Source organism: Glycine max, chromosome 15 (genome assembly GCF_000004515.6).
Source record: "Glycine max cultivar Williams 82 chromosome 15, Glycine_max_v4.0, whole genome shotgun sequence".
NCBI lineage: Eukaryota > Viridiplantae > Streptophyta > Magnoliopsida > Fabales > Fabaceae > Glycine > Glycine max.
This window is the reverse complement of record NC_038251.2, coordinates 51,931,897-52,003,985: the sequence shown is the minus strand read 5'-3', so window position 1 is coordinate 52,003,985 and position 72,089 is coordinate 51,931,897. Positions and strand designations below refer to the sequence as shown.

The following is a 72,089-nucleotide window of genomic DNA, read 5'->3' as shown; positions in this document are numbered from 1 at the left end:
GTCAAGCTTCTTTTGGTATCCTCTTTTGACCTTGTTGCGATACTCAAACAATTCTTTCATTTGGATAAACCCAATTGCCCGGCGTCTCAGCTCGTCCATATTTGCTAGTCGTTTCTTACATGACTATCCGCAAATGCTCCAGGCTTTAGTGCTGCTATTATGGCATGAAGTGCTACCCTAAGTTTGAGGTCTCGGATCTAAACTGCAATTTCTGAAAATCTTCCCATGAAGTCCTGCAGTGATTCGTTGTTGGCTTGCCACAATTTATTTGTGCTACCGACATCATATGATGGGGTCGACATGTGGTAAACTGAGCGCCGAAGCGTTCGGCCAATGTGTTGAACGTGTTGATCGTTAGAGGATGGAGTTGGTGCCACCACGTCAGAGCAGGACCCTTCAGAGAGCTAAGGAAGACTCTACATAAAATAATGTCATTGCAAGTGAATAGGTTTAATTGTGTGATATATGCTTTTAAGTGTTCATCAGGATCAATGGTTTCGTCGTATTAATCAATTTTTAGAGGCTTCCACCCTAAGGGTAAGTGAGTGTCGAGGATAACATCAACAAAAGGATGTCGTCAACGTAACTCGATGGGTTGACTGTGGGACCTTCGGTGTGATCGCTCCATGGTGTTCGTTTGACAGTTGATGTCATGTGACCAATGTTCCACTTTTTTTGTAACGGGGTTGGTGGGGATTGAACATTGTAACTAAGCTTGGATGAGGTCGTTCTCTTCACATAAGGCTCATAAATCCACCTCCTGCTTCTACTTTAGAGCGACCATTTCTTCTTTTGGAGTGCTTCTAATTGCTCCTTAAAACCTTGTATTGTAGAGCTTTCTTCCATGACATTCAACCATAATGTCAAATTCCTGGTCGCTACAATATATCTTTCTACTGAAGGAAATTTCACCTTGGTCCCATGGTGGGCACCAAATGTTCCTATTGCTCTTGAAGTGACTTGACCTACTTGATCTTCCTCTTCTTCTTTCGAGCTCTTTCTCTAATGGTGGGGGGAGTACCTAAAAAAGGACTTCGATGCTTAAGTCAATCTATGTTTTTTAGTGAATATAGTGAGTATGAAATGTTACTTATCTACTTCTGCTACTCCATCTTTATTAACAGACAAGGACTTTTACCAAATCAATAACTATTTTTGTGATTCGCTAAAACCCCAATTGGATAATGGTGGTCAATTAATGGATGTGGTAGTGGAGGTTGTGGCTGACCTATAACGACCTATATTGTGATTCGCATGGTACACTAGTATTATGGTTAACCCTTTAGTTTTATTTCCTCGTTATTGCCGGATGATGTACCAAGCTTAATGCTTAACTCTTAATGTTGTTTGGACATTTTCCTTTTATTTCCATAAAAATGGTAGTAATAATTTTCTTTATAATTGTAAGAAGGGTCTTGTTAACCATTGCCCTTAGGATATTGACTAATGAACTAAAAGAAAAAAATATTTATTGTAAAAATTATAGGAAAGCTTAAAAATGATCATAGACAACATAATTTTTCGCCTCCCAATAAAAACATTTTCACTTTAAGTTTCTTATTCAAAGCCTTAAGGGCATTGATTAACATTTGTCTTATAAGAAACATGATCACTTTTACACGTATTAATGACTAGCTTCCTTCTATACTCTTAATTTATTGTGAAGTCTATTGATTAGATGTCACTCATTTCCCATGAAAGTGAGTGTATTTAATGAGCTATTAATAATATAACTCATTCTCATTGGTTGAAAAAATATTTTTTGAATTATGAGTTGTGTCGTCATATCTTACCACCACTTAAATAAATTAATCTTAAGGTTATCTTTGAATAAAATTTGAATTTATGTTAGTACTACTATTAATTACTCCATTCGTCTCATTATAATTATTTTTTAAGAGAAAAAATGTCATTTTTATTTTTTAATGTAACATTAATTATGTAACAACAAAATATATAAATAAATTAATGACGGCATAAGATTAATTTTATAAAATTATTACTTCCCTTCATCTATTTATTGCTTTTTCTTAGTTTGTGTAAAACATGACAACAATTATTTAATCTTATGCTTGTTTCTTATATATAGCACAAATATTAAATTTTATTGATTATTTTTCTTTTTTGTATTCAAATAAAAAATTACTATATAAATAAATGAATTTTGAAGCAATTGAATACCCTTAATTGAATATATAAAATATGTTTTGACCACTATTTTTAGAGTTATCATTAATCATTAATGAGAGAAATAATATATATTTTTAAAATTATATTTTTTTACATATTTTCAATTTATATTTGTGGGTCTCATTAATGATTGTTGTAAAAATGTTGTTTAAAAACATATTTTATTATATTCTATTAAATGCATTCAATTACTTTTTAAAAAAATGCATTCAATAACTTCAAAATGCATGAACCACATAATTTTTTATTTAAATGTAACATAATTTTTACTTTTATTTCTTAAAACTAATATATCCTTTAGTCAACCATTAGCATTTATAGTATACTATATAGATATTCATTTAATATATTAAATAATTATACGTATTAAGTAAGTTATAAAGGTCAATAAAGTTTACGGCAGTACAATTTCCATTATTTACTTTATAATTTTAAACATTCAATCAATACCATTCAACATTGAATTTGCAATTTAAATAAAATATTAAAGCATTTCCTTTTGAAGTCAAATTGTCCAAAAACACATAAAAACATATTACTAACAATTTCAACTATACAATTTGATTAATAATTTTTTTCTACATTTTGAATTCACGCGGGTAGTCTCAGAAGAGGAAAAAGTAAAAAAAAAAAAAAAAAAGTTCTCTGAAAACTGTAAACACTCTATTAACACGCATTTTTTTTTTTTCAAAATTTCCATTTGCATTTTCATATTATTACATTGATAAAAGTACAAGATGATGACGTGGAGCTGTGTGGACCGTCCCTTTTCTCTATTTTATGAGATGCCATTTTCTTCTTTGGCTCCTCTTTCTCTCTCTCTCTTAACTCTCTCTCTTCTGTGTTCTGTTGTTTCTGAGGACTCTCTCTCTTCCATTCATTCAATAATTCATTCAGTATCCCTTTAAATAGGGTCTCTATTCAAAACCATATCTTCAAGTCCAACGAAAAAAAGATTATCTTTTTTAAGGATATCTCCACACCGTGCTTCTCGACCTTCTCTCTCTTTTTCTTACCAAAAAAAAAAAAAACAATAGTTCCTCTTTTTTTGTGATTTTTTGTTTTTGCACACCCCTCCTGAAATCTAGAGACAAGCCGCAAAATTAATCCATACCCAGAATTTCTCTCTCTGAAATATCTTGTGGGGTTTATCTGTTTTTTGTTCACCTTCATAGTTGAGAAGATACATAAAGTTGATTTTTTTTAATATAATAGTAATATAAAGCTGTGTTTGTTGGGTGTTTTGGAGGATCTGCTTTGCTTTGCTGTGTTCAGTGGATTGTGTTAAAGGGGTTTTGAGAATTCTTGTTGAAGTTGAAAAAGCTGAGAGTTTTTGGTTGAAGTTCTGCTCCCATGGCTGCTCAATTGCAAAAATGTAATTCCTCTTCGTTTTTACTTGGTTCTATTGATTTGTGCGTGTTATTCATGGTTTGAATTTGTTTCTTTTCTTTTTCTTTTTGGTTACCTTTTGTAAAGTAGGATGAAAAGAATGGAAAAATGAGAGATTTTTACTTGGTTGAATTTTTCTGCTTTTTAACAGCTGCAGATGAAATGAGGAAGAAGGTTCACGGTGATTCTTCAACGGGTGAACTTAATAATTCCAATTCGGTAATAAATGAAAATTCCCATTTCATTCCTCTCTCTCTCTCTCTCAATCTTTTATGTTGTTGCATGAGATATGTAAAGTATCACTTTAGCTTTGTATTTGATAGCTTTGGATTGAGAATTTTCTTCTTATTTAATTTTCCTTTTTTTTTTTCTGTGCTTTGATTTGAAATGAACTGTTTCATTGGTTGTATATGAGACATAGAGAATTTCATGTTTTCTCAGTGTGCATCTGGGATGTGGTTTGTTTGTTCAGGTTCCTTCCAAGGGTGCAAGTTCCCCTTCTGATTCAAGATCATGTGTATCATCTATAGGGGATGCTTCTGGCAGTGTTAAGGAAGTTGATGTGGATCATGAGTACTTGTCCACAGATCAGGGTGTTCCTTATCCTGCTGGTGGCTATTATGGTTACTACTATCCAGGTTAGTTGCTGCTGGTCATAGACCTTCCCTCGAATGGTTCTCTGTTCGTTTCAATTGGTTGTAGTATTTATGGTTTCACTTCTTACGGTAGAATGATCACAGGTTATGGTGGTTTCTATGGAGAGTCAGACAACCAAGCGTACTATGTTGGTGCCGATGCCGTGGATCTTCAGTACCCTGTAAGTCTCTTGAGCTGAATTGTGGTTTGGTCATTCTGTTGATGCTATTGTTGGGTCTTTTTCTATGTGGACTTTGGTTGGCTTGTTTCAAATCTGGTCAATTTAGGCCATGCATGTGTACATATACTTGAATTTGATACTATGATAATTATGCCTTCAAATACTTATTTTCATTTATCACCATTTCCACTTAAGATTTTGAGAAATAAGCAGTCTTTCCAAGAAGCATATTATTGTAAGAAAGGGTGGAATGGAAAATAATAAAATGTATCTGTATTAGCAACTTGATTTTTTAATTTTTTTTATTTTTCTGGGGTTCCATTTGGGATTCAAACTTGAACCAGTGTACATGTTGCGGTTTGATATGTTTTCTGCTTGAATGTAATCACCAGTTAAACAATTTCACATATAAAAAATCAAATGATTATTATTTTAAACTAATCCATACATGACATCTTTTTCTAAACTAAGCCAGTAACCGTGGTTTCCTGAATCAGTTGAATTTTACTATGTACTCTCTTTGCATTCTTAGCTTTAAGTCAAGCAAGCATATAATTGGCCTTTTTAACATTCTTTGATATATAATACATGTCTCAATATGTATATTTGTTCTTTCTGTTGCTTCATTTAGGTCATGCAAGCAGATAATGGATCTTATGTCTATCTCGTGCCAGGATTTCAGACTGGCTACCCTTCATACTTTCCTTTAAGTCCTGCTGGTGTTGAAGGACAGTATGTTGGCCATAATGTCTACCCTCCTGGCTCCATCTTTCAACAACCGATTGGATCGCCTGGTTATTATCCTGCTTCTCTATCATATGGAGAGTTACAACCATCAACATACTCATGGGATTCACCTCTAATGACACAAGATGGGTTACAAGGACATGGTTATAATGAACTGGCTGGTAAACCAAATGGTAGATCCAATTTGTCTTCCCAGAATCATACAGGTGGTGTTGTGTCAAAGTCTGTACCCCCACCTAACTCGGCAGAAGGGAAGGGTTTGACACCATTATTAGAGGTCTCGTCAACTCATGTTAAGCGTAACCAGCCAAAACAAACAAACAAGGTACCCTTACTTATCCACATTCTTCTTCCTTGGGTTTTGTCTATCATCAATTCATCATCTTTAGATTATATTATTCTAACTAATGAGCTTGTAATGGTTTTTCAGGCACCAGTTTCGGTCCTCCATTCACCTGTTGTGAAGTTTCCTACATACAATCAAGGAAAGAGTGAATTCCTCTATCCAAACAACTTGCTTAATGTGAAAGCAAACACAAAGGGTTGGGTTAGTACTGAAAAGTTGAAACAGAGAAACAAGGTCAACGATTCACTCAATGAGCAGAATCAAGGTCCTAGAACAGCTAATGCAAAAGGTGCATTAATGTCTGGAGGTAATTCTGTGAGAGGCTCAGCCCTAGTTGGGAGTGGAAATGTTACCAACAAAATCAGGGCAGATCAGTACAACCTTCCTGATTTTCCAACCAAATATGATCATGCACTTTTCTTTGTCATCAAATCATACAGTGAAGATGATATCCATAAGAGCATCAAGTACAACGTGTGGGCAAGTACTCCTAATGGGAATAAGAGGCTGGATGGTGCATTTCAGGATGCACAGAAGAGAATGGAAGAAAAAGGGTGCAAATGCCCTGTGTTCCTTTTCTTTTCGGTATGCTGTTTGGTTCCGTTGCAAAAACTTAAGATCCCCTGCATCCTTGTTTTATTTGCTTATGTATTTTTCAGATTGATAACTGTGTTTCTCGTAATTCATGTTAGGTCAATGCTAGCGGTCAATTTTGTGGAGTGGCTGAGATGACCGGACGTGTTGATTTCAATAAAAGTATGGATTTCTGGCAACAAGATAAATGGAATGGATATTTCCCTGTCAAATGGCACATTATAAAGGATGTTCCAAATCCTCAACTACGGCATATAATACTCGAGAATAATGATCACAAGCCTGTTACAAGCAGTAGAGACACACAAGAGGTTTGCATTTTCTAGTAAAAACAGAAATCTACTGAGAAAGTCTTAGTTGTTTCTTCTGTATGCTTTACTAATGTCTATGTCTTCTATGTTTCTTTTTTCAGGTGAGTTTTCCCCAAGGTGTTGAAATGCTCAACATTTTTAAGAATTATGTGGCTAGAACTTCCATATTGGATGACTTTGAATTTTACGAAAGCCGCCAGAAGGTCATGCAGGAGAAGAAAACAAGGCAATCTATGCCCCATATCAATGTACAGGTTTGCTTTACACTGCTACCTTACTCCCAAGATTTTACTATAAACACATTGATTCCCACTTTTCCTTTTTGATATAATTGACAATGGGAACTCTTGATGTGCGCATGTGATTGTTGGACAACATTGGCATACTTGTTCTTGGAGCTGGAATTCTTTTGCTATATCTGATCAATGCTAGTTGATAAAAGAAAATTCTAAAGCTTTAGAGAATAATTTGGTGTAGGGAAATTTCATAAACTAAGAGCTCTTTATTTGGAGCTTTGCAATTTATTCTCAGTTCTTTATTTAACTTTTGTGGGCAATCATATTCCTTTGAGATGCTTTGCCCTCCCTGCTCATTGTTTCATACTTAATTTCATGAATAAATAATGTATGCACTTACACTCTCATTCAATCATAAACTGACATGTATGATAAGTTTGTTGATTTTTGTAATAAATACAATATCTTGTAAGTTATTCCTATGATGATTTTTTATTGTTTGGCAATATAATTTTATTACACTGACTGAGAGTGTATGTTTATTGAAACTCTTATTTTATTTGGTAGTGTATAGATAAGTTTGTTGATTTTTATAATGACTTTCTTGTGAAAGTAAAACTTTTATGGTGACTATCTTGAAAGTCAATCCTAACCATGTTTTCTGATTAGTTGACGATAGTAAAACTTTTATGCTGACAGTAAGTGTCTATTAAACTCTTATTTTATTTTGCAGCAAATAGAGGAATTAACCATACTTGGGTCATTAGACCTATCATCCGTGAAGAACATGGAGGATCCTAAGGTGGTTAAGAAAGTGAATGACTGAGTAACATGTAGGGCTGATGCTATTCCTGGGGACCCACCATGTCAGCATGCTGGTCCGCGGTAAGTCATGTGGGCCACAAAGTAAGAAAAAAAAGCTAATGAATTCAAACTTGAAGTTCTAAACCAAAAAATTCTTGCTGATGATGATGCTTTAGAAAGGGAGAAAAAGAAGAAAAAAATAATAATTTTTATCTGGGCAAGTGGGTGACTGCATTCCTAATTGTACAAAACTACAAAGGAAGAAAGTCTTTGGAAAGTGGATGGACCCGGTGATATAGCTGTTACAGGGTGCTATGAAAAGCATGTGTCATTTACTCTTTTTAAAAAAATAATTTTTGTTTGCACATAATAAGCTCAGTTTGGTTCCTTCTTTGTTCTTGGTATTTTCACTTTTTTTTCTTTCTTGTAGTTGTATTTACCGATTTTAACAACATAACAAATGGCACGATTTGGACAACTCACCAATAATAATATGTTGAGAATGATGGGTTCCATGTGGAAAATTATTGGTGTTGCGAACTCTGACCATGCATTATTTCAATTTGAATTATATAGTATTACATTACCTGCCATTGGAATCCGTGCATGATTGTGTTGTGATGAAATTGAGTGTTCATCAGTCTTTGGACAATTAAGAATTCAAAAAACAAAAACTTATACATGAAAGATTCAACTTTAAACATCAACTTGTTGAGCAGTGTGAACTTGTTATATTTTGATATTATTTCAGATTTTTACAGATAAAAAAATACTCTAAAAGATATGAATTTAATTATATATTGATGGTATAAATGGTTTTTTATTTTTAATAATTGGTTGTTATATATAATAAAATTGATCACTTTTGTTATAATTTCTTTCAATATTATATTTAAGATGAGTTTTAATTGATTGGCAAATGCATCTCATGGGCTAATGAGTTATTTCACCCAACTTTAAAATGGCGTTTTCTTTGCTATCGAATTGCACTTGTCTGAATAAAAAACAAAGGAAAATGCTTAACTTTATGAAGAAAGACCACACGAAAACTCACGAATGTTTTTCATAGGTTACTTATTTAATATTAATCTTATTTTGATTTCCGTTAAATGCAAGTAATTACTTGCTTGCTCACCTTTAAAAGCATGGGAAATGCTCACCATTCATTTTGCTGGTATCTGTGAGTGCCTCATACGAATTTTTTTCACAAAGTTCTAATGAATTGAACTAATAGACCACTTATGTTATAAAATAATTAATGTCGTTATATATCAGTAAAAATTTTAATGTATATTTAATATACATGTAGATTTACATAATAAAATTTATGAAAATTAATTTTGATTTAATAATTAATTTGTTTACATATATGAATTGTAAGTTTATTACAGATTGGCATACATGTCGATCTATAATTGGCTTACGGATTGTGAATCTGTAAATTAATTACAGATGAACAATATGGGAATTACATATGTTATGTTGGGTGTACCAGTAAAACGAATGGTGTGCATAGCAATTCCCTAAAAGCTTTACTTGTGTATTATCGTGCACTTCTTGCACAAAAGCCTGCGAACTAAATAGCAGCCCTAAAAAACAAATAGCACTTGTAACGTATGGAAAAATTGGTGCAAATAGTAAAGTTCAATCCTCACTACGATTTGGTGCAATTGCACATGATATAAAAACAGTTTATTATGTAAAATTGTTCTGTCATATTTTTTTATGGTATGATTAGTGAACAGATTTTCAATGTTGTCATTATGTTATTATTTGATAATAAAAATTAAAATAAAATTAAAATCTTTAAAAAATTAAAATCAAAATAATTGTTTTAAATGACCATAATAGAAACCCTGTATTTCATATACGTCAAAAGGTTATTTAAGCCATGATTAAATTCCAACAGAGGCCCCCATATTATAAAAGTTGTTCTTAAAACTTCCTAGTCCTCCATCAATATAAAATAATTTTTATTTATTCACTAAATAAGTAAAATGACTTAGTGGCTTTGGGGCTGTTGAGTAAGAAGCAGGTAAAGGTTCTTATTTCACCTTTAATATTCTTTTAATATTTATTATTTTTCAGTATTTTATTTCCTACTTTTAAAGTTTTACATATTTTAGCTTTTACTTTCAAAATTCGTTTTACTTATGATTGCACATGAACACCCCAATATCACTCAACAATTTATGTCAATGCCACATCAATATTAGAGTCCAACATCAACGTCACCAGGCCATTAGTCAACTAATGGTAACAGACTATTGGACAACTTGCGTGAAAAATTGAAAACTATGGTAATAAAATAAGTGAAAAATGTGACAAAATTCCAGAAATGGTATTAATTAAATGGTAATCTATGCAATTAAATCTACATTTCTTGTATTAACTGAATAGATGAATAGATATAATTTTAACAAATCTAAAATAGATATATCATTTTTTTTATTCAATCGAATTCTCTTATATGATCAATCATTTAATTTAATTTAAAAAAATGCACACATAAATATCCATTTATAAGGTCTTCCTAAAAGAAAAAATCATACGCACAATATGTTTATATACTTTTTCAATAATAATTTTTATTTCTTATAAGTTCTCCATTTATTTTTTTATTTCAATTTTCTTTCTTATCACATCTAACATTTTCTCTCTCCTATCTTTCTATCTCTCTTGTCACTCATGAACATCCCAAATGATTTACAAAAATAATTTTTCATAAATATTTTTAACGTCTCTGTCTCCCTCAAATAAAAATATTTCTTAATAAACAAGAAATTAAAGAAATAATGTTTCGTTGTGGTATTTCTTTTTTAATCAGCGAATGTTTTATTTTATTATTTTCAGGTTAAAAATTCAATTGTTTTTTTTCTTCAAAATTTGAGGGTCAGTTATGTTTTAAAAACTTTAAACATGATATATAAATACAATAACGATTCCCTATCATCAAAATTATCATCATGAATTTTAAAAATAAAATCTTTTTTCTCCTACTACAACATTTTAGTTTAGTATCTTTTGTTTAATTTATATTTTTTATTTTTGTAATATGTGGTCAATTATTATGATTTTTAAGTTGTTGGTTAAATTTAATATATTAATTTTAAAATATTTAATTTAATTTTCTTAGTTGACATCCTCAAAGAAAATTCTTTAGTTCTATCATTATTGTCTGATAAATAAAGTATCATCATTTTGTATTAAATCTAAGGTATATTTGTTATTTATTAATGTACCTTTAGTTTCAATTCTTTTGTAATTTGAGCTTTGGTTTGTGTTTTTAGAAATTAGAGAATTTTTAGTCTAAATCATCAGTCCAATACATGTTTTTAGAAATTAGAGAATTTTTAGTCTAAATCATAAGTCCAATACATGTTGATATGTCACAATGAACTAAAAATTTATTTAAGATGGATTTATGAATGTAACACAGAGAAAAAAAAACTTAGAACCAAAAGAGTATACTCTTTAATCATGTCACATCTTAATTTAGATAAGTAAGACTTGAAATGAGATAATAATTACAAACCGATTTAATTTTGAAAATAATATAAAAATTATTGCATAATTGATTAGACAATTTTTAAAGTAGTTGTTGACCCCTTCTATCCTTGGGCCCTGGCCCATCACTTCTTTCAAAGACTTCGACTATTCGAATATATTTTCTTGGGATTTGAATTTTGCACCTCCCATATTCAATCTTGCACTACTCAAATTTTTAAAAATCTCAAATTATCCTTTTCATATTATACAATTTTGGAATAAGTGTTCCATAATAGTAAAAAATTGTTTTATCTTTCGAAATAGGTATTCCATAACAGTAAAAGATAGCTTCTAGAATAGGTGTTTCATAACAATAAAAAATAATTTTTGGAATAGGTGTTCCATAACAATATAAAATAGCTTCTAGAATAAGTGTTTCATAATAGTAAAAAATAGTTTCCGAAATAAGTATTCAATAACAATAAAAAATACCTTTGTCTTCTAGAATAGGTATTCCATAACAATAAAAAATAGTTTCAGGAATAGACATTCCATAACAGTAAAAAATAACTTCTGAAATAAGTATTCCATAATAGTAAAAGGGTAGCTTGATATTTTCAAACAGAAATGGGAGGTGCAGGATACGCATATAGGCGTACAGGAATCAAGTCCCTATTTTCTTTTAATCTTCTGTGCTCTGGACACTTTGACCTAAGCCCATTATTTGAATTTAGCAACAGTAATAATAAAGGTTCGTAGGTGCTTTCAACTTTGACAGTTGCACATACAATTTTCCTTCTTTTTTTGCTTCATTTTCTCATTCCTGCTTTTGCTTTCTTAAGTTCCTTTTTGCTTCTTCATTTGTGAATCTTCAACAGTTTTTTAGTATACTTTCCAAGTGCTCTAGCGAGGTTCTCGGTTCTTTCTAAATTCTAGGTATCCTTCTTTTTACTTCCTATTTTTCTTATAGGATGGGTAAAGGAACACTCAATTCTCTTTTAGTGAGAAGGTGATAGTTGAAGATGACCCCTTATTTGCATCACCAAATGGGAGCTTTTGTCTCAAGTTAAACAAGGTATTTATGGGCCCTCCAATGAACCTATCCAGGCTATCGCCACATTAAGGAGTGTACACCTTATATAGATGTTAAAGATCAATTTTGATAAAGAGGGATGTCAAATGGAAGGCCATGCTCGATAGAGTTATGCCTTTAATCTTTTACTATAGTTCAAGTTCTAGTCTTATCAAGTTTTGGAACCAATTTGATATGTCAAAGGCAAAGGAGATGAGTAAGAAATGAATAACTTCCACAAATCTTTCAAATTATGAAAATTTTTGTTAGGTGAATATTATAGATGATGATGATGTCTCTCCATAGAGATTCCATAATTGCAATTGTGATGTTTTAATGATTCAACTCCTAGGATAGAAATTTTAATTGAGTGTACTTTATATTTCTTTTTATCCTTAACATTGAGTGCCCCTGGTTTACTTAGTATTGGGTGTTTTTGATAATATCTCTTAAAACAATAATGTCTATGGTGTGAATAAGGTTCAAATGAATTTTGATATTGATATTTACTTGGAAAATGTTTTTAAAACTTGAACATCTTGTATACATGTTAATTGAGTTGTATAACTTAAATGGTAATATTTGAGTAATAAATTACTCGATTAATAACTGCAAAGTTATGATGAAGATGAAGGAAAGACTTCAAGAGGATAAAGGCCCTATTGGACTAGGAGGCCCAATAGCTAGGGCAAGAGTTAGGAAAAACAAAGGAGATTTTACTTGAAAAAAAAAGTCAACACCCATAAGCTTAGGCCTAAAGTGAGAAAGAATAGCCCAAGATGCATTTGATTCAAGTCAATAACAATGTGTCAACTATGGGCTTGCAATCTAATTTTTTTTTATTAATTTTATTTAAGTGTTTTGTATCTATTATTGTAATGAATGGGTTGTTTTGATACTAATTAAAAGCCTAATTTCGAACGTTAGATTAGGTTTATTTTGAATTTAGTTAAGATGTAATTAAAAGCCTAATTTTTCTTTTGAATTTAGTCCTTAAGCTTGCTTGAGCCTTTACTTTTGTTTCTACATAAGTTTAGCTGATAGCTTGATTAAGAGGGAGACACTAGTTGTTGTTTATAAATAGGTGTTGAGACAAAGTCCCTTCAAAAGCTAAGGTTTTAATTATGACAAATCACTATGAAGTAAAATCACAAGTAATTGAATTTAACTACTTATGGTTGCTATGAATCTTCTTTATTAAGACAAGACACATTCAAAAGCATGGTACAGATGTGAAGCATAAGCCTACAATTGAAGCTTCCTATGATATAGATTATAAGAGCTATTCCGAAGCTGGAAAGACAATCATGTTTTTTGGGTCACAATGCAGATATTGAAAGTATTGTATGATCGGAAGCCTGATGTTGGGGATAACTTAAAATAAGGTGTAGATATCAAAAGTTACACATGACTCAAGGATCATCAAAAGTTTCATTGTCAAGTGGTTCGCGATGAGAAACGTGTCTCACCAATACAAAAGCACACACTAGTCAAGACATGCATCAGTGCTTGGACACCACTGTTTCTAAAGTTCTAAGTTCATTGTGATTCTTGGTATCGTCGAAGTCGTAGGAACACAATTCAAAGTTTACTACAAGTTCAAGAGATCAAGAGAAAGGATTCATGATAATCCATTATTTGTTAAAAGAATCTCTTAAAAGATTGCAAAAGTTTGGCCTTGAATGCTTAAATTTTCAAAATCTCTTATAAAAAGTTTTAAGTGTTTTTACACCTTTTAAAATAGTATATTTCTCTCTAGTAATCGATTACCAGAAGCAAAAATTAATTTTGCAAAGCTTTAAAAAAGTTTGAATTTGAATTTTAAAGGTTGTAATCGATTACCACCTTTGTGTAATTGATTACCAGTAACGAATTTTTTTGAAATTCAAACTGAAAAGACATGACTCCTCAATTATTAACTGTGTAATCAATTACCAAAGATCTGTAATTGATTACTAGTGAGGAAATTTCAAAAATAACTCTGAAAATTCACATCCTTTCATGAGTGTTTGAAAAGCCACCAAAGGCCTATAAATATGTGACTTGTGTTCGAAAATCTTTAGAGCTTTTCAGAACTTCATTGTTTTATTCTCTCAAAAGCAAACCTTTGGCCAAACACTTGCATTTGGATTCTTTTAAGTTCTTCAAGTTGTATTATTCTTCTCTTAAAGAGAGAAAAAATCTTATGTACTTCAAAAGCAAACTTTGTTGTAATCAAGAGACAATGGGTCTCTTGATTTGTAAATTTTTCTAAACACAAGGGAAAGGTATCCCTAGGTGGTTCAGAAGTTGTAAAAAAATTTACAAGGATAGTGGAAATCTCAAGTGGATTGCTTGAAGACTGGACGTAGGCACAGGAAGTGGTCGAACCAGTATAAACTGAGTTTGCAATTCTTTCTTCCTTAATCTCATTTACATTATTGCAGTTTAATTTTATTTTGCACATTTAAAGAGCATCGAATAAATTGTTCATTGCTTCTTTTTCTACATATTAAGTTTGCATATATCTTTTAAAGAGAGAATTAAAATTTGTTAAGGAAAAATTTTGAAACTTAATTCACCCCCCTCTTAAGTTATTGAGACCACTTGTTTAACAAGTAAGACAGTTGTTCTAGTTGGAGAACCAACAACCAAGTAGAAAAGATATTGTAGCACATAGCATTCTAGTAACAATGCATCTCAAGAAGATATGTTGTGGATACAATCTCCAGAAAACTTCTCATGATTCAAAATCATGAGGAAGCCACTAAGACAACAATTAGCACCCAACAAAGCTATCCCAATGAATAGATATATTCAAGAGTGCAAGCTGGTTGACAAGGAAACTTAAAGAGACTTTGCGAAAGAATACTTAGGATGAAGCTTGAATGGCTTTTCAAAAGTAATACTCAGGTGGACCCTGCAAAGGCTTAGATAATATTGGTTGTAAGGATCCTATGGAGGCTTCAGGAAAGATCCAATATAGTTCCTATAGGTGTAAGTACTAGACGTAGCCCTGGTTGGGATAAACCAATGTAATTTCTTGGTGTGCTGTTTTGCTTTTTGTTTATCTTTGTTGCTATTTGCTTTTCAAAAACCTTGTTTTCAAAAGTATAACTGAGATTTTAATCAAAAGTTTTTCATAAAATAATTTTATCATTTAAAAGCAACACCACTTACTCTATGTAATAAAAATCAAAACCAGAATGTGTTATTTAACATAATATGAGATTTTAAGAATAGATTTTGAAGCAATAAGATGCAAGTTTACTTAAAGATTTTATCTTGAATTATTCTTTTATCCAAGTACTTTTGAAGGAGAGGTATTACTCTTGTAAGTCTTTTGATTTCTAAGCGAGAAGCTTAAGAAGACAAACCAAAAACAAAGTGTGTGTGCAAAAAAAATAACTGATTAGTTTTTGTGTCACTATTCACCCCTTCTAATGATCAACTGATTCACTTCAATAGGTTTTTACTATCTTGCATTTGACATACTTGAATAAGATTATATTTTCACTCTGTGAGTTTTAAGAATTGTGCCTCTTGTAAGTTCTTGGATCGAACCTTTTGATTCTTATCAAAGGTGAAGTGTTATTTAATGCCCATATCTTCCAGTATCCCTAAAGATATATTGGTCTATGTTTTGAAAGGAGATATAATGTGTCAATATAGGAACTTTACTAAATTCTTGCTTATTACTTTACCTTTACCAATTTGGTAAAACAATCAATTGTCACTGCGGGGTATTTAAATTGTTCTGGCCATAGGATAATTAGTGATGTTTGGTGATTGGTATGATATGTAAACAAACGTATCATTGACATCTGTCACAATGTTTTGCATACTTTATCACTTCTCACTTCATAAAGTCGATCAAATATATTCTCACCTTCTTTTCATATCTTTTAATGTGTTTGGATAGAGAATTTTAACTGAGAAAAGTAATTTATCAGAGAATTTAAATTTCTCTAATTTAGAATTCATTGTTTGGATGTTTTTATGAAGAATTTAAAATTTTGGAATTTTAAAACAGAATTTTAAACAACTAAAAATCTGAAATTTCAATTTCCTTTCTAAAAGGCGAGAAACTCCTAAAATATTGATCGGATGTGAGTATAGAGGAACACGTATAACTAGTACACCAACCATATATTCTCTTTTTTTTCATTCATTTTTTTTATCCTCGTAATTTTAATTTTTTTATCCAAACACAATTTTGAAAATAAAAAAATTTCAATTGAAGTATTTAAAATTCTTAGAATTTAAAATTTCTCAGAATTTAAAATTTCTCCATCCAAACACACTACGTCGTCAAATAAATAACAAGCACCACATCGAAGATGCTTTCATATTATTCACACATGTAGAGAAAACCTATTCAGACTCAACGACGTACACAACTTAACTGACTAACCCCAATCATTATCTATCTTGAAAGCCTATTCACAAAATTATTTTGCAATCAAACCAACATGCAGAAAATAGAATTCTCAATATTGAATCACAAAATTGGTATAATTTTTTGGTATATCATTTGGTGATGATATCCAAATGATATACCAAAAAAGATATACATAAAACGTTGAACCTTACCAAAAAAGATATACCCCAATCATTATATTATGTATTCTTATTCTTATATTTGATTGGTCATACACACTAGCCCAATTTTCTAAAGCATATGTAAAGCAATTATTTATTTGATAATTTCCTGAATAGATCATACAACTATTTTTTTTTACTGCAGATCATACAACTATTTTTATTATTTGAATTGGCTTTAAACATGAAAAATCATAACGTAAACGTGTAGACCTTCTAATGTGTAATAACGGGACTTAAATTATCTTTTACCCAAAAATGTGAATACTTTTATATCTAATACCAGGAACGAATTCAAATAACACCTTCCGAAGAACAGATTCCATGCCCACTCATGATTCTATGAAATGAAATGAGTGAAAAGTAATTCAATTTTTTTCCAACATAAAAACCCCTTGGGAAATGAATGCTAAATAAAACCACAATTCCCGCATATCTAACATGATGTAAATCCAACCAAGCTAATTGAGGCAAAATTAGATAGGTAAGGGGAGAAATGAGTGAAAAGCAAAATTGTATTTACATTGACGAAAACTGGTCGCCAATTTACGCCTACTAACTGGTCTACAATGCCATCGTTCAGACGAAGGGAGAAGTTTACAATACCAAGTCAAATCATTTCATTAACCATCAATCACAGACGGTGAACTCGTTGTTCATTGATCACTGCCAGGTGGTGGAGGTGGTCGGCGTACTACTCCCCTACCTCGACCAACTCGACCACGGGGAGCACCGCCTCTTCCACGACCTCTAAGGGTAGAAGAAACCAACCCAGCCTGTCTCATTTGGGCCCTTTCCCGTGCTCGCTCTGATAAAATTATAGTCGTTGAAGTACTACCAATAGGTGATGCCTGCTTTGTCTCTTCTGTTTCAGCAGGGGCATTGGGGGTCCCTTGCCTTGGAACAGGTAAGTTCACTTTAGAGGAGCTACTCTCTACAACACTGCTTGTCAAAGTAGCACCCTCACTTGCCACAGGTGTAGGCTCGGCCACCTGATCGCTCTCGGCTGATATTTGTTCATTGACGTCCATCAACTTGTCGGAAGCATCAGCAGCATCCTCTACCGAGTCACCCTCATCATTCTTATCATCACTTGAAAGCTCAGGAGAATTAATCTCACCGGCCTCTAGAGCATCATCATCAACCGTAGCCGGAGAACGTTCAGGGGTTGCAGCAGACTCAGATAGACCTTCCCGAGATTCTTGGTTTTCGGCAATGTTAGACAAATCACTAGCACCCTCTAGATCACCGATATCTGGCAACAATTCTCCCTCTTCTCTCTCACCACTGGGCGCCAATGTTGACTGCTGGTTGTCTGGGTCTGTCTGATCCCTCTGCATCTCATCAGACAGCATTTTTGCATCAACAGGTTGATCCGGATTCTCTTCTAAAGTTCCAGTTTTGTCACCTTGTAATTCCTCTTGACCAGTAACATCCAAGTTCTGTGGATCTTTGGATTCCTCATCATTCCCAACAGCAATTTCACCATCTTCATTTTGAGCGTCACCAACCTCCTCATTTTGGCCTTGGGGCATGTCACTACTATCCAATAATTCTTCAGTGACAGGGTGACTGCCAGTAAATTCCAGAGTCGCAGCAGGTTGTTCTTCTGTATTCTCTTCTGGGGACTCAGATCCTTTAGACTTCTTCAAGACATCGGAGCTCTTCTCACCAGGTGCAACTGATTCTTCACGTAATTCAGAAGTGGAGGTAGGAGCAACACGCTTACGAGCCAATTGTTGAGATGATTGAACAACACTACTAGTTTCAGTGTCACTAGATGGCCCAGGCTTGCCCCCTGGTCCTTCGGCATCAGACATTTCCGTGTCACCACCTTGTAGCTCCTCAGGTCTTAGTAGTTTAGGCCTGACCAATCTCCTACCTGCTCGACGAGTTTCAACACTAGCTTTGGGTAATGCAAGTCTTTTCTCACTTTCTCCACTGGCTTTAGGTGGTAAACCACTAGCTCCAGGGGCCGCTGAAAATGTAATGCCTTGGGGTTGAGGATGGACAAGAGAACCTGCCATGTTGTAGTCAATCCATTAATATAGCCAGAGGTACAAGGCTAGCTTATGTAGAAAACCACGAGTAATACTGGAAAACTGCATTCTCTTTCTAAAATCATTATTCTACTCGTTTTTAAAAACACTTATTCAACAAACTTGATCTGCACAACATTATAAATCACCTGTAGCAGCTGCTGAACCATCCGTAACTGTTGCTGCATCTCCAAGATTACCGCGACCTCCAAGCTCACGAAATACTGACTGAGCTTCCTTTTCAAAACTTTCCACAGCAGATATGTAAGGAGCAGCAAAGTCATCAACATTGGATCCAGAAAGAAGTTGAACCACATTTGAACCCTAGAAAAATCATACAAAAATCAAAGGAGGATAAAGAGTTCTGCTCTAAAATAATTGACTCAAATATATAAGCAAATGAAGAGGCCTCAGAACATAGTCATAAAAATAACCCCTGCAGGCTAAACCATGTCTATCTGTTCAACATTAGTTTGATTGCACAATAAACCAGTTTTGAATCATTACCTCAGGAAGATTTCCAATAACAATCTTAAGCTTTTCAACTTCATCAGATAACCTTTTCAGAGACTCCTTGTACCTCTCAATTTCATTAATCGATTTTATTTTCTCCTGAAAGTAAATAAATCAATAAAAGGAGTGAAGAAAATACATATATCTTATGGTCTGTATTTACATCTCAACCAAACTAATATCAGTGCGCACACACACACACACATACAAGTACAAAAAATACAGATAGCTTAGGCAAATTTGATGGCCTAATTCTTTGACTCTGAACTTGAAACCTTTCCTACCTCCTCACCTCTCCCTTTCAGTTTTAATATCCAATCTCTTCCTCAACTCAAAATGAAGATGTGACTAAAAGATAATCCTCATAAAGCATTGTAACAAGCAAAGAAACGAAAACTGCATTCTTCCGATGCTTCTATAAAGAACAATTGCAATTTCATCATTGTATGTTAAGACCAGAAGTAACACAGAAGGTACTTGGATATGAATCACAGTATATACAAGTAATCAAGGCAAAAATCATTAAAAAAAAAACCAACAAACAAACATGAGCCCTCAACTGAGTCAAATTTTCATAAAAAACATTCTGAAAATTATATGAACCTGAGCCGTCTCACTAGACATTATCCTTTCCGCATTGAATGTAGAGGAAAGTTCAAGATTGACATCTTATGATGTATTTGGATCTAACTCAACCCCAAAAGTTAACTCATGAGATGAGGGTTGCCCTCCACTTATATATTCTATCTTGACCTTATCTCTAGCCGATGTGGGACTTGGGTTTTTCATAATAAGACAACACTGAAACCTAGCTAGATTTTGGTTCAAATGCAGGAGTTCAACAATTGATTGTGGGGGTAAGAAATGGATTTATTCTCCAGACAAAATATTTACCCACCTTTTTTCTACTAGCTTAACCACCACCAATCATATCTCACAAAGGGGTAGGGGCAGCTACCAGAGTCCAAAAAGTAATAGGCTCTATTAAAACCAAAATTTAAATAATTCAATTAAGAGAAGGTATTTTAACTATTATACCGTAATCATTTAATACCCCCCTTCAGCATATGCAAGTCAGTAAAATGAGGGTGTAAACTCTTGATTTTGTTGAGCAAATATGATAATAGGTACAAACCATACAAGAAATTAAAACAAATAAGTTGCTTAAAGGTACAAGATACAAAAGGCGAGCGTGGGTGGGCAAGGGGTGGAACCTGTTCAACATTGTTGTAAGAGTCCTTTATGGCCTTTTCAGTCTTCAGTCGTCTACTTTTCTCTAAACGACTCTCTTCCTTCTCCTTCTTTAATTCATCTCTCAGTCTCTCCAGATGTTTCTCCAGAATCTAGCAAACAGAAAATAACAAGTAAAATTAAGACAAAGAGGGTTGCATGTCCCACAAAAGGAAAGGGAGAAAAATCAAAAACACTGTTCCAAATGTACCTGTATTCTTGTGTCCTTTTCCTCCTTCATCGCTTGTTCACCAGTTGTATCACTTGTTGACCTTTTCCCTGATATACACCATGAAAATTTAACAATAAATTCCAGCAGCAGTAGCAGATTAGAAACAAATATAAACAGACAACAAGGGAGATTTAAAAAAAAAAAAAAAGATGAATACCTTGTTTAATTTCATCTAATTGCCTAGAAAGTTGCTGGTTCTCTTTTCCTAGGTCTTCTTTTTCCCTTGACAAAACATCAATCCTCTTCTGGAAAAGGATGGTGGAAAAAAAAAACAATGTGAAAATGAAAAAAAAAAAAAAATATATATATATATATATATATAAAGGAATATACAATTATCCAGAGTACTCTATCTATTTTCCAAAATAAGAATTTCCATGCACCTTAAACTGAGCCAGCAGTTTCCTATGCTTCTCTGAATCAAGTTTTAGGTTAGCCTGTTTTAATCATAAAACAACAAAATGTTAATAAAGAAAATATTTCTCCAAACATCAAAGATAGAGAGTATCTCAGAGACCTCATTATGCAGAATGTCATTAATTCTCTTCTCTCTCTCTGCAAGCTCCAATCGGCAGTTTGAAAGATCTTTCTCTAGGGATGAAACAGAATCCTGCTTTTCTGATAGACTTTTACCAATTTCCTCAATCCGAGCATCCCTCTCTCTTAGTTTATCCTGATGAGATAAAATATAAAGATGATAAATTCTAGAAACGATAATGACATCTCACTTCAAATTGAGTACAATAAATAGAAATCTAACAATGCTCTCTCTCTCTCTCTCTCTGTGTATCTATCTATCTAAGAAAACTTGAAGTTTCTTGGCAATTTCAAAACTGCTCAATCTGATATTTAGCTCCATTGGTATTCCAAATATAGTTATAATTTTGGGAATGAAATTATATGTTCTCCTCTATGTGCTGTTCAGCAATTAAGAAAATAGCAACACAAAACTAAAATTTGAAAAGGATAAGAGGATTGACAAAACAAAGATTGCTTGATTCATTCTTCCTCTTTAAGCTTAATTGAGTGATAAAAAAGTAGACAACGGAAGGAGAAACAAAAGTCCAGAAAGAACAATTTGAATCTCAATTCTACCATAGATCTTCAAAATTGCATGATTTTATTTAGGATAGAGTTCATAGTAGTTTTTGAATAGGCAGACCAAGTTTGATAACCAAGTAATCTTTACTAAACAAGCCAACTTTAGATAACAGATTTGATGTATAAGAAAAGGAACACCAAACATGTATTAAATGATAAACGGTGCTAGACAACTTCAAGGTTGACAGAAGCCTGAATATTCATTAAAATGAACAATTTATGTTAATATAACAACCTGGATCTCTTTAGCAAGTTTCTTCACTCGATCATAATCCTCAACATCAACATTTTTACTCCTTTCAAGCAGCTGAAAAGAAAACAAAAAAAATTTAGAAAAAGAATGTAGATCAAAGACACCATAATACATTTATAACAAATATTTTGTTAAGGTTTGGAAAGAAAATACCTCAGTAACCTTCTTATTGAGATGATCTTTTTCCATTTTTAGGGTTTCAATTTCTTTCGTATGGCCATCAAGCTTAATTTCTCTTTCCTTCAGGAGATTCTCTAGGTTCTCTGTCTCAGCTCTAACCTTTTGTGCCAGTTCACGCAATTTCTAAGGCCAAGAAAGTTGTGTATCAGTAACAGGAAAACACTAAACAATGCAACAGATTTTACCAAAGTATATTTCAACTAACAAACTACATCATGTTATTATGACAAGTCAACGCAGATAATTTTATGAAGCAGGATATAGTATAGAAGAGGAAGGAGAGATGGGAGGAATACAAAAACTTTTTTCCTAGCTTATTAGTATGCAATGCTTTATTGAACTTTGTATATTGAAATAACAACAAAATGGGAATACGTAATTGGCAAAGCCGTATACCTGACATTCCTCAAAATTGTGTTTATTTTCTTCCCTGAGCTGCATGTTACTCTCACGAAGTAAGTTCATTTCTCTGACCTGCAAATGATTTTAAAAAATCAGCTCATTGGATTAAACACAACATCATTAGGAAACACTTCAGTTAAAAATATCAACTTATGTCATCAAGAAACAAGCCATGGATAATGAAGAAAAGTGGATTCTGATGATAGGATTCTCAACCTGAAGCTGCAATGCTTTGAACTCTTCTTCGGTAAACAAAAATGATCTTGATTTTGCACGCTCAGTTTCTAGTGATGCATGTGCAGACTCTGCTGCCTTCAAAGCAGTCTCAAGCTACAGAGAATCAAGTGATCCAATAAGGTTATAACACTAAATACACAGAATAAATTCATAGATGGTCAAAAGAAACTGAATTCAAAAGTCAAGTTTATTATAAGGACCTTTCACATGAACAGGATCATTCCCAAATATAAATAATAAAATGAAGTCTTTTATATCCAAATGAGTTTCAAATGCCAGCATAAACATGAAAAAGCAAAAGACTATTCTTACCATTGATTTTGTATAACCAAACAATATATTAGCTCTTTTTGGCAGTGAACATTAGAAGGGGAGAGGCAGCTGTTAAATAGCGTCAGAAACAAAACATACAGCAACGTCCACATCCAGGGCCTCAGGCACCAGTAACAATAGAGATATTCAATCTCTTTGAAACCATAGTTGGGAATTTTTTTATGGGATAAGTTATACAGAAAAAAGGCAAGAAATATAATACCAAAATCCAATCCCCATCCACAAATCCTTAAAAAACAAAAATACAACTATCACCACTTCAAATTTGCAGAGAAATAGCGACTGGATAAGAGACTGGGTTGAGTTACAGATAAATCTATCTGTAAAGATAATTATATGAAGATTGAAAGAGAAGGTATTACTCGTGTCAGACAACTGGTGCAATTTGGAATAATATATTAGGTAATAACCCATAATATGAATATAAGAATAATTTAATATAAATATTAATAATGAATACTTAAATAATTTATCCTTCATCTTGGAATAAACATAAGAAAGAAATACATAATTTTACCTGTGACTGTAATCGCAGCTTCTCTTGTTTTAACAACGAAACTTCTGTTTCTGCCTGTAAAAAAAGAGACACTATTAGATAACCATGAGATGAACATACAGATAGAAGGGAATTTAACAAGGCACAGATATGTACAATTTCTTTGGAACGTCTGAGATAATTAATCACGTTTTGAAGACCAGCATCACCAAAGGCATCTGCACTACTACTTCCAGATGAAATACCAGCAGCATTACGCTCCTTCTCGGCCCATTGAATATGAAAAGCCTCAAGTTGGCTATGTAGTATTTTATTCTGAAAATGTAGAAAAAATTATTTAATAGAATGATATCAACTATTACGGCACAATAGTAGATGTAGGAAATCACAGCAAGCAAACATCATGCCATATATAGTTCTGACTTCTATGCAATAAAAATCCTCAGCATACAAATCAACAATGCATCTCCCGCCATGGAAAATTTTCCAAAAATATATACCTAATTCTCCAAAACAAATGCAATTGAAAAGATGAGAAAAAAGTAAAATTAAGACGGGGAAACCAACATATGGATAAGGAATCCTCCAAAAAAGAAAAGAGGAAATTAACACAAGAAAATGAAAATGAAAAGACATACAGTGAGCAACATTGTCCAATCCCAGATAAACTCAAATAATATCCATACCAGTTGCATATTAATAACATTTAGAATATTAATAACACATTTCCCAGATGAATCAAATTAGAGACCAAAAAATTTTGACAGTAAGCAACAATCATGTAGCATTGATTCAATATTTTATTAACATAATAAAGCTATGCAAATAAACCTGGTATGTAACCATCTATAATGCATAATCAACAGTTGACTGCAAAAGTTTCCTTTTGTACTGAAGCACATAAAAAATAGTCAAGAAAGATATTCTGAATCACCTGTTCATTGATTTCATTGTATTTCTTCTCAGCATCATTCCTAGACTTTTCTAGTTGTGCCTTCTCATCTTCCCACTTAGTCTTTAGTTCATTCTGTTAAACACACAAATTGTAATTTAAAACTTGTCAGATTTATATTCATGATATGAAAAGCAACCCATAAAAAATATGCAGAGACAAAACATAGAACAAGGGAAAAAAGGCAAAGTAGCAAGTATTCAAGGTTGAAGGGGAAAATGACAAGTGCGGAAGCAAACAGTATATCAATAAACATTTCCTTCATATTTGTTTTCCAAAGCTCACATCGACATGTCCTCAAGCAATAATAAATTATATATCAAGAGGAATTAGCAATATCAGAAAGAGCTTGGCCCAATGCGAAAGAGTAAACATGTTGGGGCCAGGTTGCTTCTTATTACTCTCAAAAGACTCAAGCTTTATTCTTCTTTGTACCTTGTTCTATTTGTGCTACATTACTTTTACTCCTAGATGTGGGATCTGCATCACACACCTGTCATGTCTTGTACTAGACATTTCAAGCGTGAAATTTGCAGGACTAGACATCGACAAGTGATCCAATAATGGGTGGTCCAATAGGCTCAAAAGCAATTGTTAGGATATGCTATAATACCATCTTAGAATTTAGATTTAGACCTAAAATAACCCCAAAGCAAGATCAAGAGGTGAGGGATGCCCCCACTTAAATTCTTTATTTTAGTCACACCACTAGTCAATGTGGGATATCTGATTGGGCAACTATAATATATAGCTAGAAATGTTAAAATAAAAAATAATAATCAATCACCATCTTACATTCTGGATGTATAAATCACACTATAATGTTGTATGTACATTATCAGCACAATTCCTAGGATTAATGGTACTTAACTAGATTATATGAAAATATCTTATCACATCCTTTAGCCACCATATTTCTTTATCTTATCAAGAATAGTTTTCCTTATTAGCTAATATTTGAATTAATATCAATTCAGCGTTTATGTGTCTTTTATCACTTTTTTCTTCCTCAATATGTAATCTCTCCCTTGATATCTAAAATTGTATAACTTCATAGTATCATAACGATACCATCTTCCATGACGTGTGATTTACAATTTCAATGTATCCTAAAAATAAGGAATTGTTTTGTTTCAATAACTTTAGCCTTAATTCCAAAAAGTCCTTTATTGTGTTGTATTCTTTTTTTTTTGCTCAGCATTGTGTTGTATTCTTAATCCAGCTAGTTTAGAAATCATCTATCATGATTTGTTTTCCTAATTGGCTAATATTTGAGTTCATATTTTAGGGCCTAATGCAACCCCACAAAACCAGGTTGCAAGGTGAGGGCTGCCCAATCTTTATAAGCTATATTTAAGCCATATCTCTAGTCGATGTGGGACAAAACCACCAACTTTAAGGATGCAATTAATGCAGTCCAACGAGGCCACAAACAATACAGGCTAGGGATGACTGCAATTAAGGCAGCTTTCCAACAAAATCAATTCAGTGTTTATTTATTTTAATAATTTTTTCTTCCTCAATATCTAAAACTATATAACTCAGCACGGTATCATAGCAATACCATCCTCCATGACCAGTGGTTTATGACAACATTGTCAATGTTTTTCAAAATATGGAATTGTTCTGTTTTCAACCCTCAATTCCAAGAAGTCCTCTATCGTGTTGTATTATTGTTTTGAGTTTGACTAGTTTAGATCTCTCCTATCATTATCCGCTTTCCTAATTGGCAAATATTTGAGTTAGTATCTTTTAGAATTTGTGTGTAGGGCTTAATGCAACCCTACAAAACCACCTCGTAAGGAAGAGCTGTCAAAATGGGCCATAACCCAAAGGTCAACCTGGCCCACCACAGGTCCGGACTGGGTGGGGCCCAAAAAAGGGGAAATTTTACAGTAGGATCTAAAACTTGAACTGACCCACCCAGGTTGAACCCATGGTTGGTCAGGTTGGCCCAATTAACCCACCTAAAAAATAACATATTAGTATTTTATAATACTTTTTTAAGACTTTAAAGTATTTTGTTCATTTAATTAGAAAGTGTAAAACTCACCTAAAATACACTCTTAGTATTTTGTTTTATTTAGTGTTTTGTTCAAGACTATTTTTAAAGTTTTTGTTATTATAGTTCTAGACTTCTAGCTTGTGATAATGTCTTGTTGTGGTGTGTGGATAATGAAAAATTTAATTTAACTAATGTTTTTCTAATTCATTCAAATTTATTTTTCTAAAAAATTGATTTTTTTGTTGAATTTTCTTTTATTTTAGGTGGATTGGTGGGCCAACCCATTTAACCCACAATCTGTGGTGGGCCGGGCCACACTGCTTATTTTTGGAATCAACTTTAAGTGAGTCAAATTGGATTTGCCCGTTTAAAAGATGGGTCGAGGTAAATCAGGTCCAACAGACAGGACCAACCCATTTTGATAGCTCTATCGTAAGGTGACAACTAACCAAGCTCTATCAGCTCTATTTAAGTCATATCTTTAGTCAATGTGAGATTAAACCATCACCTTTCAGGCTGCAATTAATGCAGTCCCAAAAGAGGCCACAACTCAGTTTATTTATTTTCATCATTTCTTCTCCCTCTATCAAAAACTATATAACTTCAACATGGTATCATAGCAATACCATCATCCCTCCACAACCTACGGTCTACAATTTCACTGTCATGATCCTAAAAATATGAAATTGTTCAGTTATCAATAACTTTCCCCTTAATTCCAAGAAGTCCTCTTTTATTTGCGTTGTATCCTTATTCTGACAAATTTAAATCTCCCTTTTTTTGCCACCACAGTTGATGCTCTGTTGTGGCCTTCGTCCAGATTTGGGCTCAAATCCTCAATTTCAGACCTCTTTTTGGGTGCATCTCCTCCAGCAATTTCATCTTTTTGTTTTACTCCACAACATCCACTGCCTCACATGGATTTTTGGCTGCACCCCAAAGTTTTTGCTTTACTGTTCAGCGCTCTCTGATTTTGTTGACCTAGTTTGGTCTTTGAATATCTCTTGAAAAATCCACATGTGGTGGCTGCTGCCTCATTTTTTGTTTGTTATGCCCCTCTCATTTTGATTGCTTGGGAACTGTGTATTGCTTCTGATGTCCTTGTTTGCTACTGCACTTGGTTTGTTGAGCCCCCTCCCTTGTTTGGTTGATGTGCAGGGTTAGTTGCCCCCCCCCCCCCTTCCCTTTTTTTGTTTCTCACGGGTATCTTCTTCTGGAGGCAATCTTGTTCAAGGTACAGCCACACACTAAATGTGGACACCTCTCACAGCAGGGATTTGAACCTTGGTTCGCTGCAGTGTGATGGACACGCCCCTTCCACTATACCCAACCCACGTTGGTTAGTTGTGTCCCTCTAGTTGCTTGGTGGTTGTGCTCAATTTCTAGATTGCTCCAGCCCTAACCTTTAGATTTAGGGCTAGTTTGTTTTCCATACAAGAAAAAAGATTATGTGCAATAAGCTCAAAGCTGATTAAGCTTTAACTTGAGGGAGAGTGTTAGAATATAAGAAAATATATTATCATATCTTAAATTATCCTTTAGGATTCATTTTGCTATTTCCTCTTTCTCCTATAATGATTTGTTTCACTAGTTAGCTAGATTATTAGCATAGAGAAGGGTTAGTACAATGGGTTATACACGCATACATATAACAAATGAAACAATAAATTATAATGCATCTCAGTCAATAACAATTCAACTTTTGATTATCTTTCATCTCTTTTTCTCCATCAATAACTAAAACCAAATGCTTCATTTTAGAACATGTCCACTCATAACTTACAAAATAAGCAACTACTCTTTTATTCTTGGGTACATGTGTGTCTAACCTCAAATAGAATTAATAAACAATTCATGGGAAAAAAAAGTCACTAGGATTTAAGCTATTGAATCCTCTTAAAACTGCTTGACACTCAAGAAGCAAAGCAGTAGAAGATATTTAATTGATGGCAATCAACAAATGTATCATAAGGGCTACAATAAACACCTCAGAAACTAGAAATCAAAACAGAAAGAAAAATTAAATGTACTGGTGCTAAAGAATTGAAAAAGAAACAGATAATAAATCTATATTATGAATTGAATAGGAAATTTTTTACATTTTCAATTTTCTGAGTATTGGCTAGTTTCCGTAATTCAGATGCCTCCTCCTGCAGCAAGGCTAGTGCTTCAGATGTTTTTGTCAACTCCTGAATAGTTTCGGACTGGAGAACAACCTAAACAACAAGAAACATCTAAGATTATAAACAATGAAAAGAAATCGAAATAAGCAAAGGTAATCCAATATGTTATATCCAACAGCTTCAGAAATTGCTTAGAAAAAACATTCACATCCTCAAAGATTAATAACTCAGACAACAATGAATGAATTTCAGCATTATTAAAGCATTCGTACTCCATTGTATTGACTTTGTCTAATCTTTTCAGATCAATGATAAACACTATTTTACTTTCTCTCAAATTTCATAAGCACATTAAGCAGCCAAATTATTAATTTATTTGACAAGAAATTTTATTTGATAAACAAAGTGATGTAGGAATCCAAAAGGTCACAGGGTAAAATATATGTTCAACAAAGACAGTGATATAGGAATACATTAAGTAGTCTGTCCCAGATAATGACGTTAAGCAGCCGATCCCAAAAATGGGATAGTGGGATGGCCGCTATTTTAACTATATATTTTATAATTCTTATTATTATATTCATTTTATTAAATTATTACATTTTTATTTATATATCTTTTATTAATATATAATTATGTACCACCTTCATTGCACCGCCCCACCGCCAATGCGGCCATTATTAACTACTATGGACAAAACAAAAGAAAAATACATAAAAGACAAATAAAAGGAACTCCTAAAAAACTGAGTGATATAACTCTCACAATCAATGAACAAAAACCAACATCAAATTAAATATTTTGCAGCTAGTTGAATCTAAATACTATAATATCAGTCAAACCAATATGTTAAAATGAGATTGGTCAAAAATCAGACGGCCAAGCAAAATCATCATGCAACAGTTTAATCAAGTAAGCATATTTTAAGAACCATGTACCTGTCTTTCATAATTGGTTTGAGTTGCCCGCCATTTCTGATGCTCCCTGTCCAGGTTTTCTTTTAAACCTGAGATCTGAATTTCCATTGCTGAAATTTGAGAACTACACAGCGCAAAAAAAATGTAAGAGATGCGAGAAACCAAACTAGCAGTAAATTTAACAGAGCAGCACCATAATACAACTTACGATTTGGTTAAAATTTCTTCTTTAAGATTTGTGATTTCAGCCATAGCAGATGTAAGAGCCTCTTCCTTTCCAACAGTTTCAGAAGCAACTTCTTCATATTTCAAAGAAGATTCATTTTCAATCTCTAACATCTTCTCTCTAAGTGAGTTAAGTTCAGATTCCAAAACTTTCTTTCCATTGTCAGCCTATTTTGTTAACAAGACAAACAAAATACATTAAGTACAATATCAAAATTGACTGGAAAACATATTTGAAGATTCAATATGCTAGAATACCTCTGTTTTAAACTTCTCATGCGCCTTTTCTATCTCTTTCAATGCATCTTCATTCACCTCAGCAATGCTCTTATACTTCATTGTAAAATTTAAGCACAGGCAGTTAGTTTAATTACAAATTAAATATAAATTGTTTGAAAAATAATAATAACCTGCAGCATGTGAGCTTTGTTGGCATGCGCTTCCTCTTTCCACTTTTCAATCTCGTCTTTTGCCTTTTGCAATTCAGCAACAACCTAGATTAAGTTGGGGGTGGGGGATGTCAAACACAATCACAAGTATAGTGTGAAGAAATCTAATTATTGCAGAGTAAATTAAACAGAAAACAAAGTAGAAGGGGTGCTCATGCAAATCATTTCTTGCACAACTTGTTTCAGATATTAGAGATAGCACAACATTGTAGCTGTTTTAGTTATAGTTAATAACATTGTTTAGGTTCTTTCTCTTAAATTGATCACCACTGTAGAGTCTTCGCAAACTGTTTAAGAAAATCCTTTTCAAAAAACCTGTTCTCTCTCTGGCTTACTTTCTCTCAGTTTCTCACTGTCTAAACAGTGCAGTAATTCTTAATAAATAGCAGTGGTACATTTCATTTGATTTATTTCCATTTATCTTAGAACTCATTCCCTTCTACACTATGCATCAGCTACATATATCAAGTGACACCACTGCATTCTGTCCAAAAAGAAATCTTCCAAGAGATCATTTAGATCTGAATCCTTTTCGTGGGTTCACTTAAGTCTGTCTTTTGTGGCCCATTCCTAGTTAATGGACTACAACTTATCAACTCTTCTAACACCTCTATTGCTAAAGTCTCACGTGTCCAAATCATTCAAGGTGCAATTATACCATCTTAATAGGTACAATTCCAACTTCCTTTTAAGTCTCTATTACAGTCATTCCAGATCTTGCAAAGGGTTTACCATCCATAGTTTTACAATGACTCAAGAACCCTAATTCAATTTGTGACATTGAAACTGGAATTCTTTTCCATCAAAGACAAATCTAGCCAGCAAGAAACAGGATCTTATTATGAAGTGACAAACCAAATTTTAATTTTACAATAAACAAATTATTGGAAATGAAAAGTTACTCCATCATATATTACATCAATTGCATCAAAGGAGGGCAATGAGATCGGGAACAATTCTAACTGATCATTGAATAGTCAATTTTGCACACACACCCCTAAAAACACACATCTTTTCTGGGGGAATATAAGAGTCCCCACACAAGGTCTTGTCATTTACCCATACTATATACTTAACTGACTACTGTGCACACTTCAATAATCTCAACAGATTGGTATATTTCAAATTTTTCATAACATTGCACAAGAAAATGTGTAAGAATAAAGTGAAATTGATATGTAAAAATGTATGCCCACCTCATCACTTGACAAAGTGGAAGATCCACTCACTCCACCTATTTCAACAAGCTACATTAAATAATACAGTAAGTTAGAATTAAGAGCATAAATATTATGAGTGCATGGAAGCAAATTTACTAAAATTAGACTTCCATAGGATGGATGCAAAACACTAAGTTTCAAGCAGTTATATAACACGTCATGAATCTATCCGTAATTAACAAGATACTTGACCATAAGGAGTGGCATGTAGATACTATCAGTAAATCATAGAGAAGCAGATGGATTAGAGTTTTAATATTGGTAAGAACAGCCCCTGCATTTGCATGGGTAAGGCTGCATACATTACTCTCCCCAGACCTCAGGGGAGAGTCTCGTCCACAAGGTTGCCCTTTTTACTGCAATGTGTAGCTTGCCAAGCTGTCAGCATAGCTAGCAATCAGTTTCAATCATTAGATTTCAGTTAGGAATCCGAGTAATGATACCAACTATGAATGCTAAAGAACCTGTTAGAAGTTCAGTCAATTCATTCAGATACACAGAATAGAAAATTATATATCACATTGTAAACTGTTCATTAACATTCTCCTGTGTCTCTCAGATTCTTGGTCATTCTTGATTTCTATCACATCTAATAAATTTCTTCTTTCAATGAAAAATAGGAGTCTTAAAATGCCCAGAAACATTTTTACTTGCAAAATGGAAATGATATTCAAATGAAAGTTCTACACACTAAAACATAGAGTGTTAACCCTAATAGTTCTCAAAGGCAAACCATCAGCAGCACTTCACAAATTAACAAAACCAATCACAGAAACATACCTTGTCATCTGTGGAACCCATCTTTCTTTGAAGACCAGAGAGTTTTGCCTGTGTATAGAGCTTGAAGTTAATCTTTACCATTTGTGAAGACTTGGAGAAGAATAAGGTATACAAAAGAGAGCAAACAAAAACATGTACCTCAGCAACAGCAGCCCTTGATTCAGCAGATGCAACTGCACGCAATGCATTAGCTAACTCTTTGCTCATATCCTCAACCTGTCTCAAAGAATTTTTTAGTGTTTGGTCCCGATCTGATGTGAATCTCCGCACATTTTCCCGCTCTTCATTTAACTCTTGCTTGGCCTCAGCCCATTCCCTCTGAAAAGTGAGAATTTATGATAAACATAACAAAAAATCATGAAAAACACTGTTAGAAAATAGGTTATTATATCCCTATTGTACTAGGCTACAGTTCTTCTTTTTGATTTTTTTTATATGCTCTGTTCTGAGTTTTCTGTAAAACCTTCCTTTGTAAGCTAATTTTAATATATATAAGAGAAGCTGAGTGTGGAGAAAACACTTAAGCATTTCATCCAAAAATATCTCTCATTATATTCAAGTTAGTATCAGAGCGGGAATGATCCCGCTCTGCCTGATTATCACCAATGCCACAGTTTGCTACCTCCGGCCGCCATACACCACGGCCACCAGCAAAATATCTGTCAAACCCAAGGTTTGGTGTGCCTCAATGAATGTGACCTAACCCTGCAAATCGCACATCCAAAAGCACCTCCACGTGCCGCTTGTCCAAAACCCTCTGCTTGGCTTGTGAAGTCCACACGCCGCCCTCTACTGGTTGGAAACTTGCTGCGACAATACAAAACATCTCGCGGATCTCCCTGGACCTAGATCTGGTCCTGGATCTTCATTATCTCTCATCAGTACTGTTGGGTTGGGTTCTCAAGTTGGAACCTTTCATGAAGGTTCTGTTTGGGGTGTTCGACGTCTTGGTTTGCACAGTTCCTCCTTGTTATAAGATGGCCTCTACAACCTCTTCTACAACTTCTTCTGTTGGTCCCACAGTTTCTTTCTCTGGGACACCTGTCATAACCTCAAAGAAGCTGAGTGGTAGTAAATTGTCCTGGTCTGCATCTGTGGAACTTTGGTTCCTTGGCCAAGGGCATCATGACCACTTGGAGAAAGATTTCACTAAAGTACCGGCAGAAAGTCAGGAACAATGAAAAGGCTTGACTTCCAGTTTTGTGCCTTGTTGTGGCTGTCTGTGGAGCCAAATATCTTAGGAACCTTGAGGTGCTTCAAAACTTGTTGCTCTTTTTGAAAAAAAGCCCAAAAGATCTATGCCAATGACATTCAGAGATTGTATGATGCAGCTGCCAAGTTGACATCTTATAAGCAAACAGATCATGATATGACCTCATTTGTTGCTCAAATTCAATCTGCAGTTGAAGAACTAAATATGCTCTTAGATGCTGACTCAGTGGAGGAAATGCAAAGGAAGCATGACATGGTGCTGGCCTTACATGTCATGAGTCCAGATTTTGATCGTATTCATGATCAAATTCTGACTGTTCAAGAAGTTCCTTCAATGGATAGCCCCATGACACGTCTTCTTTGTGTTCCCATCCCAAGATTGGAAACTCGCTTGAGCATTCTGAATCTTCAGCAATGGTGTCTACTAGAGGAAGAGGGGATCGTGGAGGACGTGGTGGTAGAAACACAAATTCATACCTACAATGCTCACATTGCAAGAAGCAGGGCCACACCCAAGACAAATGCTACTACATAATTGACTGGCCTGATAAAACAGCAAATGTCACCAAATCAGAAATACTTGATCCTAAGTTTTCTGAAGAGGAGTACCAAGAATACCTTCGATTGAAGTCCAACAGTCAAGCTCAATCATATTCAGGCCCGAGTACTTCAACAGCTAGCATTTCTCAGTCTGTGGATAGTCAAGATCCATGGGTAATTGATTCAGGTGCTTCTGATCATATTTCTGGTAATGACTCTCTATGTCTCCTCCAAAATTTCCTCATCTGATCACCCTAGCAAATGGCACCAAAGTCGCCTCTAGAGGAGTCGGCAAAGTCTCCATTTCTTCTTTAAACTTGGATCCAGTTCTTTTTGTTCCTAATTGTCCTTTCAACTTAGTTTCTCTTAGTCAATTGACAAAATCATTAAATTGTTTTGTAACATTTGATGTTGATTCCTTTGTCATACAGGAGTGTGGTATGGGTTGGTTGATTGGCGTAGAACATGAATCCAAAGGCCTCTACTATCTTGAAACCAGCCTGCCTGTGTCTTGTTTTGCATCTCCATCTCCTAACTTTTGCATGATCACTTGGGTCATCCACATTTGTCAAAGTTGAAGAAAATGGTTCCTAATCTCAGCAAGCTTCAAGTCTTAGAGTGTCACTCATGTCAATTAGGAAAACATGTTAGGTCCTCTTGTCCTAAGAGAACTGAAACAAGATGTAACTTTGCTTTTTCCACTATTCACTCTAATATTTGGGGTCCAAGCCATGTCACATCTTTTGGTTTCAGATATTTTGTTACCTTCATTGATGAATACTCTAGATGTACTTGGGTTTATTTAATGAAAGATTGATCTAAACTTTACCTATATGCATGTCTTTCTTTAATGAAATTAAGACCCAATTTGGAAAAGTAATTAAGATTCTCATCAGTGACAATGCCAAAGAATATTTCTTCTCTAATCTTGCTTCGTTTTTAACCACACAAGGCATTTTACATCAGTCCGCATGTCCCCACACACCACGGAAAAATGGTATAGCTAAAAGAAAAAATAGACACTTGGTTGAAACTACATGTACCTTATTGCTTGGTGCAAATGTCCGTGTTCATCATTGGGGTGATGCCATCCTTGCTGCCTATTTTTATCTAATAAAATATCATCTTCATCTCTTGAGAATAAATTCCTTACTCGATTCTCTTTCCAAATGAACCCTTATTTCGTGTCTCCCCTCGTATTTTTGGCTGTACTTGTTTTGTTTGTGATGTTTCTCTAGGTTGGGACAAGCTATTTGCAAGGGCCATTAAATATGTTTTTCTTGGCTACCCCCATTTACAAAAAGGGTGTTGTTGCTACTCACTAGACAGTACTGTATGTCTGCAAATGTCACCTTCTTTGAAGAAACTCCCTTTTTCTCTTCTTCGATGCAAGATTTCAATTCTGTCCAACAAGTTTTACCTGCCCCATCCCTTGATCCACAATTGCCTCTAGTTCATGAAATCCCTATTACAGACACAAGTCAAGCCACCTCTCCAACAAGCCCTTCAAACCCTTCTTCATCACCTCACACCACTTCATCCCTCACATTACTCACTGGTATGAGACACAGAGAGAGTTATCTAGTCCTATGTCACATGGAGAGTCCTCTACTTCGTGTATGTCACCTTCAGCTATCCGTACAATGATTCAAACGGATGATGACTCCAGGTGGCCAATTGCTCTTAGGTTTTTTTTTTTTTATCAGCAAACATAGTATTATATATTAATTGAGTACCAGAGGTACTGACAATACAAATATCATTCCAGATTTGGTCCCAACACAGTTTGGGCCAATCTGAAATATCATATAGGTTATACAGAAATCTGCACTAATATTCTATCCTATTCTATTTAGGAAGCCTGCTCTGATGTTGGAAGACCAGTAATAATAATGTGTATGAAAATCCTTCTCTAAATTTGTGAGCCACGTCCATAGTAAGAAAATTGCATCATCTATGATTCCATTGGCATTGAATGAACCATTTGAGAAGATAATAGTATTCCTGTGCTTCCAAATGGTCCATGTTAATGCCATCCACCACCATTTCCATCTTCTAGACCTCATTCCTTCTATGTCTTCACCAATGTGTTGAAGAAAGTGGGACCTTGGGTGGTTTGGGAAAGCACCCGACAGATTCACCCAAGACAAAGATTCCCACCAAATTGGAATGATCTTGCTGCACAAGAAGAATAGGTGACCTGCACTCTCCTCCTCAACTCCGCAGAATGGACAACGTGAGTCTCCAAGCAGAAATTCCCATAATATTAGGTAAGGTATTAGATCTACCAGAAATTCCCATAATATTTATAATTGTTTGAGATGCCCATGTTACTGGGTATTGAGATGCTAACTGGGCAGGCTCTCCTATAAACAGGCACTCTACTACTGGATATTGTGTATTCCAAGGAGGAAATCTGATTTCTTGGAAGAGCAAGAAACAAAATGTTGTTGCTCAGTCTAGTGTAGAAGCTGAATATAGGGCCATGGCTTCAGCCACTTGTGAACTGATGTGGGTCAAACAACTCCTCCAAGAACTCAATTTTGTGAAGTTCAGCAGATGCACTTCATATTGCTTCTAATTCAGTATTCCATGAAAGAACCAAACACATAGAAATTGACTATCACTTTCGAGGGAAGTTGTTGGCTAAGGAAATTAGTACTGAAAAAATTAGCACTAATGATCAAATTGCAGATATTTTGACTAAGTCATTGAGGAGACCTAGGATTCAGTTTTTATGCTCCAAGCTTGGTGCATATTTTTTTTTGCTCAGCAAAATTAATTATATATAAATATGAAAAAGAGTACCAGAGGTACTATAGACCATATAGTTAGTATGGAAATAACAGATTCAGAGCATTAAGCATCTGAATGAAACCTATTTTCTAACATTCACCCTCAAGCTGGAGCATATAAATCATATGCACCAAGCTTAATGCTTAATGCTTAACTATTGTACTAGGCTACTGTTCTTCTTTTTTACTTTTTGTATCTGCTCTGTTCTGAGTTTTCTGTAAAAGCTTCCTTTGATATATATAAGAGAAGCTGAGTGTTGAGAAAACACTTAAGCATTTCACCCAAAAATATCTCTCATTACATTCAAGTACCACCAAACAAGCACTCTTTAAAGGAAACAAAATTGTGATTAACCAATTAATATGAAGTATTTATAAGGAAACAATAGAACTCACCTCCAATTTCTTTATATATTCTTCTTGCTTAACCCTCTCTGCAGCTCTTGCTTCCTACATTTTTCAAATAAAAAGGAATCATATAGATAGAAATTTTATAGAAACATGAAAGTAACACGAGTTGATGATAATAACCTACCTCTCGAACTTCCTCAGTACTCTGTATGGTACTCAAACTAGCCTGCAATAGCAAGCGAGACTGTGTAAGAATATGCAATTTTAAGAAAATTGAAAAATTACAGCAATGCTGACCTGCAAACGCTGCACCCTTGCAGACAAACTGTGAACTTCATCGGATGCCCTTTTTTCAGCATTTGATATGACTTCCTTTTCTTGCTTTAAAACTGACAGCTGAAATAATGGTACGGGTCCATAAAAAAAAGGTACATCTCAGCTCAAAAGTTCATAAAACTACAAATAGCCCAATATTTATAATGAATAATTTATTAACCTCCATAGAAAGTTTCCGCGAAAGCTCCTCAGCAGCAATCAATGACTCAGTGCTTTCACGCAATTTTCGTTGGTAGTCAACAACCAGCTGAGAAAACTCAATATTTCTTTCTAAAATGCCTTTTGCTTCAGTTTTCTAAAATGTCATCCGAAAATTCATAAATTAGTACAACAGATATACAAGGACAAAGCACTTAATATTATGGACAAGTAATTGCCTGATGTTCAAATTCTTTCATAATGTCATTAAGTTTCTCTCTAGCAAAATTTGCTTCAAGTGCACTCTTGTCACGTTCTGATCGTAATACAATAATCTCACTCCTGAAGACACAAAATTTCAGATTTAGAACCCCATATATTACATGATATACAGAGAGCATGTAGGTATCTGTAAAAGGATCATGTAAAAAATTTAGTTATCCAAATATTATTTCTCTAATGAGCATTAAGATTACTTGGTTATAATTGCTTTAAAAAAATGAAAATAATATGAAGCAAAGAATAAAAAAGGGAATACAGTTCCGTGAACAAGCAAAAACTTTGTTAATTGTTACAAAGGATTAAAAATAAATAACCTGAAATTAGAAAAATCATTGTTACATTTACTACAACTTAAACCAAACAACTTTTTGAGAGTTCTGAGAACTGTATTTAAATTACTTCTCCATGGTTAGCAGATTAAAAATTATAAAAGCAGTTTATGTTATTTTATGTAACCAGTAATCAAGAAGGGAAGCCAAGGTGCAAGGTTTGAGTTGTCATCATGTCAGGTAAGACAGACCTGTCATACACCCACATTGTGGATGGACCCTTCCCTAGACCCTGTATACAGCAGGAACTTTATAGTACCATGCTGCAGTTTAGTAGTCTATGTACCTTTTACTGTTAAATTCAGTAGATATGATTAGGTTGATTATTATAATTGTTAGAATATGTTATTTCTGTTTTATGTTGTTGGGCCCTAAGCCCAACCCATTTGTCTTAAAGTCTATATCCTTATATCATATATTGTTACCAATGAATGAAAAAGCAAGCAATTTACAATGTAGATCTTTAGTTTCTACAATAATCTTCTCTTTTCAGCCAATTAGAAACAATAAATTAATACATAACAGCAGATAAAAAAAAGCATAATAGTAGTATTTATAAGAAATCCAGAATTACTAATAGCAACCATGTTTCTAAAAAAATTATGAACACCGATGCAACATTTTTCTGAAAATATACCAAATTTGAAACCTTACCTAGACTTTGCTAAATCATCCTCAAGGCATCTCACACGCTCAGCAGCTTTTTCCAGGGACTTCTTAGCAGCCTCCTACAATAAAGAAAACAACACACAATACAAGTGTTAAATAAAGAACCTTTCATGAGAATTCACTGAATAATTAAAGCCTAACGCCTATTGGAGAGTTGGTTCATTACATGATGTCAAAGCAGAAAGAAAATTAATGGGCTACAACACAATAATGTCAAACAATATAACACGATTTGATGTCAAGCAGTATAACACGATTAGGCAATAATTTTAGATCAAGTAATGACCAAACCAGTTTTACATAATTAACACAACCTTATATTCTTCACAATATAAAAGTGTAATTTCAGCACAAGGAATAAGAGACCTATGCATTCTGCACACTTCAAGCCCAAAGGGCTCTTGCATAAAAGGGCACATAAAACCATTCATAATTTTCTTGACAAAGGTGATCCTTGATAGGAAGTATGAGATTAGAAGTATTTTTCTCAAAAGTGTCCCAACACTATCTTTACCTGTGAACTTTCAATTGAAGTCTTAATGTTGTTTCTTCCAACTGCCGCAACAGCTGAAAATTTCAGAATCAATTAAATATAAGATGCCAGCAGTGTATAAGGGGCAGACACTTGTCCGACAATAAACAAACAAAGAACCAAAGTTAATCTGCATTAGCTTACAGATCTAAAGATCCATTAAGAAATCATTAATCAATCCATATCAGCATTTTTCACAATATAACAAAAAATACTTATGGAAACAAGCACAACCAATCAACAACAATATCTTTATCCCACTAGGTAAGGTGGCCACATGGATTACACAATGCCATTACACTCAATTAAAAACAAAATTCTAACTCCGCCTGTGGTCTCATTAACTGGTGCCAAGCCCAGCCCAGGGTAAAGCATGCTTGTGCAAGGTCCTCAATAGCCAACCTAAAACTAGCCGAAAGCCCAAACATGGATCACATGAGGACAACAAATTGAGCAAGCAAAAAACTAAATCAATGTACTTGCATTACACACATTTCTCTGCCAACAAGCAAGCATAACCAACATGAAAAGATACAAAGAATTGACCAGTAATTTAAGGCAGAACCCATAAGCATTTTATTATAACCACACACACAAAAAAGACACAGGAGGAATCATAAATCACAATTCATTAATGTTCTTTCTTCTTTGGCAAGAGTTTATATCCAAGTGACCAGGATTATCTCCAAAATCTGAACCCAGAAGGCATTTTAAAGTTTTAATGCTTTTTTGCTGAAGGAAGAATGTATTCATGACTGTGTATGCTTTCAATGGAATATTAAAAAGAAAAATTCTCACAGAAAGTCCATACCATATCAATGATAAAGTATATTTATTAATTCAATTTCGATATGATCAGAAGCTATTTTTTTCTTGTTTTATACTTGCATTCTTTTATACCATACAAAATATAAAATTTTAAATGCTTTCATTTTCTTATACCTTACATGGAAATGGAATTCATTAAATTGTTGTGAGACCAGATAAGGTAGAGCAGCATTTTACTCCCTTCTCAATGTCTTACACAAAATGTCCAAGGGACCTCAAGTGGGATGAACAGACCTTTTGTTGCTATTTCTCAATTTCTACTTTATTTTTACTCAGATTTCTATGCTACCCAAATCTAACTTCTTCCAAAGACTAACAATAGCCAACACTCAAACCCTTATCAATCCTCCTCTTCAACTTTTCTTAAAACACATCAAACACAAAACCCTTGGTACGTTCATAGCACCAAAACATTTAAGCCTCCTGCTAATCATGGCAAAGCCTCTTGATGTTTACCTATATCCAATAACTCTTTGATATACTCATTTGCTTACTTTGATTCAACATGAAACCCTAATTCTTGCCCATTAAAATCCATAACTTTCTGTTGCCCCACATCATAATGCCTTCAAAGAAGAAATAAGTTAAACCTCAAGCTAGGTCAGTCCAAGGATCCATCTACAAGACCTCTCGGCATTGAAATACTGATGAGTATTAAAGGCAGTTAGTGTTAACATGAGTAATAGAACTATTTTTGGAATAAGAAAACTTTAGCAACGAACAAGGGATGTTACATCACAAGAGCAAACAATATTAAAATAAAGAAATAAAATGGGAACATTGAAGCAGTTAGAGAGAACAAATGGAATATATCAAACAAGACCACCCTTTTAAATGCCATAGCCAAAACAATATGCAGTCTGGCTTTAGTTTGGTTTTCATTAAGATATCATAGGGTTCAAACATTGAAGCCTATGAAAAGCCCCAACTGCTGAAAATCTGTAAATAGACAAGGCAGTTTAATCCTATCTTTTCCCAAGGCTTTTCTGCCTAGTTTTGCATTCTATGAAATTTGAATGTATAGAGATAATTACATTGGATGTGCCCTATCTCAACCTCATTGAAATAAGATGATTTTGCAAAATGTCTTTTCTATTGTGGTGTTTTCTTTGGGTGGGGGATTCAAAGCATCATGTTCATCTCAAACAATATAACTATTAACAGACTCTGAAAGCTCATGTTCTCGTTCAAAATTGATTGCACAAGAGGGGGGGAAAGATTATAAGGAAATGCCAACAAATTAATGGTTATGAAACCTGCAAGAGCTTCTGAGGAATGGGTATGAGATAAATGAAGATTATGCTCCTCCTCATACAACCTCTTATACATCGCAACCTACAAAAAGAAGACATCACAAGTACAAATTTAGAGTCCTGTATAGTATGGTAACGAGGATTGTTAGTAACCATGTAACACACTGTTTGACAGACCTTTTTCAACACATGATATTCACCCAACAATAAAAAGTAGGTTGGTATCATTTTTCATAATAACAAAAAAAAAATATGACAATTATCAAAGAGGTGGAACATTATAAGTCAGAGCAATCTGATCAACAGTTCAAACCTGAGTCATTAAAGTTACCATTCTATGGGTCAGTTGTTTTAATCCCCATGGGACCTGTTAAGGTAATTTCCCCCTATCTCAAACAAAACCCATGTCCCCTCCCCCGGGTCACAGATCTTGAACTAAAAACAAAAACATTATGTTATATAGACTTACAGATGCATGAAGCGCTTCAATCATGTGACCTTGCTCTTCTGCTCTCTGCAGAACAGCTGCAACTTTAGAAGCAGATTCTTCAGTATGTTTTTTGAGTTCCATTTCAAGCTTCTCCTACAATTTAACAGGACAAGAACAACCAAATACTTGAGGTTGAGGATCTTTGCAGGCTTATGTATTAGGATAGCAGAAGATTTTTTTTCCAACAAACCTTGAACTCCACTTCCTGATTTTCAATATGGCCAGAAATACTACGTACAAGGCTTCTAAGTTGAACATTCTGCTCAACTAGTCCGTTAATGTCCTTGAAGGTCAACTACATCCCAAATTTCAAATGAACACATGTAACAATGTAACAGACAAGTTCAAGAAGAGACAAAATAAATCCAAAAACAGCTTACAAGGTGCTCTGATATGACATCTTCAGCTTCAGTCTCTCTACTTGTCCTTGAAGCAATATTTGAAGCATCATCAACAATATCATACCCCATTGAGCCACAACGAAGTTGTATGTCTCGGCATTCCTTCAGAAGTACTGTAACCTGTAAAGAATCAATTGTCAATTAATAAGGAACCATAATCAAGGCAATGAAGATACAATCATGACCTTGATGAGTATAATACAGTTAGAGAAATTAAGGCCAACCAGAGAGAATTTTTTGGTAATAAAAGTACTTCTTAACAAGCTAAAAAGTGTTGGGTTCTAAACAAGCACAAGAAAACCATCATTTACTTGACGCTTGTTAGAGATATAAATAGTATAGTGTACTTCTGTTAACACAAGATGTTAAGCTATTTGAAGCTATCCGCTATGATTCTGTGACAATGTTACATATAAAAAAAGTGTGTTTCTGTTTACCTGTTTTTGAAGGTCATCAGTTTCTTTCAGGACAAGATTATAATCCCGTTCACGCCTTTTCAGATCAGCCTGCAAGAGATACACCTAAGCAAATCCACATGTAAACAAAAATAAAGGTAATGAAACTGTATTTTATGTTTTAAACCTTTAGTTCCTGGATGGTTTTCTCTAAGTTGGAATTTTCATTCAGGGAGTTTTGCAATTTTTGGTTCATCAAGGAGTATGCATCAGCCATCTTGTCATGTTCCACTGCAAGCACACCATTATATCTATTTCAGTGAAAAACTACAGCATCAATGATAAACAAACAATGCAACAATGACCATGCTAACATAGCTTTTCCTCTACAGTGAAATAAAGCACAAGTGATTCCTGCTTGAAAAATCATCATAATGAAACATGAAAATTCACACAGCCAGTTTAAAATTAAAAAATGAATTATCAAAACCTTGTGAATTTTCCCCAAGCAGTGCAAAATGAAATCTTTAGATAACAAGACTACCACCACCAAAATGACAATAAACAGGAGCAACGACAAAAATAGCAAACACCCACTATTGGTTCACTCATCACATTAGATATATATAATCAAAGAAACGATGCAGTACAATTGAGATGCAGATCTACATTCTGTTTTCTAGTTAAACTTTAAGGAGAGCAATGTAGGATTGGGATTTAATGGCTTTGTGTTCTCTAAGTTTACAGCAGCATATTTAATAAAAACCCATTCAATTCAACACAAAGATATACCTCTTTCATCTAAAATTGCTTCTGCTTTCTGCTCTAACTCATATAGAACCTGAAGAAGTCAATAAAATAACATCGCATCATCTTTAACATAATAGACACAAAAACATGGGTGTGTATTGTTAAATTATACTGTTATGGAAATGGAAATCGAAAATATTATAGTTAGAGACAAAAAATGGTATAAACAAATCCCCGAAAAAAAACTTCGTATTAAAAATGAACATAGTTTGCCATTCATAAAACATAACCTTTGAACTCAAGCATACCAGAACACAGTTGTAGAGTTGTAGTAAATCGATTCATCTCCAAACCAAAGCAGATATACGCCAAAAGGAAAAAAACAGACAAGTAAATTATACTCTGGTAGGTGTGTCACAAACATTCGTCAACCATTTTTAGCCAACCAAAGCAAAAGAAATACAAGTAAGAGTTGACACCATTACTAGGTCCTCCAAAAATAAAAGTATCATTACTCATTAGTTTGATCCTCCATGGATAAATACATCAAATGGCCATTTCATGCAAATTCTTTTCATCAAATTGGACCTTTTTGGGAGACAAAATGGATCTTGTTGCATGCTTGCATACAAATGATATAATGGATAATAATCCATATAATTACAGCCACCCATTCCTTGATAATTCTTTTTGTTTTCCATTTTACAAATTAGTACCAGATAGACAAGACAAAACATTAAAGAAATAATTTTTCATATTAATCTTTTGAGGTTATACATAAAAAAGAGGCACCAGGTCAATCATACCCGTTGCAGTACTGCTTCTGACTCCTTCCTTCCCAATTGTTCGTGCCTCAATGCATCAACCACCTCTTGGTATTTTGCATACATTTTGGCCAACTTCAACAAATAGACATACATGGTAAGAAGATCTAATTGTGTAAATCAAATAAAAAAATGGGGCCAGTATTAAAAGTAAAACTTTAATAACTCACACTCCACCCATCTCGCAGAAGTGAAGCAGCCAATGCAGTTCCAGAAACTCCAACAGGAATTCTTGGGACTAGCAAGCTATTTTCCTCAACCATGCTATCGGCTTCAATTGATTCCATCCACCTTCAAGAACAAAACAAATTACTAAGAGAAAAATTATAGGAACATACAATGGCCTTTATGTTATCTTGGATTAGGTAATACATGAAAAAGGTTAGAAGGAAATTCAATAACATATGCTGATTTCACACAAAAATGTCATAAATAAAAACTGCAATCATCTGACTACTGCCTGCAAGATAACATTCATCAATTGAGAATTAAAACTGATCACATATTACAATCATTAGCGTCATTGTATTAGTGGACTTGGGCATTGCAAGCCTAGTAGTCATCCCAATTTCTTGTGTTTCAGCCAGCTGTTGTGTGATTTCTATTCTGTCCAGTGGTTTCTTTTGAAGCCACTGACATTCTTTTCAAACGTTTCTCTTCCTCCTCTTCTCTTCTCAGATAGCTTTTCTTTTCCTCCTGCTCTCTGCTCTGTTTAGACAGAGGGTAGTCATAAATTGCTTCCTTTCCTTTTGTTTATGCTGGGTTTGGATGGTTAAGTTTTTTTTTTTTGGAAGGCAAAAAATATATATTATTAATAAAAAACACAGCAGTACCAGAGGTACTGGTGAGATATACACAAGTACAAGACACCTACAGTGTCACCCTCCAAAAACAAAGGAAAACCCAACGAGGACCCCACCACATAAGATAAAGATACCCGACCCAGATTAACCAAAGTACTCCACAAGATTGGAAGACCAATGGTTAAAAGGAGTATTGAAATTTTTCTCTCTAACTTTTAACCATGACCATGCTAGGAATAAAGCATCATCCATCACTTTGGATGGTTCAAACTGATTGCCCTGGAAAATCAATAGATTCCTATGCTTCCATATGGAACTAGTTAATGCAATCCACCATCCACACCATCTGGTATGATTTCTCCCTGCACCAAAACCATCACAGAATTGGACAAAGTGAGATGCTGGAGAAACTGAAAGTGGTCCTACAATCTGGTTCCACCTCATGGATTCCCACCATAGACCTCTAGTCATTTTGCAGTTGAAAAACAGGTGATCAGCCTCCTCTTGCTCATACCCACAGAGAGGACATTCATTTTCCTGAATGGACACGTTTCTTCTAAGGAGGTTATGTCTAGTAGGTAGTCTATCTTTAATAAGTCTCCAAGAGAAAACCGCAGCCCTTGGGGGGATTTTCAATTTCCAAATTGTCTTGAAAATATTTGCCTCTGACACATGTCTATTACAAGTCATCAATATTCTATAAGCTGACTTAGTGGAATACACACCACAGGGATCAGCTTTCCACACCATGGTATCCTGCAGATGACTCTGAATTTGGATAGCATTAATTGCTTCCATAAAAGCCACTGCTACATCTTGTTCATGGTCAAATAAATTCCTCCTCCACTTCAAGTCCCATCTCCAATTACCCTGGGAAAAGCTTCCCATCGTAGAGATGTTATTATTCTGCTGTCCACTAATCATAAACAACTGATTATACTGCTGTTCAAGATTACAGTCATCCCCCAGCCATTTATCTTTCCAGAATTTAATTTTATCCCCAACCCAACCTTCCAAACCATCTGAGGTTGGATAGAGCTAAACTCAGGCTGCTGATTTAGCTTTCTGAGGTCCCTCCACCACTGGGAATGTCAGGCTTTGTCTCTACCATTGCTGAGATCTGACCATCCTCCATAATTGGATATTAAGATTCTGGCCCACAGCTGATTCTGATTAGAGGATAAGGCCCAGATCCATCTACCCAACAAAGCTGCATTGAATTTAGAAAGATCCTTAATCCCGAGGCCCCCATCATCCTTGGGGAGACAAATCACATCCCACTTCACCCAAGGGATTTTCTTATGCTCTTGATCTCCCCCCCACAAAAAATTCCTTTGCAAGGACACCAATTTGGCAACTATTTATCTGAGTTTATCTTCCCTGACCCTCCCTAGTGATAGCTTCTAATTAAAATGGGTTGCAGTTACTTTTCTTCCTTTTGGTTGTTTGGCCAGGGGATTTCATTGTGATTCAAGGACTGAGTTATCATGGTGTCAATGTTTCGGTCACATTTAAGATGATTTGTGCTATGCTAACATATAGGGCATATTTTTCAGTGGGTTGAAATATGTTATAGTTTCATGAGGCAATTAATGATTTTGAGGTTTGAATGAATACTTTGGATACTGATCAGGAGAAAGATCAAAAACTTCAAAAATTGTCGCATTTATTTGGGATGTGTGATAAGGACAAGCTAGGAGCGACATGGATGTCAGAGATATAATTAGTTATCATGACAAGAACATTGCAAAGATTAGTATTTCAGGGAAAGTACTAGGTGCTATGCTGTGTTGAAATCTGGGGTTCTTTGTTTTAGTATATGGATATGGATTTGCTAGTTGCTACTAGTAAATGGTTGTGTTTTGGCTTCAGGGTAACTGTTAAAATATTAGGGTTATCAGTATTATTGTTAAAAATCCTCGCTTGTACCAGTAGACTACTTAACAGTTGATAGTATAAATAGAACTACCAGGTTAAGGTATTGTAACATGTTACATCTAACCATCATATTTTCAATTTACTATTGATAGTCATTTCTCTGTCTTCTTTATCCCTAACTGTAAGCATAATATGCTCCTATATTATAAACTTGAGTACTCACTTTGGTATCACTCTTCCCACTCTCTCAAATTCAATTAACTCATTTTTTTATATTCTCTCTTCCCTCATTAATTCATTGAAAGAATATAATAAAGTGATTTCAATTTATATAATTAAATGAATGTATATAAAAATATTTAGGTTGTGCATTTGCAAGGGTTAAAATGCTAGTTCTCAATAAAAAAATATATAATAAAGTGATTTCAGTTTAATGCAAACATTTACAATTTAGTAATTTCTATTCATCACCCCCTAAAATAAAAAGAATACCCTTCCTAATGAGGATACAACAAAAGATGCAACAATTAAGAAACTAATATGATTTTGACTCTGTCATCCAACTCCAACACCTCAGCCCAATCACATTCCAACACTACAAAGTACAAACAAATGTCTGATCATGCTCATTGCTCAATGTTGTCATTAGTGGATACCATGACAATGATACAGCACCACATCATAATACCTCCATGCCCGAATAACTTAAATCTCAGGTAGCTGCAACATCTTCCAAAGTGGAAGAAGCAGATTTTTACATATTTCAGCATTTTTCCTCAACCAAGGTACTAGATTTTAAGAAGTATAGAAGACATTTAGCCATAAAACAATGCTGCATTTCTGGGGCTTGACATTTTCAACAGCTTATGCCATGAGAAGGACACAAGTTGAACATGGGAAAATGAGTAAAATCAAATAATTCAAAAGAGCAAAAAATGCAATGAAAGACATACGATTCAGTAGCAAAACTGCTAAGGGGAAGATTATTCACTCCATCAGTCTTCTTCCTTGTCTCAATTTCAGCTTCACACTTCTCAAGCCTTTCTTTTAAATCAGTGGCCTCCTACAAGGCATAAGGTATGGCTATTAGTACATTCAAGCACATAATATATTGAGTAGAAATCTGCCCTCAAATAATATGAGCGCACCGGCAACCCAATGTCATGCAAGTATTCATCAACTTCAAGCATTACCTAAAGTAACCTAAAACATTTTGCAGGTTACAAACTGATACTAATTTTTTATGTAGCAAGTTAATTATTATTTCTTCCAAAATAATTAGGGTTCATATAAGAGGGGAAACCCAACAAACACTGAAGCCTAACACACAACTTAGGAAGAATATCATACCTTTTCAACCTGTTTTCTGGCAGATAATTCCTTCTCAAGTTTCTCTTTATAATCATCTTCAACTTGCTTTTGGTGTGACTGTTTTTTTTTTTTGGTCAGCAAAAATAATATATATTGATATATGAAAAAGTACCAGAGGTACTATAGATACAAGAGTATGTAAGTAAAGCTAGTAAATCCTCATATCAGGCTGAGTACAGACTGATAGGAGATTACTAGCCTACTATAAAGCTACAACGATTACAGAACCACAGCTGGTGTCATCCTAGCTTTTGGTGTGACTGTTTAGACACAACCAAAATAGAAAATAAAAAATCAAGCATTCTAGTTTATAATTTGACTAATTCCATATCCAACCAAAATAGAGCAATAGCAGACTAAATTCACCTCCATTGCTTTTATCACGCCCTCTAGGTCTGCAGCTTTTTTTGACCATTCCTCGGAACTCTCTTTATATAGCTCATTAAGCTTATTAACCTAAAAATGGGACATATTCAAATTCAATATACATAATAAAAGACAAATCAAAAAATTTTGCTTATTATCTTGAGAAAATACATCATTGTTCATAAAGTGTCAAGACAACACTATACAAAGGATATGCATCTGTTCCCACAAAAATGAATTGGGAAAGAGTTATTGGGGAAGGAGGAGAAGAAGAATCGCGAGTGGAAGCCATAAAAGAGATCTAGGGTTCAAAACCTGCTCTGTATACGATAATAGGTAATAGATTTCAGAGAATAGTTAAGAGAACTGTTGGTGTTCAATGAAAAATTGTTATTCAACTACGTAAAGTATATATAATAGATCAGTTTGAGCCTAAACGCAAAACAAACTAGCAGGCTCTGACTACCTGTTAGTTAGAGATTACAGCTGGCAAAATATAAAGTCCTACTCCTACAAGACTAGTGTTGTACAGATAGTAAAAGTAAAGTACAGAGAAAAACTACTCTAATACTTTTTCACTTCTCTTTCGGTCTCTTCTGCCCGTCACTGCTTCTTCAAGGGTATTACTATCTCATATGCTCATGTAATGGACAGCATTGTTACATTCCAAGTTTTTTCGAGCACTATCCTGTCTCCCCTACATAGATTTCTTAGTATTAAAGGATCTATTGTCCTCACCATAGTTGTACTCCATCCCTCTTGTCTCAATTTATTTTGCTATCAAAATATACTATAGACTATAGACTCTTTGGCATCCTTAAAATATAATGCCCAAAAAAAATAGCCAATAATTTTGTTACGAGATGTTCATTCAATTCCCTATTAAACAATTCTATTCTCCAAGACTCATTCAGTCCCTCAATAATAAGCTGCAAAGCAACTTTTTAAAGAATTGGACTATTTCCTTAAGATTGAAGTAGAGCACTTTGCTGATGGGTCTTTACTCCTAACTCAGTCCAAATACATTAGAGAAGGCTAACATGGCAGAAGACAAGTGCATTTCCTCCCCCATGGTTGGAAGCTTAAAGTTGTAAGGGCAGACTACTCATTGAACAGAACAATTATTGGATCATTGCAGTATGCTACTATTACTCCTTCTGAGCTTTCATTCTCTGTCACCAAAGTGTGTCAATTTATGTCAGCACCTTTGGAGTCTCACTGAACAGAAGTCAAATGCATATTGCATTATCAAAAGGGTATTTATGAATCATGGCCTACATGCCAACCAGCATCATCAGCAATTCCTGTACAGCTCAATGCATATTTTGATGCAGATTGGGCTTCTAATCCTGATAACAGGAGGTCAACATGAGGGTCCTGCTTTTTTTTTGGCCTCAACTCCCGAGGCCCCCAACCTCATCTCTTTGTGATCTCGAAAACGAATAGTTCAGGAGCTTGAAGGCACTGCACATTCCCTCAGAATACCAGTGTGCTGACCTTTTGACCAAAGGCTCTCGCTCCCACTCAATTTCAAATGTTAAGAGACAAGCTGCAGGTGTCAGTTCTTCAGACCCTTGCTCAGCCACCTCCAGCTGGGGGGGGGGGGGCATGTTACAGTATTTTTCACAGGGTATTATTCAGAGCGCAATTGTACTGTATAGGACTATTAGTGTTCCATTACAACTGAACCCTCTGTAGCTCTTCATATAAATATCTGTTGTATCCCATCAGTTCAATAATACAATCTCTATTTTTTTTCATTCTCAAAACCCTTTCACCATTTTCTGAATCTTAAGAAGGGAGGTGGGATTGATGAATACCTCAAATGCTACTTATTCTGTGATCGTGACAGGTGTGCCAATGTCTAGGTTTCAAGGACAGGTGGAGATGGGCAAGGAGACCAGCATTGCCTTTACTGTTCATGTTAATCTTAATGTTTGCAAAGCCAAATAGTTAATGGCAGAACAAATCATGAAGCAGCTAGTCTAAAAAGCACATATAGATTTTTTTTTTGGGATGAGGGATCATGCATGCCAAAGGTTGTCATAACACTCACAGTGGAGAGTTCAGCAGATAATTGTTCTTCGTTGGCTGCAGCAACATCTTTAGCAGAAATTAATTCCTGAAAAGGCATTAAAAAAAATATCAATCAGGCAAGGTTCAAGTTAAAAGAAATTCAAGCATCACATTTCAAGATAATGTTCCATGTTCAACCTCCTGCACAGATTTAAGCTTCATTTCAAGTTCCCTCACTCTATCCTTATTCCACTGTAGAGATTTAGAGCTTTCACCAAACTGTCTCTGCATCTGAAAGCATTGGCAACAGCTCGAATATCATTAAAGCAAAGAGAATAAAACAAATTATAATTCAAAATGAGAAAGTCATTTTCAATTACAATATTAAACTAGCTTACATCTGCAAGCTTGGAAGTCATATCAGCTTCATATTCTGTGTGCTTTCTGCGCAGCTCAAAAACAATGTTAACTTTAGCATTCAACTCCTCGTTGAGCCAAGAATTCTGCCTCTCAACAATCTCCTTCTCCTGCTCACGCAAATTATCCGGTTACCGTGAAAGGAACATTCAAGTTTTCACTCCAGATAAAGCAAGAAAAAGTCTAGTCCACAATAAGAGCAATAAATGTTCAGACACATTTTGCCATTTCAGAAAACAGCAAATCAGACCAGCCCACTTGAAAATGTCCAAGCCATTTACGTTATATAATATATAATATGCCCCAACTATGATCCATTCATAAATGAGTCATTTAAAACAGTCAGTCAGTGAAGGAATCCAGTACCACTAGTAATCTGCTCAGGCATAAAAACAAAAAGGAAAATTGAAGGAAAGAAGTTACATAAAAGCAAACCATAAAGAAAAGACCTGTTCAAAGCGAGTGCAAGCAGCCCGGCACCGTGCCATTTCTGCCTCAACTTCACTCAACCGCGCCTCCTTATGAGCAGCATTTTCACTTAAACGAACCTTCAACAACACCATTGAAACATACAAGAGTATTACATTAACACAACAAAACATATCAACACCGTTACAACAAAACACATCAACTAAGCAACCAAACCAACAACCAAGAATTTAAATTGCAGTCGCCATGGTTTCAAATTGGGGTTGTAGTTGCAGTTTCATTGCAAATTTGCAATCCTTAACATCACGGGAAAATGCAGCCATCAGCCACAATTGCAGTCGCAGTTGAGTATGAAAAACCTTTACATTGCTGCCACAATTGCGGTTGCAGACCACAATTTAAAACCATGGCAGTTGCAAGAGCCGTTGCCGTGTTCCTTGATAGTGGGAAATTGCAAACAACTGCGTGGCCAATATGGCCACAACTGTGGTGGCAGACACTCCAAAAACCTTGACATTGCCACCGCAAACGGTGGACTGTTTTTTAAAACCTTGCTAACACCAAAAACCAAAAGGCAGAGAAACTCACAATCTTATCAAGATAACTCTTCATGGTTGCATTCTTCTCACTTAGCTCCAAATCCTTCTGCTCGTTCAACTCAAGCAACTGCCTCTTCGACTTGTGCAACTCCGCAACCTCCGTCCTCAACCGCTCTATCTCCCTATCTTTCTCGACCTAACAACAAAAACCAAAAAATTCAAAAATCACAACCAGCAAAGCAACAACACCAATGATAATAACAATATCATCGAGCAAATGAGAGAAACGTTTCGTTTAAACGATTCGTACCAATTGCAATTGGATTCGATGGTTCTGCGATTGCACCTCGGCGATTTCGCGGAGGCGCTGATCGAGAGAGGATTGAAGTTCGGCGACGTTCGACTCGAGTTTGGAGAACTCGGCGGTGAGGGAGAGGTACTTCTGCTCGATGAGGGAGCAGTTCTGCTCGGCGTTAATGTCGGCTGCGTCGGCCTTGGCGCGGACGGTGTCGAGCTCGTGGAGGAGGCCGCGGATGAAGGCGTCGGCCTTCGCGGCCACGGCGGCGCCGTCGCCGGAGCACCGCGCGAACTCCTCGTCGGAGAGGAAGAGAGGCATCGCGTGTGCCCTAATAGGAGAGAGTTCGAAAGGGATAGTGAAAGAAAAAAGGAAGAAAGAGAGAGTAAAAGGGAAATGGAAAAGAGGGAACGAAGGAAGGAAGAGAGAAATTTGAAGAATAAACGTAAAATAATAGAGAGAAGTGAAAATCGATAGTTTTGTTTGTGGATTCGTAGGATGTTTTACGGCTTCAGGCATGGGGGATTTTATATATATATATATATATACATATATATATATATATAGTATTTTTTATGAAAAAAATTCAGATTTATATTAGAAAATGAATAAATAATACAGTATATGCATTCAAATTCAATCACAAATATGTACCAAAATATAGATGTGATGTAAAAAAAATTCAATCACAAATTATTATAAAAATAAGTTTGCAGAATTTTATAATAAAAACTTTAAAAGTTATACCAATTATAAAATGTTGATTTTTAAAAAAAATTATCAAATATGTATGAATAATTATGATGTTAACTGAAACTATCTTAAAATTTAAATTAATTATATATGTTTTGAAATATAAAACTATTTTTTATCTTTAGAGATTTTAATGAAAAAGAATAAATAATATATGCATTAAAAATATTAAAAAAATTATCATAATTTTTTTTCTTGAGTTAAAGATCATAAGTGTCCTTAACCTACTAATTTTGCTCGCGGTACATGATTGTCGTCAGTCACAAGGAACGTGATACGTAGCATGGACCTCTACGGTGATTGGTGGTATTTGTGGCTCATCTAACAATAAAAAGTGGAGTCAAATGTAACCAAAGTGCGTATGGAAGTGCACCTCTTCCTCCACCCTATAACTATAGCAGTGTCTACTAATCCACGTGAACATCCTCTGCAGATGCTACATGACCTGGTCTTAAAAAGTTGTTGGTTATGGGGTGAGTCTTTCACTCCTCAAACGCCACAAACAACAAGCAAACACCATAAAATACTATCTACTTAACCACTGCATGTGATTGTCTAAGCAAGCAACACTCTCATATCCTAAGCACATAACTATTTCGCTCATTTCACAATAGGGCCCAACCACTGCCACCAAGCCTCCTAGGTCATGATGGTCATACTTTTTTATGTGGATGACAGTCGGGAGTGATCACCTCAAACAGATACAATGTACATCAATCCCCAACTCTCAACTTGAAAAATATAGTCTCAAAGCTAGTCTGGAATAGCAAAGTGAGGCATGTGAACTTTCCTATGTCAAATGAGTGCACCAAATATCGTGTAGTCACCACTCGCTAATTCCTCTAAGTTCTGTGAACCTCTTTGCCTACTACTCCCCAATGTATCTATGTCCATCATCCTTTTTCTCAATGCAACCTCACCATTCATAAATGGCACAGAATCTTTGGTTCCTTACTCTTACTTTGGTCTTCTCGCTCTTGTTATTGCGTCATGTGTGTAGCCCTCATGTTGCGTACGACAAACATAATCAAACATTCACACAATAAGAAATCGAGGCGAGGATCAAACATACGTATTACTCTCAAGAAATCAATCTCAATCTCTTAAGTAATCAGAAGAACATGTATCCACAAACAACATAATGGCTTAAATACAATCATCTGGAAGTTATAGAAAACAATTTGTCGAGGGTCGAATGCCCCCAAACCCAAACCACAACGCGTACAAAAAAATGGCAACATACATATATATACATAACAAAATATAAATTTGCATGCCACAAATATAATTGTCGGAGTTCACACTCTATTGTCTTATCATTCAACAATAACAACAACAACAATAATAATAAACAGGCCTTTCAAAAAATGTATTAGCAAAAAATCATCACAATTTCATTGTATGCATCAGTCATTAGCATTTGTAGTTTATCTCAGCAATCATATAACAATTAAATCAACAGTTCAAAAAATAAATAATTTTAAGGTAACTTTATCTAGATGCATTATTTCCAATGTTACAGTGTCTACTATCTAAATTTGTCGCTCAATTTTATAAAGTTTTGCTCCTAACTTATTCTCAGTTCTCTCGGTACTTTGAGAATCGATTTTTTCACAAACCTTATATGGTACCCTACAAATTCACACCTAATAAACTCATTTTTTATGTCAAAACTTTAATAAAACCAATTCATACGACTCTCACTTCTAGATTATTTTCATAACAAATTTTATCTAATAAATGTTCTAAAACTTATTTTATTCATAATTTTTGTTAGAAAACTCTGATTTAAGTGAAATTTAAGGCTAACCCTATGTTTTAACACTCAAAGAACTCATTTTTGGCATAAGAAACTCAGGGAAAATAGCTCAACATGCAGATCCAGAACAGGACAGCAAGCACAAAAATTTCAAGACAACAATGTTCAAGGAAGTTTAACAACAAACATAAGGTTCAAGAGTTAGAGAGACATCCCTTACCTTTCAAGAAGCTAACTCGAAATGTCCAAGCTTAACCCAAGATTAACACTCTTTGTGACTCAAGTTTCAATGCTTCAAAGGCAACTCAACGCATGAGCAAGAAGGAAATATGAAAAAGGAAGAACAAGGCTAGGGCAAGAAGGATGAAATAGCTTACCAAGCTCAAGAACACTTGTAAACTCTTGGAAGAAGAAGCAAAATAAGTCTTCTTTTCTCTCAATATGTGCCGAGCTAAATGGGAGAAAATGGTCAAGTTTTGGCTTTTAAAAACAATTCTAAGATAAGGTTATGGCTATGGACCAAAAGAAAATTGGATGTGGAAATTTTATCTCTCCGTTAAGTGTAATTTGGAATGACTAACTGACACAAAATTGACTAGAGATTAGACCATTTCCAACATGACCAGCCATGTCCTTTTAGGGTAAGTTTTACTTTTGAAATTTTTACTTAAAAAGGATAGAGTAGAATTTTGCCAAAAATGAGTATTCTCGCTTTATACCAAAACTAGTAAATTTTATCCTAACCGCCTTGACTACTGTGTTAATCTCCTTAGGATTACATGTAACCAGAGTGAACCTCACACATAGAGATCACTCTCATACAGAGCCAAATTACATTACCACTTAGTGTACGACACAATTTTGTTACAAATGAAGTTTTTATTTAAGCAGTTTTCACATCTCTATCAAACTAGACTAAACAAATTATTTATAATAATTATAAATATATATATATATAGCACAAAAACCAATAATTAAAAACATATAATCAATGCGATTAAATACACACAAGTACTATAATTAGTATATGGACATGAAACTCTTTGTCCATCAAAATTAATTTGAATTCAATTTTATTACAAAGACATAATGAAATCCCTATCCAATATTATTTAAATATGATGTATGAGGAATTGAATTTGTTAGATGAAGAGAGGTTAATTACTTTAGAAAATATTATTCATCAAAAAGAAAAAGTGGCTAAGCATTATACTAAAAAGGTTAAAAGAATCTTTTTGAATTAGAGACTTAGTTTGGAAAGTGATATTACCTATGGATAAAATATCTAAGGTATATGGTAAATGGTCACCAATTTGGGATTTTCCATATGTTATTGAAAAGGTTTTTTCAGGACATGCTTATACGATTCACGAAGTGAATACTGGTAGTTATATTGGTTCAATAAATGGAAAGTATTTAAAAAATTATAAACCAATTGTAACTAAAATAAAAATTTCCATAACTTAGAAATTAAAAGTGAAAGTGTTCAGATGGAAAGTTACATAAAGAAATGATCCCAAATAAACAATTAAAAAATCTTCTAAGATTCTAAGGATGATAAGGACTTTGCAGATTTAACATAATGATTCATTCTCATCTCATTGAAGGTTTCGATCCATTTCGATAATGCTTTCATAGATTCCTTTTTTGTATGTTCAACTTGCCTTCTCTTCTTAAGCGAACCCTTTAATTCTTGTACAATTTGACAAGCAGAAGAATAAAGGAAATCCTTATTATATTTGTTGGTTTCTTTGTTCTTTTGAAGCTCAGCCAATTTTTCTCGAACACCTCTGAGTTCGTCTTGGATTGGTTTAAGCTTCGCCAAAAACTCTTATTCTTTCTTGACCAAATCTTGTTCAAATTTCTCAACGTGTTCAATAGGACCCTGTATCAACATAATGTTTTCTTTCGCCTTCTAAAATCCTTCTTGAGCTTGAATGAGTTTAGTCCTACCTTGCTCTATTGAAGACTCAATTTCAATAATATTATAAGCATGTTGGCTACAAAGTTGGTGAGCCTTGAAAACATTGTTGAAAATGTTGAGGAATGGCTCCATTTCTTTATGAAGCTCATCAACCACTAAGTCATTGAATTTGAAGGCTTCATTTACTGTTTGTCGAAGTTTTTCTTTGTAGTCACGATTAGCTAAAAAGTTTTCCATATTCTTGTCAAAAGATAGTTTCCTAAAACATTTCACAACATCATCAAAATGTGTGAAAGGTTTATTGAGAATCACTTTTGAAGCTTTTCATGACATCAAATTTGAGGACCAGACATCAATGAAGGCAAAACAGTAAACATCAATAGGATTTGGATTATCATGGACAAAATCAATAAGTAAACTTAGGGATATGGCAAATTATTGTAGAACAATTAAAGTGGCCAATAGTATCCCGATAGACAAATTTTCTTGAGTAGTAGCAACAGTTTTTTCGATACCCGATGAAGATAAAGACTATTTTATAAACAAAATCGAAATTAGTATAGAAAAACTTTGAAGGATATTTTATACATTTTTCTGATCGAAGGATATAATGGTGTTGATTATCAAAAGATTGAGAAATATCATTAATAGGAGGTTCAACGATGATTACTGTAAGAGTATCCGCAAGTGGTAATTCCCCTTCATGGTGAGCAACTTCACATTGTTTTTCTTATTTGATGAGTGCACTAGAAGGATTATTGGTGTTAGACTCAATCTCCATGAAGTTCTCTTTAAAAAAAAAGGTTCTTCTTGAGATGGTTGTTTAGATGAAGATGATTCACTTCGTCTTTAAACTTTGTCCTTGTTCTTTGCATCATTCTTTTCAGTTGCTTCTCTTGCTTCTGGTGTCAAGATGGGAAGTTTTGAATCTAAAGCTAAAGACAAAAAAGTTAGAAATATAGAAAGATTTTAAGGAGCAAAATTGATTAAGATGACTATGATACTTACCATTCTTGTCCTTGTTGACACTTTTAGCATTAGAGCTAACAACATGAGTGTCATGAGTTTCTTCATCCTATTGTAAGACAAAAATTAGAATCAATATCGAAATGTGTTGGAATAAGGATCTATAAATATTCAAGTAAAAATATCTTATCATCTGTCGGATAGGAATGGCCTTGCAAAGAAGAAAGATCTACCACATTTACATCCTGTAAGCAAGATATGTAGGAGAAAAGGTGTTCAAAAACACACATTGCAGAATAAAATGATCTATTTTGTATTTAAATTATATTATAAACAGATGACATATTAAATAGTGTACCTGTTGATGAACTCTTGAAGCATAAAAATTCTTCAATAGTATGAGGACTCTACGTGTATCCACACCGAGACTGACCTCTATTCGTCAACAACTTTGACCAGTGGGAAAAAAAAAGAATGGAGAAGTGATATTGAGATTTTTTCAACGTGCAACCTAAGGCTCTATTTATAGCATGCTAAGGATACCAAATTTCTGATCAAATCAAAATCATTATTGATAGTATCCTTTCTTAAGCTATATTATTTCTTGTTACCTTTTATTGCTAACCATTTAGCAATTAAAATTGAAATGACAATTGACCAAGTCAAACTTGTATCTAGCCGCCTTTTCAACCCAAATTCCAAATACAAAATCATACATGTTTGTTTCTCTTCTTTCACCAAATCTTTCATATTATTTATATTTTCAGTGCTAGCAAAAATATAATAATATTTCACCTTTTTGAAATCAATTAATCATTTGATCATATTAAATTCTCTAATTTAATTAATCATCAAATATTAAAATAATTTCTTTAACAGAGATTAGAACACTCGTTTGTGTGTGATCCCGTAGGTTCAATACTAAGCCGGTAATATATTAATCAAATTAATATACTAATCAAGGTAGGCGTCTAGTAACACTCCTTAACGTCCGGATAACATGAAGTAGCATTTTACTTTCAAGAACCATTAGAAGAGTAGTGTAATGATTTCTTCCATCTTTACAGTTCTACGTTAACTCTAGAGTATGATATTATTGTCAAACCCTTTTGAGTTAACTCATAATGACTTAAGAAACTCTTCTTCTTTCATTTAATTTTCCTGGTCAGGATATAATTTTATTCATAGAGCTCAAACTCATTACCAAGAGTTGATGGATTCCTTCTTGATTAATCATTAATTCTACAGGTATTTAATCATATCCAATATTCATTCAACAAGTGCTCTAAATCATTAGGTGTCCGAAATCAAAATACAACAAATAACCTGTTAATTACTATGACAATTTCAAGTCAAAGAAAGCTATTATACCTCTTCTTGAAAATTTTCTATTGACAGTTTATGATAAATTTTAACCATTAGAAAATTTCAATTGAGTCAATTCAATGATCAGATCAACATGTGACTCATCTATATATGCAAATTAATAAATGAGATCTATTAATATTTATCCAATAAATATTATCACATATATATTAATCTATCTGCATTATTAATATCCTATTTATAATAATCCTATGATCAAGAACGGTTTAGATTAAAATTAGAATAAACTTGTTTCTCATTATCATAATCTCTATTATAATAACAAGTCTTTAATTTTAATCAATTACATTATCAAATGGACCATTTAATCAAATAGTGAAATATGACAATGAAAATAAAATAATATTTATCATTAAAATTAGAATTGATTACATGATGACTTGGATCATGAGCATACAAATTTATTCCCAACAAGATAACCAAGACTTATCTCTCAATATGTCATTCGAAAGGTGTGTCTCAATTAGTTTTCTAGATTTAGAATAGGTAGAGTAAATATTTCCTAAAGTTTCCTACAGAATAGTATGTTTAAATTTTTTGGAAAATAAAGATATATTTTATTACAATACTTATAAATTTATATAGAAATATTCAATAATTAAATAAAAGAAACTTTAAGGTAAAATACCTTTTGCTTTGGCTTCATTGAATAAGTCAATTTAAAAGAGGAATTGAATGGCATATCATCATGCAAGTCATAGTTTCCCTTGGTTATTTAAGACTAGAAAGCCAGTTAAAAGATGAATAATAAAAAAGGTGTTTCCCTTGGCATATCATCATGCAAGTCATCAAGGACGACAAACAAGGAAAATAAAATTTTGAAATACCTTGTTTCCAGTACTAATAGATAAAGGTGTTTTCCTCTTGCGAAAAGTCTTTTTGGAAGTTTCTATCTCGTCATCACTTCCCAATTCTTTGTTTCTTCTTGATGGGGAATCAATGAAAATAAATGAAACACATTCAAAATTTAAAGTTAGGATTCATAAGAAATAAATATTTGATAAAAGAAATTTACCATTTAATGTTATCATTTCACAATCCAATCATTCCTTAGGAATGATTGTTTAGGGTATTTTTTATAGTCACCAAGGTAAATTTTGGCAAAAGTAAATCTTTGAGAAAAGGGAGCATTTTCAAGTCTATAAATAGCAGAAAAAGGAAGCAGTTCTTGAACCCAGGAAGGATTTCAAAGATCTTTACTTCAAAACAAGCTTTTGGAAAAATGGGAAGGGTTTTTTTGGACAAAATCTAGAAAATTTGGTATTTCCTTTAGAATTATTACTCTACCATTTGATATATTTTTCTCTATCTTTTTCCTAAGTGCAAAAATGGCTTCTTGAAAGGCAGCTATAGGGTGAGTTGGATGATAACAAATCCGATAATTTTTTTTTTCAATTTTTTTAATTTCAAGAGCAAGCTCCTGTTTACCTGCGCTTCTTTTGCTAGTATCCTCCATAGAACCACAATAATTGATTAATTTCTCTAAGCAAGAAAAAAAAATAGAAAAATATCTTTGAGAATAATATTTTTTCCACCATTAATAGAAATCTTTGTTGATTAAGAAACAATTCTCAGAAGAGGATGGTTGGAATTGAAGTTTCACTCTAGGAGTTCCTTTTTTGATGACTGCATGAATAAGACTTTTGTCCCATTGAATCTGGTAAGAAAATGCTTTCTTTCAATATATTGGCATAGAGGGCAATTGACAAAGTCTAAATTGCCTTGCAAAAATTAGAGGTTGGTAAGGACAGAATCAAATATCCTTTGGAGTAATGCCAACAAAAAATACGTCCCATGTGAGGAAAACACTCCAAATTTCGATTAGCTCTGATTGTTGACTAAGAGTCTCACATGGAAATCTTTGTTTTAGCCATGATGGTCCAGGCAATTGAAATTTGAGACAAAGCTAAATCACTATTGAAGTGCTCAAATTAAAGAAAGGCCTTCATGTACTTCTTGTAACATTCATAAGTACAAAATTCCTTACTAGGTGTCAAGAAAGTAAATTGAGCTCCTTCTATGTTGAGTTCGATGTCATTTGGGATATCTCTTTTGAGAGTTATACGATTGGCTAAAATTGCATTTAACCAAAGTTGAATAAGCCATAAAGGACCAACTATATGCTTCATCTTCCCAAAAGCATCCATGATTTCAACAGCCTCGTCCATCACTTTGAAAATTGGAGCCAATAGAAATTTACTAAGACAAATTTCTTCTCGAAAATGAAGGGCTTATGCTAATTTATAGCAGTACATTGGAATTTGAAGATCAAGTACAAAGTAAAAGTGAAGAAGCCTAATACATTAGAAAAGCAATGTGTTCTTCATTATACAATTCTCCAATCTTTTTAGCATTATTTCCAATAAATTCATTGTAAGACTTAGCACTCCAATCAATATTGACTTCATTTCTTTCGATTTGATCCTCAAACAAACCTAGAGCATAAGTTTTTCCTAAAGGTTTGAGACTATTAATTAAAGCAATATCCATTAAAGTTGGTGAAATTGGACCACATGGAAGCTCCAAAGCATGTAGACTTTGATTCCAAAATAGAAAAAAAGTCATCAACATAGGCATATCCAAGATAACCACATCATACTTACTTAATTGAACCAATTAATAAATGTCTATGTTTTTCCTAACTTGGAACCCTACACTTTCCCTTTAACACTCTGCGCATAAACATTTTTCTCAAGGTAAACACTAGTCAGATTATTGTATAATTCACAGATCACAATACAAGTATTGTCACATTAAGTATTAACCATACTTATTCACAACCATATCTCATGTCTACAATTTAATATCTCATAATGTTACAATCCACCATCACATGTTTACGTGTATCTCACAAATTAACACATGTTTAACTTTGCATTTATACTCAATCTCAATAACAATCTTATGATTTCAAAGCAACATGTTATCTCACAATTGATCACATATTCAATTTATCACTTACACACAATTTCAATTACAATTTCATGATCCCAATATAACAATCTCGTAATTATAATCATACATGAAGAATTACAATATAATAAACACCCCAAAATAAATCATAAGTTGATTCCCTAAAGATCCTTACACATGTTCATTCTAAACCCAATTGCTATAAACTCATCCCTTACCTCTAAGAGGGCTCACATTTGTAGTCCGACAGTGATATCTGTTTGCCATATTAGGGTTTCCAAGTGTAGATAGAAGGAGAAAGGATTGGAGCCTCTAGTTTACTATTTGCGTGCGATGAGAATTTCTCCCTCCACAGACATTACTTTGAAGATCCCAACGGTGGAGATGAGAGGAAATGCATTTCAAACCTAGTGTCCAAATTTCACGATGATTCAACGGTTAACGAGTCTGAGATTGTAGTTTTACTGTGATAGATTTGGGTGTGTGCGGGAAAAACAAAGAGCTATGTGTGAGGGACATTCCCCTCACCATAGACATTATTTCGACAACTCAGTCATGGGTATGTTTTGAAATATGTTTCAAACATGGTGTTCAAATTTCACGATGATCCAAAGGTTAACGAGTCCAAAATTATTGTTTTACTGAGACAAGTTTGAATGTATGCATAAAAAGAGAGGGTTTTGGGAGAGGAATGAAGGAAAGCGAAATTGAAAGGAAGAAGAAGTGTAGAGACGTATACTGACCTAATATGTCTTTATTTATAAGTAGGATACTCAGGCCTATTATTTACTCTATTTTTCTTCATTTTATCATTTTATAAAAAGAAACTCTATTTTACTTTCTATCAAATGAATAAATAAAATATTTTTTAAGGACATATATTTATTTTATTTACCTTAAAACTATTATTTTTATTAATAAAATTATTTCTCCTTATTTATTTAATTATAAAAACTTCATTATTTTTCTAAAATTATTTATTATTAAATAAAATTATTTTTAATATATTTTACGAAAAATGGAGTGTTATATGTTCACTGCAACAAAGAGATAAAACAGCTTACGTGCTAAATGTCGTAGTTATATAATTATCGTTCGCCCCAATGAAGAGATAATATGGTCTATGTGCACATAATAGAATGAAAGTTCTTATAAAGTTATTATTCTTGAATACAACTTTATACGTAGTTCTAAAAGTTTTCAAATGAGTATACAATATTTTCTAAAAATGAGTTGTATTTATTTTGTTTTTATTTAATGTCATTTAAATTCTTTTTGGATGTAAAAACTCATGCTATGTTGTGCTCTCCTTCTTGTCCGTTATGCGCTCACTAAGTCTTCGTTTTGTAACTTACTCCCTTCTTTTATTTTATTTTCTGAGATACACAGGTAGTTGAGTAGTTGACTTACCCAGGAATTTGTTTATCTTTTTTGGTAGGCCTCCATTGTATTTGATATAGAGTATTTTTGTGTGACTCTAGTACAATGCAGCTATAGGAATAAATGTAATAATAGATATAGAGAAAATTCCTTTATTTTGAGTTGCAAATGATCCTATCTTATAGATATGTTTATGGTGTAATTATGATGTTTTGAGACACTTTGAAGATTAGCATGTATGACCAACATCACTATTAGTTGATATGTTGGATAGTATGTCAATGGCCTATGTTGTGATATGTGGTCTTGATATCTAACTGTTGGGTTTGGATATATATATATATATATATATATATATATATATATATATATATATATATATATATATAATATTTCTTCACAAATTATTCAATATAGGATTTGTCATGTTTTTAGGGGAAACTCTATCAGATTTTTGGTAACCACTTCTGGTTGATATTTTAATTGTGATTTAGAATGAGGTATTCTTAGACTAGCCAGGCTAAAGAAATTATATAACGTGTGTCAGTCATGATTTAATAGTAGGTCATGATAGGTTAACTATTTTTTATTATATGATTTCTTTTGCTTATTTTTTTTTCATTTAATCCCTTGAAACATCATGAGTTTTTATTTAACTCTCAAAATAGGAAACGAAAGAGAAAACTTCTAAGAAGATCAAATGAAACTCGTGATATTTAGACAAATTCAATGAAAATTTATATTATTTAGAGAAACAAAATAATAATTGCAAAGTGTAAAAAAATCATTTAATAAAAAATATATTTTATGAAAGACTTCTTTAAAATAAAATAAAAATGAGAAATCAACCATTAACATGTTGCTAGGCCGAATAAGATTGGATTCCATCTTCTTGGGGTACGATCTCACAGGTTTGAGTCTTATAGAAGAAAACATGAAAGTTAGGAAGAGAAAATTCTTTATAGTTGATCAGTCAAATTCTTCAACAAAAATTATATTGAAAATATTTGAGAAATTCTATTCAAGTAAGAAAAGCACAAATAATAGAAGAAAATGAAAGATATTGCATAAAATTGTTAAGTTTATGACTAAACTAAAGTCTCACCTTTTTTTTATTTTACCCAAACTAAACTAAATTAAAAATTGGCTTATAGTGATAGCCATTATAATTTTATGAGGAAACCTATTTTTTCTTTTCTTTTTCTTTATTGGGAGAATTTCTTTTTTTCAAGAAATATACAATAATTGAATGTTTATTTACTTATTCATGTACTTTATGTTTTAAAATAATTAATTCTAACTCTAATTATTGTTATAATTATTTTGAATTTAAATGTTTTAATTTTTAACCAAAACAATAATTGCAACTGTTTTAGAATTTGGTATTTAAATAATTTTTAAAATTCCAAGAAAGGAAGAAAAAATTATGAAATTAAATTCCAATAAAATAAAAAATATTTTTCAAACACCATTATTTATTAAATAATTTTTTATGAATATTTAAATAATTATAAAGGAAGCAAAAAATTTAGCCCCTTTTATCAATTTCTAGATCCATCCCTGCAAAATAAAAATAAAAATGAACAACATGAGTAACTAGACCTCTTAAAAACTCACCCTAAAATTTGAGAAACTTAAAAAAAATGTCTATATATTGCTAAAATAATAGAGATTAGATATGCCCCTCGAAGAAGAAGATCATCAACAATTGTCTTGCAGTCAATTTCAAAAATCACATTTTGGCAACCAAGATCTGATGTCCACTGAAGAGCATGCTAAAGTGTCCACCTTTCTGCCTGTGCAGGTGCTGCAACGCCATTGAAATTATAAACTGTTAATGAAGAATATAAGTAATTAGATCTACCAAGCAATTGCTTGTATTAAGCATCTTAGTTGCTTATTTACACTGAACCATGAATAATTTTAATTTCTTAAATTATTCCTCTCTTTTTTGTTGAAAGTTAAAGAGATTTTATTTAAGCATTGTTGGAACACAAGGTGTGTCCAAAATAACCAACCCAATAAATACAACCGCATAAAAAATGCTTACCCCTTCCAACTCACATCACATCCCAAAACCTTCTGAAATACAGTATCTCCCAAACCAATACTACTAACTATCCCAATACAACTGTGAAACTTTTTTTTTATTCGTAAGATCAAACTTAATTACTAAGAAGTTTAACAACAATTTAACATACATTAATCAACCAACTAAATTAGCTGCAGATCTAACAAAATTCCCACAAAACTGAAAAAAAAAAATACAATGGCACCTACGTATATGTAAAAACAACTTAGCATTAAAGCTCCCAAATTCAAGGTTTTGATTGCTTCTGAAAATGATGTCCTATGCGAACCAATACCAATACCTCACCACCACTAGTCTTCACAGCCAATCTGACCCCCCAACTGAACACCGAATATGTGTATCCTATTCAATGTACAAAACTCCATACGGTTATCTCACATTGTTAATTTCCCCCATAGTTTCTATTTCTGGCTTTTAGTTTATACTTAAAAGCAAGCATGTTGAAAATGTCTTTTTCATTTTAAAGATAAGAAGCTAGCCTTTAATTTGACATCCACTTACTGATTTTTAATTAATCATTGGCTATTAAATTTTCATGGGGCTACTTTGATGTTAATTAAGCTTTTTTGATTTCCAACTACGTTTTGCTTCAAATTCTCACAAAATAAATGGGCACGTACGCTAATTTGCTTTTACAGAACGTAGTATCCAAACTGAAGAATCTTACCGGCATGTCGCCGTCCACAATGAGACAAGAACAAGAGAAAATTAAAAACTCACCGTAACATGTGGCACTTGACTTACAATATTACACAAATCAAATTTCTTTCTTTCAACTAAAAACCATTAATTATTTACACAACTAAAAAAATCTATAAATAGAGCTACTTCAAGGTGCTGTTCTCCACCATCCATTTCATTTTTCACTCCCGCACTCTCTATCCTTTGCTTCTTTCCATTTCACAAACATGCATCCTTTTGTATTCACCTTATTATATATTATTCTTATCATTTTCTAGTTTGTTCTTAGCTGATTCTAGTAAAAGCCTAATGGACTTTAGCATCTATCTCATCCCATGCCAATCTCTCATGTCCCCTTTGTACAATTCCGAAATAACCTAAACTGAGTTAGTTAAAAGTGTTGTCATACGACACATGGCTCGATTCAAAAGAGTTGACTTTATTGGTCAAATCTCATCACCACCATCACCATTGTCATCACTATCACCATTATCATCATCATCATTAACACCATTACTAGTCGAAAATATCATAACTCTTATCTCTGACCATGATAAATACTTAATGAGATTCTCCTAAGGTATCCCGGGTGTTGAAAGGTTTGCAATTTTTGACATAGGAGAGTGATCTCTCTTGGCTACAATTCATCCCATGTAAAACATGTTACCCCCAAGACACACCACCCAGGATGCACCACTGTTTGATCCTACTCAATCTTCAATCTACATGGATGTGTCATGTGAGGCATAACCATGCACACTAATCCCCCAAAACCAACTGATTGTGGGAACTCAAAACAATACATTTACCTTCACCAATATGGTGAGAATTCAATCATCATTGGGAGATTGAACTATGACACCATTGGTTTTGGTTCAACGGGTATGGAACAAAGTGGCGTCACATTTCCCAAATCTATTTTTGGGTGTGTCTTTTATAGCAATTTCAGGTTTAAGATAAGTACCAAGGCCTATGGCATTGTAGACCTTGGGTCTGGCCCATTGTCACTAGCTTCACAACTAGGTGGCCAAATTGGCCACAAATTTTCCTATTGTTTTAGTTCAACCTCAACCGGGAAATTGAAATTTGGTTCCATGGAACCAACAAATGGGGTTGTGTCCACACCCCTTATGATAAACCCTTCTTACCCTTCATATTATGTCCTCAATTTAGAGGGCATCACAATTGGACAAAAAAAGGTGCTGGTCAAACTAGTGGCAACATAATCAATGATTCGGTGCCCATACTGACACATCTTGAACAAGGAATTTACACCGATTTTATAAGTTCGGTGAAGGAAGCTATTGATGTGGAAGTTGCAGAAGATGCTCCAACCCCATTTGAATACTGTGTTAGAAATCCAACCAACATGAATTTCCCCGAATTTGTGCTTCATTTTACAGGGGCCGATGTTGTCCTAAACCCAAACAACATGTTCATTGCCTTGGACAACAACTTGGTTTGCATGGCGGTGGACCCTCCAAAGGAATTTCCATCTTTGGAAATTGGACACAGGTTAATTTTCGAGTGGAGTATGACCTTGGAGAGATAAAAGTTTCTTTTGCTCCTATCAATTGCAGTACCATTTAATTTATCTAATCCTTAGAGACCTATTTTCTTAGTTAATCTAGATTTCATTTCGATGAGAAAAAGGTTATGTGTGCTTTTGTCTTTTTTACTTAACTAGCTGGCTAGGAACTCTGTCTATGACATGTAGGGTGAGCTATATGTAATGCTACTTATTTCTGCTAGTTTGAATTGATTTTTTTGTTGTTAAATTTATAAATGTTTGTTGCACTTTTTTTCAGCTATTAGGAATTAGCTATTAGCTAACCTACTCACTGTTTTAATTCTGCTTATTCAAAAGATATGTTAATGAATGAATTCTCTAATTAAGTTTCCAAACAAATCTAGGAAGTGATTAGTTTCAATGACTCGCTAACTTTTTGCATGAGAATCAATGAAAGCAAAGGACAAGAAAAAGAATAATAAGTTATAAATAGGACAAAGGCTGGAAGTACGTAGAGCAAAATAAAAAAATAAAAAAGGATAACATGTAAAGACTTTGTTTTTTGTTTTTTTGGCCAATTCATTCAGAAAGTCTATATACAATTAGTATTTAATATTCTAAAACTAACCATTAAGCCTCACTGAGTCTATATGCCATATTCTTAACCTTTTGTCCCACATTTTAAATCACGTAAGATTGTGACTAAGAAGCATATGTAGACTTGTAGTTGCCCTATATCTTTGATATGGACAAAAACCTAAACCAAATTTAAAATTACAGAAAGGTTTTGGGTTATTGAAAATTAGTCAAGATTTATTTTAATTCTTTATTTAATTTTGTTACTTGTGGTTAATTAATTAAGTTTTGTTTTAATATTGAGAGTTTAAATCATAATTTGTTTTTATCTTTCTTTCTTAATTAAAATGTTAAAATTATGCATTAAATTGACAAAGCTCTAAAGGATAACAAAAAGTATATATATAAAATACCTAAAATTCGTAAAATACAAAGACTTAAAAGAAAAGAAAAGAATGAAATTCATAATTTTAAAATTGTAAATTTTTTTATCACTTTCTTGATTGTTTGTCATATCATGTTAATTGGTGTACCTTTACTTGTTTTTTTTTCTTTAAATTAATCTTTTGTTAACATTTTTTTTAAATTAAAGTTTTTTTTTAAATTAACTTATCAACTCATTTTTTTATAAGAGCTACAAATTTTTTCAGCTCTCAGTGCATCTTGAGCTACATGATAAAATATCTATTTTAGCCAAACTTTTAAATTTTGTAAATTAGTCTTTGATGTTTATTATATGATTTTTCATGAGTTAGCAATAAGTTAGTTTTATCATTTTTTTAAATTTTCTTATAAATATTTAATTCATTTAATTTTATAAAATTTAATAATATTATTTTTTGTATTTTTACTTTATGGGGGTAATTAATTCCAGTAGATTATTATAATTCGCACAATTAATTTTATAGTGGTTTTCTTCGAGAGAGTATATTAATTTTAGGGATCAATTTATTTTTACATACCAATTTATCTTTTTTAGTTAAAAAAATTATATACTTTATATCAATGTATTTTAATTAAATTCTTTTTGAAAAAATGTACTACATTTTTCCCACTCATTTATGACCATGCATCATGCATGCATTGGATGTTTTTTTTAGTCTAAAATCATCTATATCAAATGCTACATTAAATATTTGACTGATTTGTATCAAATGGGATAAGTCATTGTAAGAAAAAGTTGTTTTTCTCTGATTTTTTTAAATATAATCACATATTCAAGATCTTAAATTCTAGATTTCTAATTAAACAATGTTTTGGATCTCAACCTAAGTCCGAAGAGGCCCATTGGATGAGTCCATCCCCCTCCCCCACCTAAACACTAGCCCTAACAGAGGTTACTTGGCATGACAATTGCATAATGCAGTACCTTCTTCAAGAATCTTGAGATAACATCATCGATCAGGTAATCTCCTTAATATTTTATCATCTTTAGATATTGATTATGCTATGAAGTTTTTAATTATATTGCTTTGATACTTGTTTACTGTTTCACTTTGACATTTAATTAGATTATGTTAATCTAATGCTTTCCGACAGATCATATATGCTCTAATAACATTCCTATAACGTTACTTAAACAAATGTTTTATATAAGCAAGTTTTTCTCTAAATAATTATTTAAACTAATTTTGTTTCTCATCGTACGCTCTAAATGCTCTACAATCAAAACATTGGTCTAATTTCAGCAAGTTTTGCTATGCTCTAAACATCTGTTTTTAGTTGAATGTATTGCTATTGTATTTTGTATTTTGTATTTCTCGCTAAAAGGATTTACATACATTATTCATAAGGATAGAAAAAGGCGATATAAATAATTGTCTCCCTTTACCTTTTATTTGTGAAAATGTTTCACGTATGATTTTTATTTTGATGAATGAGGAACTAAAAGAAAGGTATTTTTGTTGTTGTAAGAAAAAAGAATTACACCTAACACAAATGTATACAATATACAGCGAGTTGAGTTTGAGGATGAGGATGATATGATCTAATCAGGATCCAGTTATTTCAAATATATTTTACAATAGATGGAAGGCCATTATCACATGAGTATTCGTAAGTTCGAATTCAATTGTCATGTTTAGGTTTTAGTGTCGTTAAATTTCATTGATTTGTTACACATTTTTTTTCTTTTTTCTTTTTCATTTTCCTCTAAATTTTGCTATCCAAATATAAATTATTAAAAGAGAGCTTGATTTACATATATTATTAGTGTAAATATTTTTACACTACCAATTAATTAGAAATAATTTAAATGTAGTTAAAAAATTATTATAAAAATAAACAAATTTATGAGTATACTCTCATTAAATTGATAGAAGAAAAAAAAAACAAGTAAAAAGGGGAAGAGAATTGTTCAAAGTTTGGATGTTACTGTCGAATCATGAGATTTAAAAAAGCTTGTGTTTCAATTAGGCTACATCATTAAAGTACGTTCAAATTAAATGATTGAGCCAGGGTTATTAAAAATGTCATCTTATATATACAAATTTCAAAGTTAGGTTTCTCTAATAAATTTATTTTTCTCTAATAATTGCCAAACATTGAAAAGCTTTTGAAAAGTTCAACTCAATCATTCTCAAAATTCACAAGAGGGATATATTGTTAGAACAAATGCACCCAATGCAAGTGTTAGTTGAAAATATCAAAGCAAATATCCTGGAAACCGTCCTTGGATATTTCATGGTAAGCATATGGAATTTCTGGTAGGAATTAGGATAAAGGAAGTCATGGACTTGACATGAAACGACATAATATCACGAGCTATAGCAATTTCCTAAAAAGTCAAACATTGAAATGTGTACTAAATTCTAGTCTCAGGCGCAGCACAATTCATGGACAATGCTTTCGGAAGAAAAACTTTCAAAGATTATCTTCAAGAGTGATGATCATAATATTGTTATTTGTTAGTGATATATTATTGCCTTCGTTAAATCATATAGCAAGCAACACATCCAAAGCAAAAGGATCTAATTAAATAACTAAATAAATTCTTATCCATAGTCTTTTACAATTTCGAGGTGGAATATCGTTTAATATACAAACTTGTGTTATAGTCGCTAAACAATTGGCAATTGCTTGAGCATGAAGATCGGGAATTCATAAAGTGTGGAAACATCATCATTTATTGATCAAAAGTTGCATTTTTAAAGCTATATGTAAATTTCGTAGATAAATGTATTTTGACAAGTTTACTCACTTATTTGCATCTTACTTTTATTTGAAATTAATGAGTCATTTATTGATTGGGTTTTTATTTAATCATGATAAAGTCCTTAGAATAATAAATTTAATGTCACGAGACATTAAGTGCATGATTTAGCCCTAAGATTCTCTTTTACTAAAAAAACAATACGGGAAGCACTCCAATACTACCGTAAAGTGTCAAAGACATGTTGAAGTTACTAGTAGAGATTCATAATTATGAGGCTCAAACCACAAGTCTTACTCAACTAATCCTTAAGCGTTAAGGGATCAGGAGATCTCCTTGAGGGTTGCTCACCAAGTGAGAAAAGTATTGTCAAGAAAACTCAAACTCAAACCTTGAGAAAAGTGTTATCAAGGAAACTCAAACTCAAACCTTGAGAAAAGGTAAAAGTTCATTTCAAACTCTTAACCACTTGTGTTATTGATATTCAATCATAAGA

General features: G+C 33.4%; 3 protein-coding genes across 5 annotated transcripts; 2 read left to right on the top strand and 1 right to left on the bottom strand.

Moving 5' to 3' along the window:
* Positions 1-2,991: 2,991 nt before the first annotated feature.
* LOC100812429 (YTH domain-containing protein ECT2) lies at positions 2,992-7,958 on the top strand. 3 transcript variants are annotated; one of them, XM_006598166.4, is made up of 9 exons: positions 2,992-3,565; positions 3,731-3,798; positions 4,052-4,217; positions 4,320-4,396; positions 5,028-5,468; positions 5,574-6,074; positions 6,182-6,394; positions 6,496-6,642; positions 7,364-7,958. In XM_006598166.4, the coding sequence occupies exons 1-9, from the start codon at positions 3,544-3,546 to the stop codon at positions 7,454-7,456; spliced, it is 1,728 nt and encodes a 575-aa protein (XP_006598229.1). In that variant the 5' UTR covers positions 2,992-3,543; the 3' UTR covers positions 7,457-7,958. The 3 variants fall into 3 exon arrangements, with proteins under 3 accessions (XP_006598229.1, XP_003546840.1, XP_014623506.1); XM_003546792.5 differs by having other exon boundaries at positions 2,993-3,565; positions 6,496-6,648; XM_014768020.2 differs by lacking the exons at positions 2,992-3,565; positions 3,731-3,798 and having other exon boundaries at positions 4,076-4,217; positions 4,309-4,396; positions 6,496-6,648.
* Positions 7,959-16,882: 8,924 nt separating this feature from the next.
* Positions 16,883-52,997, bottom strand: LOC100811882 (nuclear-pore anchor). Its single transcript, XM_006598165.4, has 48 exons — positions 52,518-52,997; positions 52,257-52,403; positions 51,689-51,787; positions 51,221-51,349; positions 51,021-51,113; positions 50,863-50,928; positions 48,807-48,896; positions 48,420-48,497; positions 48,023-48,132; positions 44,559-44,679; positions 44,371-44,463; positions 43,607-43,655; positions 43,002-43,105; positions 42,857-42,925; positions 42,399-42,539; positions 42,209-42,313; positions 41,998-42,111; positions 41,532-41,610; positions 39,430-39,482; positions 38,901-38,974; positions 37,875-37,977; positions 37,658-37,792; positions 37,459-37,557; positions 37,346-37,387; positions 37,207-37,260; positions 32,402-32,581; positions 32,264-32,311; positions 31,460-31,510; positions 30,225-30,308; positions 30,073-30,147; positions 29,798-29,982; positions 29,611-29,713; positions 28,649-28,765; positions 24,527-24,619; positions 23,749-23,907; positions 23,614-23,667; positions 22,743-22,856; positions 22,521-22,598; positions 22,098-22,247; positions 21,927-21,998; positions 21,108-21,263; positions 20,974-21,027; positions 20,748-20,835; positions 20,570-20,637; positions 20,343-20,471; positions 19,123-19,227; positions 18,765-18,939; positions 16,883-18,596 (listed from the first exon to the last, which is right to left on the bottom strand). The coding sequence occupies exons 1-48, from the start codon at positions 52,821-52,823 to the stop codon at positions 17,233-17,235; spliced, it is 6,255 nt and encodes a 2,084-aa protein (XP_006598228.1). The 5' UTR covers positions 52,824-52,997; the 3' UTR covers positions 16,883-17,232.
* A 14,111-nt stretch (positions 52,998-67,108) lies between these two features.
* Positions 67,109-67,908, top strand: LOC102668414 (uncharacterized). The gene is made up of 2 exons (XM_006598585.1): positions 67,109-67,336; positions 67,417-67,908. Exons 1-2 carry the CDS (start codon positions 67,109-67,111, stop codon positions 67,906-67,908), a joined length of 720 nt encoding a protein of 239 aa, XP_006598648.1.
* The last annotated feature ends 4,181 nt before the right edge of the window (positions 67,909-72,089 follow it).

What these genes read in the sequence shown, in the direction of transcription:
- LOC102668414 (XM_006598585.1), top strand. Translation starts at nt 67,109, where the DNA reads ATGCACACTAATCCCCCAAAACCAACTGATTGTGGGAACTCAAAACAA. An exon ending in GTACCAAGGCCTATGGCATT is followed by an intron (nt 67,337 to 67,416) that starts GTAGACCTTGGG and finishes CTATTGTTTTAG; the next exon opens with TTCAACCTCAACCGGGAAAT.
- LOC100811882 (XM_006598165.4), bottom strand. Translation starts at nt 52,823, where the DNA reads ATGCCTCTCTTCCTCTCCGACGAGGAGTTCGCGCGGTGCTCCGGCGAC. An exon ending in AGCTTAAATCTGTGCAGGAG is followed by an intron (nt 50,929 to 51,020) that starts GTTGAACATGGA and finishes ATGCCTTTTCAG; the next exon opens with GAATTAATTTCTGCTAAAGA. An exon ending in AAAAGGACACAAGAATACAG is followed by an intron (nt 20,472 to 20,569) that starts GTACATTTGGAA and finishes TCTGTTTGCTAG; the next exon opens with ATTCTGGAGAAACATCTGGA.
- LOC100812429 (XM_003546792.5), top strand. Translation starts at nt 3,544, where the DNA reads ATGGCTGCTCAATTGCAAAAAT. An exon ending in GGCTGCTCAATTGCAAAAAT is followed by an intron (nt 3,566 to 3,730) that starts GTAATTCCTCTT and finishes GCTTTTTAACAG; the next exon opens with CTGCAGATGAAATGAGGAAG. An exon ending in CTGTGTTCCTTTTCTTTTCG is followed by an intron (nt 6,075 to 6,181) that starts GTATGCTGTTTG and finishes AATTCATGTTAG; the next exon opens with GTCAATGCTAGCGGTCAATT.